The 68,965-nt window shown below is 39.5% G+C and overlaps 2 protein-coding genes across 3 annotated transcripts; both read left to right on the top strand.

Annotated features, from left to right (window-relative positions):
• The first annotated feature begins 8,908 nt into the window (after positions 1–8,908).
• PINX1 (PIN2 (TERF1) interacting telomerase inhibitor 1) lies at positions 8,909–51,181 on the top strand. 2 transcript variants are annotated; one of them, XM_015813770.1, is made up of 7 exons: positions 8,909–8,942; positions 10,956–11,065; positions 11,788–11,880; positions 13,572–13,650; positions 14,422–14,514; positions 14,953–15,026; positions 50,539–51,181. In XM_015813770.1, exons 1-7 carry the CDS (start codon positions 8,924–8,926, stop codon positions 51,034–51,036), a joined length of 966 nt encoding a protein of 321 aa, XP_015669256.1. In that variant the 5' UTR covers positions 8,909–8,923; the 3' UTR covers positions 51,037–51,181. The 2 variants fall into 2 exon arrangements, with proteins under 2 accessions (XP_015669256.1, XP_015669257.1); XM_015813771.1 differs by lacking the exon at positions 8,909–8,942 and adding an exon at positions 9,019–9,075.
• Positions 51,182–57,158: 5,977 nt separating this feature from the next.
• On the top strand, positions 57,159–64,001 carry SOX7 (SRY-box 7). Its single transcript, XM_015813769.1, has 2 exons — positions 57,159–57,396; positions 63,105–64,001. Exons 1-2 carry the CDS (start codon positions 57,159–57,161, stop codon positions 63,995–63,997), a joined length of 1,131 nt encoding a protein of 376 aa, XP_015669255.1. The 3' UTR covers positions 63,998–64,001.
• Positions 64,002–68,965: the final 4,964 nt, after the last annotated feature.

Genomic DNA, 68,965 nt, shown 5'->3' with positions numbered 1-68,965 from the left:
CAAGAGACAAATAAGATGGTCTGGTACTCCCATCTCTTTAAGAACTTGCCACAATTTGTTGTGATCCACACAATCAAAAGCTTTAGCATAGTCAATGAAGCAGAAGTAGATGTTTTTCTGGAACTCCCTAGCTTTCTCCATGATCCAGCGTATGTTGGCAATTTGATCTCTAGTTCCTCTGCCTCTTCGAAATCCTGCCCGAACTTCTGGAAGTTCTCAATCCACATACTGCTGGAGTCTAGCTTGTAAGATTTTAAGCATAACTTTACTAGCATGTGAAATGAGTGCAATGGTGCGATAGTTTGAACATTCTTTGGCATTGCCTTTCTTTGGAATTGGAATGTAAACTGACCTTTTCCAGTCCTGTGGCCACTGTTGAGTTTTCCAAATTTGCTGGCAAATTGAGTGTAGCACTTTTACTGCATCATCTTTTAAGATTTTGAATAGCTCAGCTGGAATACTGTCACCTCCACTACCTTTGTTGTTGCTCAGATTTCCTAAGGCCCATTTCATTTCACATTCTAGGATGTCTGGCTCGAGGTCAGTGACCACCCCATCGTGGTTATCTGGGACGTTAAGCTCGTTCTTGTATAGTTCTTCTGTGTAGTTTTGCCACCTCTTCTTAATCTCTTCGGCCTCTGTTAGGTCCCTGCCATTTTGGTCCTTTATCGTGCCCATCTTTGCATGAAACGTTCCCGTCATATCTCCAATTTTCTTGAAGAGATCTCTGGTCCTCCCTATTCTGTTGTTTTCTTCTATTTCTTTGCACTGTTCATTTAAGAAGGTATTCTTATCTCTTCTAGCTATTCTCTGGAATTCTGCATTCAATTGGGTGTATCTTTCTCTTTCTCCTTTGCCTTTCGCTTCCCTTCTTCCTCAGCTATTTGAAAACTTCCTCAGACAGCCATTTTGCTTTCTTGCATTTCTTTTTCTTTGAGATGGTTTTAGTTGCTATCTCTTGTACAATGTTGCGAACTTCCGTCCATAGTTCTTCAGGCACTCTGTCTATCAGATCTAATTCCTTAAATCTATTTGTCACCTCTATTGTATATTCATCAGGAATATGATTTAGTTCATACCTGAGTGGCCTAGTGCTTTTCCCTACTTTCTTCAATTTAAGCCTAAATTTTGCAACAAGAAGCTCATGATCTGAGCCACAGTCAGCTCCTGGTCTTGTTTTTACTGACTGTATAGAACTTCTCCATCTTTGGCTGCAGAGCACATAGTCAATCTGATTTCTATGTTGACCGTCTGGTGATATCCATGTGTAGAGCCGTCTCTCGGGTTGTTGGAAAAGAGTGTTTGTTATGACCATCGTATTCTCTTGACAAAATTCTATCAGCCTGTGCCCTGCTTCATTTTGTACTCCAAGGCCAAACTTGCCTGTTATTCTGGTTATCTTTTGGCTTCCTACTTTAGCATTCCAATCCCCCATGATAATAAGGACATCATTTTTGGGTGTTAATTCTATAAGGTGCTGTAGGGCTTCATAGAACCGGTCAATTTCATCCTCTTCAGCACCAGTGGTTGGGGCATAGATTTGGACTACTGTGATATTGAATGGTTTGCCTTGGATTCGAATTGAGATCATTCTGTCATTTTGGGGATTGTATCCCAGTATTGCTTTTCCTATTCTTTTATTGACTATAAAGGCTACTCCATTTCTTCTGAGGGATTCTTACCCGCAGTAGTATACCTGATGGTCATCTGAGTTAAATTCACCCATTCCTGTCCATTTTAGTTCGCTGATTCCTAAGATGTTGATGTTCAGTCTTGTCATCTCTTGTTTGACTATGTCTAGCTTGCCTTGATTCATGGATCTTACATTCCAGGTTCCTATGGAGAAAAGATCTTTACAGCATCGGACTTTCCTTTCACCACCAGATATATCCACAGCTGAGCGTCCTTTTGGCTTTGGCCCAGTCGCTTCATTCTTTCTGGCGCTACTAGTACTAGCCCTCTGCTCTTCCCCAGTAGCATATTGGACACCTTCCGACCTGAGGGGCTCATCTTCCAGCGTCATATCTTTTTGCCTTTTGGTACTGTCCATGGGGTTTTCATGGCAAAGATACTGGAGTGGGTTGCCATTTCCTTCTCCAGTGGATCACATTTTTTCAGAACTCTCTACTATGACCTGTCCGTCTTGGGTGGCCCTGCACGGCATAGCTCATAGCTTCACTGAGTTACACAAGCCCCTTCGCCACAACAAGGCAGTAATCCATAAAGGGGATTTCTTTTGTTTAGCCAGTACCTTTTGAATTAGTTGCATCCTTCAGTCTTTGCATTCTATTCATGTGTTTCTCTTCTCCCCAAGTTTTTGTTATACTACATATCATATTAGCCTTCCTATATTTAGACCTCCAATTTTCCCCGTTTGTTAGCAGTACTCGTACAGAAACACCAAAAAAAATGAGTCATATAACATGACTGATTTCTTCCTGTTTTTTTTTAAATGTTTTGTTGGTTTTTAACAATTACAATCTTTAGTGCTTAGTAAACAACATATTGTCTGAGTTCACATATTTAACATTAACTTCTTCAATATAACTGTTCAGTACTGCACAATCCAGTATTTTTTCCCTGATCCTCCTTTCTTCCCCATATTTTTTCCATTTTCCCCTCATTACACAATTACAATTCTTTCTACCGTTAATGCATACAAAGTTAAATATAAACATCCTCATATTTTACTAATGTTATACAAATAACAATATCAATTCATAAATCAATATCCTATTTTTATGCTCTTATTAAAGTTTGATTTCCCATCAATTTTTTAAATATCTTTGTCAGTTATGATTTTCTCAATATTAATTACATTTATATAATTAAGAATTTTATTCATACCAGCCATCCTCTTATTTCATATTTCCCATATCAAAAAAAGAAAAAAACTATTTTAATTCTAAATCATATCTTTCATTATAAAAGTCTAATTATATCTAAGGGTCATCCGTTCTTTTAATTATATTCAAATAGATATTTAATCATATAATGTCCCCTCTAATAGGTCAAATCTTTTGTTTTTTTAAGTCTAACTCTTGCTTTCTTTCTTTGCCAAATAGCTTTCCAGGCCAAGGTAATTAAGTCGCCCAGGAATTTTCTTTCTATTTTTGTAAAAGTTGCTTGGAATGAGGAAGACAATTTAGGTAGGATATTTTTTGGGGGGAAGTCCGCCCATTTATATTCCTTAAGGAACTCCCACTTTCCTTCTCCCTCACTTTCTCTTTTCATTTTTTGTCTCCCAAGTTGTGACATTTTCATTGACAGCTCTATATTCCATTTTTTAAAATCTTCTTATCATCAGATATATTTTGCAGACCTAAGGAGTAAAGCGCCTTTTCCATTTTTGTTGTTATGACTAAGTCTTGCAGTATTTTATTTGTTCATGGTAGTTTATATTTCCCTTCTTTTATCTTTTCCGTCTCTGGGTCAATTTCCTCTGCTTCATCTTCTGATTTCTGGTTTATTTGTTCATACTTTGTAGTCGTTGTCTGGGAATTTTCTAATTATAGATTTAATTTGAAGATTTGCTCATTTATATTAGCTAAATTGTTTTTAGTCTCATTATGGTTTCTTTTTGTATCCTCTTTGTGTGCAACAATTGTTTGATGAATTAGTTGTAGCATAGAGTATATTTCCTTCTGAAATGTGTTTATTTTTTCTTGAGGCATCATTCCTGGAGATCCTTGGTTAGCCTGGGTGGGGGCTTCAAATGGAGGTGCAAGGTAAATTTTCTTACCACTTTTAGCTCGGTGTGAAACCTCCATTTTGTTTCCCCCCTCCAGCTAATCTGTCAAAACCTTTATGTTCTCCAAATACAAGTCTTGTCTAGTATCATCAATCTTAATAAGAGTAGAATAAAATTTCATCTAGTTTTCTGGTCATTATATGTAGCCTTTATAGTCCAATAGATTCTAGAATATGAGTCCAGTCCTAAAAGCAATATTTTATAGTGATCCTTTGTCTCAGGTGTCCAAGAATTGTCAGTCAGGCAAGATTCAAAATGTTCAATCTCCCTGAAAACAGTTCAAAAGTCTCTCCCAAACAGACGTAGTCAAAAGTCAAATTTTTCTTTCTCTCCCAATAGTTTTTGAGATTAAAAGTCCAAGCTCAGTAGGTGTTTATAGTCCAAGAAGGTCAGGGTGATAAGTATGCCAAAATATTTTCCTTTATTGCCAGCTGTTCTCCATTGAGCTAGGAGTCACCAAGCAGCCAGGAAGCTAGCTGTAGTGCTATACTCAAATCCACCACTAGATGTCATTCAAAATCCATTTTCCACTCTTAAGACAAAGGATTGATTTCTCATATTTCACCTCAGTTTTTTTCCAAAAAGAAAATCTTAACAGTTATCTCAGTTCTCAAATTTATCAGAACTGTAACTTTATGTTACTTCCACTTCATTATATATTTCTGTCCCCCATAAAAGAAATTAAAATGCCACTTCCATTCCTCTGGAAGAGTGGGGCTACCACCCCCTTCCTTCTCATGCTTGGAGGTTTTTCGCTTCTTGGGAGCCTTTCCCAGGAAATTCAGTTTTAGAGTAGTAAAGAAAGGATCAATATTCTCACCCAGTTCCAAACATGCTGTTTACAATCTGTTAATTGGTGCTTTTCTTCTTCGGTTGTCAGTGGCTAATGGCTGGCCACAAGAATGTAGCCCGTCTTTCCCCTGCCGGTTTGGAGGGCTTTCCTTGGATCAAACGGAAAGATCGTCATCTCTCTGTGATCGACAAGGTACCCCTCCTTCATCGCCTCTCCAGGGCGACTTTAGGCCTTCTTAGGGCTCCCACCAGTGTGAAATCAGGCACGGAAAGCAGACCTCTGCCTTCCTGCGTCCATCTCTCCACAACGCAAACTGGAAGTCCCTGATTTCTTTCTGTTTTTATGAGCTCATTGTTGAGTGCCTCCACATCCTGTATATCAGTCCCAATCCCAGTCTCATTCCTTTGTATTTAAGTATTTTGGGGTCTCTTTTTTCTCTTCCCATGATTCAGTTTAAACTCCTCTGGATCAGATTTACAAGATGCCTTTCAAATACATTCTTCTCAGTTCTTACACAACACACCCCTTATCTTGCAAGTGTATTCCTCGATCATGGATGTCATGGTTCCAAAAGATGAAACTCTTCAAAGAACTTTGAGGCATTGTTTACCTTAAAAGAATCTTTAATCGAGCAGCATAGCTTCGGTACGTACATAGTTGAAGCCAGAATCTGAATTCCCCTCCCCTAAACACATAGTATCAAAGCACAATTCCCTTTGACAATGGAAACACATCCCATTATTGAAGATTACAAACCATCTACCATCTGAAGACATTTGTGTAGGCAATTGATTTCTTCCAGTATTTTTCTTTCTTCGTGGGCCACATCAAACTGGAAAGAAGTGAAGAAAACATCACCTGTGCTCCAACTTCTCTATCGTCTCTCCAATCTTTCATTGCCCCATGCAATGTCAAGATGTGTCCAAGTGTGTCATTTGTTCTTACAGTTCAATAGAAAAAAATATTTTTCATTTGGTTTCAAGAGACTTGGGAGCCTGTTACACCAAGAACATGAGCCCCAGGAAAGCAACGTGACAGGTATGTGGCCAAAATTATCATGTGCTAAGTATACAAGGAATGTTATTGGATAGCTGGGAGTTATACAGAAAAATAATTGGGAAGAAAGATGAAATTGTCTACTCTTGATGGTGAAAACCTGAACAAGAACACTGCACTGTATTTTATATTTTACACTCTTGTGTAAAATGCAGTTAAAAATATTATTGTCTTATAAGAAGGTCCACAACTTTGGGCAAAGGTATATCTAACAATATGGGCCAAATGGGTGGGTGAAATACTAATCAAAAGGCATGGCCCAATGATTCAGCATTTCTCTCCTTAATGGGGTTTTTCCCCTGTTGTCATAAGATAAAAAGATGGAGAAAAAGTGGCAAAATAAATAGAAAACAATTTTGTCTGAAGAGCCCATAAAGTTGTTCAAATGAAGCACGACAATTGTACAATAAAAAGCTTCATCTGGAAGCATTCATAGCTCATTCCCCAAATAATGGCTCTCACTTGATACTTTCTTCCATATGGCTGAAAAGTACAAATTTAGTCTCAAAATATTTTATTCCAAAATCCATACTAGGTTAGAAACTGAGCGCTCTCTCCTGTTGCCCCCCCCCCACCTTTAATGTGAAGAAATGGTTGTTCATGCTGAAAATTTCTATTGCTAAGAAATTTAATTGCAGTTTTGACTGAAGGGAAACTGCAAACATTCTGAGGCTGAGAATAAAGCACATGAAAGATTTATATAGTTTATTTATTCAAATGCAAGCATGGAACTGTTACTGAGAGCTATGATACATTCCTATTAACTTTTACTGGCTGAGGTACTCTCACATTTTTTTTTTATTCTTAATTTTGTGTCTTTCTTATTCCCATTGTATGTATTGGGAGAAGGATAAATAAGAAATATTACTTATCTTAACCATTTGATGTAAAAGCCAGAAATATAATGGTGATATCCTTTATTACAGTAAGCCTTATTAATGTATCTTAATTAACAATTGTCTAACTGATGAGGAAAAAGAGAAGCAAACCTTACATGGAGCATTATTTCATTACATGAAATTCACAAAGATTTCCCATCTCATCCTCTCCTTTCTTCCATATGTAGCGTAACAAGGATTTCCAGGAGATTCATAGGATTTGGTGAAAGACACAGTACAAAAGCAATTCTTTTGGATTTTTATTTTATTTATTTTATTTATTTAACAGTATCAGTTCATTTTATTTTTCCTAGACCAGCTCTGCAAGCAGAATTTACATTAGCATTTACATTGCTTTTTCTCTTCACCTCCTGAAATGACAGAGGCTTGACTTGTAGTATTTTGTTTTGTAGTATTTTTTTCTCTTTCCTACTAAATATCATAACCAAAGATGTCTCTAACTGCACATATTTTTGCCAGTTGAATTGTTGCTTTAACATGTATGTATCTATCGTTATTTCTAATTAATCTAAAATCTATTTACATCCTATGTTAGAGATAAGGAAAAGGCTAGAGATGTACTAGTTCTCTTCTCTCTAGAAAAAAAAAACCCAAACACAAAAAACAGAAGCATCCAATTTAATAAAAAGGATGTGAGGGGGATCTGGATAGCAGAAACACTACTGCGAGGCAAAAATCTATCAGTGATGCAAAAGCTGGTTAAGACTTGGAAATCCCACGTCTGAGGCTTTTTTCTATGTAAACTGTGGTTTGGGGTTTGGGGTTGTTGTGGTTTTTTTTTTAATGCCATGGGTTAGTGGTTGAATGAACTTTCCCTTTACTCTGTCTTTTGGACAAATTGCACCAGCAGACTAGAGGCTTTTTGGTCTTTGACTTCTGACAGGGCACCACATCTAAGCTGCAAATACAGTGCAAAAACTCTAGAGAAATTCCCTGGCTGAGAAATTCTGTTGTTGAAGTTCACTCATCTTAAAGTTGCTGTAGTGCTTTGCTGCCATCTGGAGTTTTGTGGAGTTTTGCAACCAGTTATGGCTGCTAAAAACAACTCCTAATACATGTTGTCCTCAACTTATAAAAGTTCATTTAGTGACCATTCAATTTTACGACACTGAAAAAAGTGACATGACCATTTTTCACACTTACGACCATTGCAGCATCCCCATGGTCACGTGATCAAAATTCAGACACTTGGCAACTGATTCATACTTATGATGGTTGCAATGTCCCAGGTCATGTGATTCCCTTTTGCAACCTTCTGACAAGCAAAATCAATGGGGAAGCCAGATTCACTTAAATCTTTGTAACTAACTTAACTGCAGTGATTCCTTAACGGCAGCAAGAAAGGTTGTAAAATGGGGCACTTAACACACTTAACAAATGCCTCACTTAGCAACAGAAATTTTGGGCTCAATTGTGGTCATAAGTCGAGGACTACCTGAAGTCGTCTGCAGGCTCTGGCTTATCTTCTCAGCAGCCTGCCCAGAACCTGAGGGGTCTCCTCTGTCTGTCCTTGCCTTCTGAAACCAACTAGGGTAGACCCACCTATTGGATTCTTTTCTCTGTGGGTGAATGTGACTCCCACTTTAGCAGCTTTTGGGTAATCAATGCTTTAAAGAAATCCCAATATCATAATTATTAAGCTATAATTGTCATTAATAGAACCAGGTTGGTGTAGTGGTGAGACAAGGGGAAAACTATGAGTTCTAATCCGGCTTTGGGTACAAAATCAGTTGGATGACTTTAAACTAGTCATCCTCTCTAAATGGCAATCTGCTTTTTGAAATCTTGCCCCCAAAATTGCAGTGGCTTGGCCAGGCAGTCACCAGGAGTCAACACTGACTCGAAATCATAAAAAAAAAAGAAAAAGTCATGACCAGCTTATTTGCGCTTATTTATTTTATTAGTTTTCACTACACTTTATGAAAGCATTGGTATTTTAAGGATTGCAGATGTACAAACGGTAGTGACCGAAAGCTTCTCTTGCTTGGGACTTCAAATGCACAAATAGCGGACTTGTCCTTACGTGGATTTCAACAATGGGAAGGAAGTTGCGCCTTTCGATATCAATTACAAGGCGGAATAAAAATTGCGGTAGATAAAAATGGGTTTCGCGCTACTAAATAATTACTTTAAAACACAAGACACTTACCCGCCCCAAAAGTTAAAACACCGTAAAAAATTCCAACATCTACAGAGAGAATTAGAGAACTTAATGTAGCCTTGATTGAGATTATCTGTTCTGCGGCCTAATCAAAGAAGGGGAAAAAATTAGCTTTTGTTTTTTGGCCATTCCTTCGGATTTACCCTCGCTTTTTCTTTTCTTCGCCTTCTTTTATCGGGCACTTAGGTTGGACGCCTATAAAGCGGCGGTCGCGGATGTCGTCCGCGCCGGAAGTAGTGAAAGGTCCCCTCTTTTCCCGCAAGATGGCGATGTTGGCAGAACGTGAGTATGAAGCCGGTTAAAACGGAGTAGGTAGAAAACAGCGCGAGATATGGGGGTAATTGGCAATCCCTTCCCCCGCTTCGTACGCCTGTGATCATTATGAGATGTCTGTGATTTGTGTAGATCAGCTATGGTAAAGTGAGATTTAAATCTATATCCAGCCAGGATCTTTCTTCCAGTATGGGGCGATTAGATATTGATGCCCATAAACAAAACATGGGAGTAGCAGCTGCTTCATTTTTTTTTCTTCCGCTAGGTTTCAAAAGCTTTCAGTCTCCAAATCTTTGTTTGGTTCTATTGAAGATTGCTCGAGCAGGGGGTTGGACTAGAAGTCCTCCAAGGTCGCTTTTAACCCTGTTTTATCTTCTGTGAAGATCTAAAGCCGTGTTTGTCCCTGGATGACGACTAGGTGACAGCACAGAGTTATCTGCATCTTTGCTTCATTTAATAGTCGTCCAGATTTTCATAGCCACAGAACGTATATAGACTTCTGTGCTGTGCATTTAAGCAGATCGTTTTTAAAGCTACTTCCAGTGCTTATGCTGCCCCCAAATGGTATCAGAGGAGTTAGAAACAATATTGAGATTGGGGTGAGGGAGGCTTTACCTTTGTAATTTGCTTTTTGCTTCTAAGTTACAAAGGCTGAGTTGGAGAAGCCATAGAAAATGGCTCAAGACAATTAAAGATTAGGGGAGACAGAGAAAAGCTCAGATTGAGTGCTGTTGTTAAATTTATCTGTAAACAAGTGGGCAGTGCTGCTATATTAGTCAGTGCAATATCTGGAGTCAAACAGGGTATCTGAGGAGTCATCTCATCCCAGTAGGATTGGCCATCGCACTCACTCTAGCAGAAGAGGCTTGCTATGGACCCCGTCTGCCAATAAATTTTGGCTAGTGGCATCCAGGACAAGAGGCTGTGTCCCTCACACTTTGGAAATTTCTGCTGCCAGAGATAACATCCACCCCAATCTTTTGGCCTTCCAGAAGGGTCTTAAAACTGGCACTTCCAGCTGGCCTGGGGCCCTAGAGTGGGAGTGGCTGATGAGGAACAAAGAACATCCCACCCCTATGCCACTCATCCTCTTGGTTTTTAGTTTATATTCAATCCTTGTTAATTTTAATTGTTTTCAAATTTATCTTTTTATATTTTGTAAAGTGCCTAACATCATCTCAATAACGAGATAAGCAGCATATAAACTGAATAAATAAAAATGTTAAGTTAATACTGAATTAAATTTGAGTGTTTGAGATCAGAAGTGTAATATACATTTCAATTATCACTATTTATCAGAGGCAATTCCTATTTCCTGTCCCTTGTTCTTCATCAGTATTTTTTCTTAGAACAGATTTAGGGAATGCTGTAAATCAATGTGTGTGCAAATAGAGATTCACAAAATTACTACAAACTGGCAAACCTGAATACAATATTAGTTGCCTTAAACATTTGTCAGTAAAATGCTTAAAATTGCTTGTCAATCATCCTGCCTGGTATCTTAGAATATTGACTATTTCTTGGTAAACTGTTTAGAAAAAGATTTATTGCCTACTTTCCTTTTATTTTTTGTAAATAAACTTGCTTCACTGGACATAATCCAAACATGAAAATAAGTATTTTTAAAATAATTTATGGTGAAAAATGTAAGTCTACCTTTAGTCCTCCAATTTTTAATTGTGGAATTTGAGAGTTACTTGTTGATCTCCCTTATAAGCGAGTATAGAATATTCTGGGAAGAGATTATAATATCTTTTATATTAGGAAATATTATATTTATTGACTTGGTTAGTCTGTTTTCTCGCATCTTTTTGGAGCCTTTTCCTAATCTCTCTCTCTTCACAGAATTGAGTACATCTTGTTGAGATTCCCAATGCCTTGTGTATTCATTGCCTAAAATGTTATTTAAAAATCTTTACAGAAAAAATGCTTTGATTAGGAGAAGCACTACTTGTCAAGAGGAAAGGCTTCCTATTCCGATTTTGAAAATATGACTAGATTTTACTTCATTTTCTCTTGTAGCACGTCGCAAACAGAAATGGTCTGTGGATCCCCGGAACAGTGCTTGGAGTAAAGATGAATCAAAATTTGGCCAGAAAATGTTGGAAAAAATGGGATGGTCAAAGGGCAAGGTAAATTTTTAGGTTGAAAATAGCTGCTTAAGTTTTCTTTAGTATTTTCAGGGTTAATTAGAGAATAACATGTTTATGAAATAAAATAAGTATTATAAAAGTTGCCAGAATAAGAAATTAAATGGGGATCATTTGCCCCCTTGGCCTTCCTAACAAGGATCCTCTTACTTTCATCTGGAACAAATTACTTTTCAAATAAAATCTGAAGTTTACTGCAAACTGATTTTCCTTGACATAAGGACCCTGGATAAACTTCCTGAAGCCACTATCCTGAATCCAGTTGTTAAATCTTGAAGATGTGCCTCAACTTGAACTTTCATTACAGGAAAGATGTCCCAGTTAAATTCTTACATTTGTACTGCCTTATGAGTGCAAAGCTGATGCAAGCAGAAGCACCTTCTAGACCCATTTGTTGCCTAAGAATCAAGAGTCATTGAGAAATTATACCTCAGAGTTTTCAGATTAGTAAGAGAAAGCTTCTGTCACATACAGAAGGAGCAACCATGGGGACTCTCTTCCCTTTCTCTGCAAGTATGGATGATTGATTTCTGGTTGCTAGTTGTTTGAGTATGTGTGGGTTTTGTTTTGTTTTCTAATTATTTCAACCTGTTGAGAATTGGATTGAAAAAAAAGACAAGGAAAGGAAAAATTGACACCCTTCTGCACACTAAAAAAACATGAGGTTCTCCAAGACAGATCTGTTTGTCATTTGTTTCCACTAGGGGCTTGGGGCTCAAGAACAAGGCAACACAGAGCATATTACTGTTCAGGTGAAGAACAACACATTGGGATTGGGAGCTTCGGTGAGCCAGGAGGTAAGTGGAGGTAATAGAACTGAGGCTACACAGACTCATAGCTCAAGCGCTTACACACACACACACACACACACACACACACACACATAAATCAAGTTTTTTATTAGGTTTTTTTGTTGTTGCGAAGTCCTGTCCGACCCATCGCGACCCCATGGACAACGTTCTTCCAGGCCTTCCTTTGCTCTATCATCTTCTGGAGTCCATTTAAGCTCACACCTCTTCACTTTCTGTCATTAGAGTGGTATCATCTGCATATCTTAAATTGTTGATATTTCTCCCGGCAATCTTAATTCCAACTTTTGATTCATCTAGCCCTGCCTTTCTCATGATGTGCTCTGCATATAAGTTAAATAGGCAGGGCGACAGAACACAGCTTTGCCGGACTCCTTTCCCAATTTTGAACCAATCAGTGGTTCCGTGTCCAGTTCTCACTGTTGCTTCTTGACCCGTATATAGGTTTCTCAAGAGACAAATAAGATGGTCTGGTACTCCCATCTCTTTAAGAACTTGCCACAATTTGTTGTGATCCACACAATCAAAGGCTTTAGCATAGTCAATGAAGCAGAAGTAGATGTTTTTCTGGATATAGAATTAAGTCTACAAATTTAGCAGATGTAAAATTAAGTTTAATTTGATTGGGAAAGACACAAAGTAATTACAATGCATTTTGGTTTGGTTTGACATAAATATTTTCATATGTGACTGAATTAGTTGGCTGCTTGTAATGATTTAAAATGTTGATAATTTTAATGCAAGATGTTTATTCAGTTCACACATTAACATTGAAATGGAAGTGCTAAAATTTGTATAATGTTAAAAATTATATAATAAATAATGATGATGATAATAATAATAATAATGTTGGAAGAAACCTTGTAGGTCATCTAGTCCAACCCCCTGCTCAGGCAGGAAACCCTATACTATTTCAGACCAATGACTGTCCAGTCTCTTCTTTAAAACTTCCAGTGTTGGAACATTCACTGCTTCTGGAGGCAGGTTTTTCCACTGGTTAATTGTTCTAACTGTCAGGAAGTTTCTCCTTAGTTCTAGGTTGCTTCTCTTTTTGGTTAGTTTTCATCCGTTGCTTCTTGTCCTGCCTTCAGGTGCTTTGGAGAATAGCTTGACTCCCTCTTCTTCTATTAGTATTAGTAATAAATTTTTAACATCATACAAATTTTAGCACTTCCATTTCAATGTTAATGTGTGAACTGAACAAACATCTTGCATTAAAACATTCTAAATCATTATAAGCAGCCAACTAATTAAGTCCCATATGAAAATATGTATGTCAAACCATATAGTTTACAGTTAGCCAGCAAATCAGCATTGCAAGCTTTAGTTCCAAGTGCTACTCTTAGCTTCTATGAATTGCTAAACCCTAAAGCTTCTGAAGGCTACTATATCACATCAAGGATGTATGGATGTAATGATCCACAAATTAAAGCAGATTTGAATCGTGGCTCTTCTGCTTGTGCATTTGGGAGTGCAGACCATGGTTTGTATATCATACTTAGATTTATGATAACTGATTTGGTGGTCTGAATTTGAATCAGTAGAACATGGAAGAGGCAATGATGATCATGGTAATAATTTTATAGTTTTTAATTATTTAATTATTGTCCTTTTTGTTATCTTTCACTCACTCCTGATCAGTTTAGATTGCAATCATTTGGTTTGTGTGTTGTGTGCAGGACAACTGGATTGCTCACCAAGATGATTTCAACCAGCTTTTGGCAGAATTGAATAATTGTTATGCACAAGATGATCCAGGTAACAGGATTCAACTTTGAGGGCAACTGGTAATGATAATCTTAATATAAAATTACATACAGTATGTTGACCACATGAGGTCACTATTGCTGTTTGAGTGCAAGCATGTGTAATCAAAGCCCACCTCCTACTCTGTCAGACTTGCTGAACATTAGAATTTTGTGGGATTGGGGTTATAATCTTTGGATGAGGTGACTTTATTCTCACATCTAGCTGATAGTTTTACCAAAATAGTGATGCTTATAGTCTGGAGGAATGATCATTTTTAAATCCTCATCTTGATGCAGATCTTCTTTATCACCAAGATCACTTTGCATCTGAATTTGGCTTTTGACATCTGAATTGCCTTTGCATCTTAGTGTCCATTAACACACATTCCTGAAGATGCCTGAAAGAACATCTCATATCATGACGGACACAGAAAAAGCTGCCATTCTTAAGCACATGTTCTTCCTGTTTATAGTGATCCAAAACAAAAAATGAATTGTCCATTCTCTGGCTAATTGGCAACAGGGCTGAGAAACACAGATCTTTTACACAAGTCATTCACTGATGGAACTTGAAGGCAAGACTTTTATAACTTGAGAAACTCAAGGAAGAACAACACTTTCAGTGTAGAAGCTGGGAGCAAGCTATTGCTATTGTAAGAATCAGTAAAGATGCACTGAAAAAGCAAGAAGTACGGAGAGAATACTCTACAGTGGAATTTAGCATGTTAGAAGGACTGTAGATTTTGGCCTCATGTAATTGCATTTTCTGTTTGTATTCTAGAATCTACTTGCAAAGATAAAAAGAAAACTTTTAACCTTGAGGAAAAATCCAAGACCTCTAAAAAACGAGTTCACTATGTGAAATTTGCCAAAGGTAAATTCAAATGAAACTAAATGAAACCTGTCACATGAAAAACCCCATTAAAATGTTTCTAATGTGATCAGTACAGTAACCACACTGAAAAAAATCTATTTAAATATATAAAAATATTGTTGAGAGTATTTGATGGAGAATCTGTAGCATGGAAAGGATTAAATTTGAAGCTGAGGCATGTGTGTTGGTGCCTGTAGAATATTGAATGCAGTTGGTTTTGATGCACATTGCAACTTTTACTTAAAGGAAGCAAGTTTCCTCCAAAAACAATAAGTCTGGGAGAATTTTTTTCTGGTTTAAGCATCATTGAAATGAATCAAATGTTTTTAAAATGTGTATGGAGAAAACTTAATTTTCTTCCTCAGAAGCATTGACCTAACCTTTATTCTAGAAGAAAGCAATAAATTGTTTTGTTGTTTTTCCTGCAATTCTTTCCAGGAAAAGATCTCTCTTCACGAAGTGAAGATGACCTATCCTGTATTTTTGGGAAGCGCAAAATCAAAAAAATGCAAGTATGTGATTTTACTTGACATTGTAGATATGCATTGGGCTGTTTGATATATTCTAATCATTTAAAAATACTTGTCTTCTGCTATACATCAATTGAGAATTATATACATTGCTGTGGCCTACCCAAGGCAGCTCTAGTTCACACAAAGCCTTCAGTCTTGAAGTAGTCTCAGAGAATGCTCTTCCACGGCCTTTGCGGGGTTTTTTTTGGGGGGGGGGGAAAGCCTTTGAAAAGCAAAAGCACACCCATTCTTCTGTGATTTTTAGTGGGTCTGGAAGCTGCATGAGAACATGGCCCTCTCACACAACCCCATGCAGCCTCCGCAAGCTCTGAAAATCACAAGAACAAGGTGTGCTTTTGAGAATAGTTATTGAATGTTGGTAAATGCTGGCATGTCACCTAAAACATTATGCCATGTCATGGGTTCACCATCACTGAACTACTTGCAAGTAGATTGTTAGTGCTCATTTATAAAACATAATAAAAGGCTAGGCACAACACTCCACATTTTGTGTCATAAAAAAAACTTAAGAAGCATAGGTCTCAGTTAAGCTCTATTATCTATTCCTGTAAACCAACCTTGTACAACATAGTATGTTTCACCACAAATACCATAATTCATAATCAATTGATTGGAAATTATGGGAATATTTGCCTATCCAGTTTGGGAATAATGTAAATCCTCTGGAAATGCAGGTGATATTTTCTGGATGGTGGAATTTGGAAACAGAATAACTTGCTAAGGAACTAGTATGGATTAATATATGGACAAGTTGATTAAATTCAGCTGTGAAAAGTGTCAACAGACAAAATTAGAAATTAGGCAATTTGTAAAGTTTTGTTCCTTTTTAGAAAAATTCTCATGTTTTATCTACCTGTTTGTTGAGTATTTGTTCCAGAATGAATGTCTTTGGGAAAAATATAAAATCCTGGAAAATATATGGAAATTGCAGCCTTCCAGATAGCGAGCACCCATAATTCCCATTCAGCTTAAGCCAGGAATGATGGGGAATGAAATCTAGAAACATGTGGAAGAGCATTATTTTCTTTTGCCTCTTGTTTAATATGAAAGTTCTAAGGAGCCTCAAATTTTAAGGCCTCCATACTACCTTCTGTTGGGTATAAACAGTTGGAAAGGATGGTTATCTTCAGAATCTTCTTTTAAAATGGCCAGAAATAAATGTTTGGTCTCTGCTAGAAATTGAATATCAAACTAAATATTCCTTTGGTTTTAGCTTTTCTAGCTCTTTTTCTGCTTGTAAGACAGCTGCTTCAGAATAACTGAGGGAAGTAAATGGCTTTTTAAAAAATACTATTATTTGATCATTTCAACCATCACATAAATTGTTAACTGCCTACTCCCAGACTGCTTTCCTGGTTCCTGTTTTATGTCTTGGAAGCTGAGATTGTATAGTGATGGGGAAGCTTATTTCATTCAAAGACTGTATTTCAAGTTAACTTTATTATGTATATACACATAAAGCTCTTCTTTTTATCTAGTCTGGTATGTGGGATTGATTAGAAATAGTAAAACATGGTACTAGACAGTATCCATGAGCTCTTGGTATGTCCTTAGGATGTGGTTGAAGGTTTGTATTCTTTGGAAGATTGGCACTAAACACACACCATATATGAGTGTCAAGATTAAAAGAACAGGAAATGGTGGATGAGAACATCCTTGTATCTCTTCCTGCCTAGATAGGAAGAGTCCTGGTGTCCATCAAGGTTTAGAGTTCTGTTGTCAATCAAAGATTAGCACAGCCAACATTTTCAATTTTGGTATCTAAGCCAGGTGAATCAGGTGAGGAATGTTCCTTTGCTAATATAGTTTTCAGCCCATGTTTCTTGCTATCTTATTTCAAGAGATCTCATTTCTTTTTTGTTGAATGTTTTATGTTCTCAAGAAACTCCACTGTACCTTTTCTCTTCTTTGCATATGCATCGGCTCTTTCATTGATTACAAAACACCAAAAACTCCTGTGATTGCTTTTCAGTTCAGTCAAACATGCACTTTAAGTGAATTCTTTAAAAAAAGAAATGCCAGCAACTGAGAACAGTCTTTCTCTGACTTCCTGAAAGAGGTGCTTATGTCAAGCATGATCCTTTCTACCCTTTGCCCTCTAGCTACATTGGATTAACACAGCCTCCCTTAACATATGAGATAAGCTTGCCAATAACAATGATATTTTTTATATCTTAACCTTATTGACTTCCTGCATTGCAGATCCTCTAAAACTAAACCTCTGAGCCTGATTCTTATATTTTTCCCCATGGAAGCAAATATTCATGTTCTTCTGTCAACCTCCAATTAAATCTTCAAGTGTAGAATAATGTCCATTTCTTCCCTTATGTGAGATAAACTCTCCTATTTTTTTTTACTTTACTTTACTTTTTTACTTAGCTGCAAACAAACATTTGGCCTCCTTATGAGTTGACAGCTTATTTCCTGTACAGCAAATTATAAGGCTAAGCAACAGTGTGTTTTGTAACTAGTTAAGGGAAATTTTTGTCATCCTTGATGTCCTTGTTATATAAAAACCACAGCAAAAAGTTGCCTATCTGAATATTTTTACATTCAGATTGTTTGCATTTTTTCTCAGGGAGATGGTGAAGTAATTACAGTTACTGATTAGACTTCCATCAAGGAACCTTTTCAGCAGGAGGAGAATTGCTCAGATGTTTACTTTTTTATTGTACTGAGCAAAAGTTCTCAACTAAATTATTCAAATTCTGGAAAACTACTGAGAGCCCAGTGATTAAAAGCCAACAAATATCAGTCTTTTAAAAAAAATGTTGGGAGAAGATCCATGAACTACAGGGCATTAGTCCAACAACAATGCCTGGAAACATTATAGAGAAAAATATAATCTGGAAACACCTTAAAAATAGCATTACCAAATAAGTGTTTGGATTTGTCAAGAACAAATCTTGCAAAATTAATTTATTCTAATTTTTCATCTGTTAACTTTCTAAAAAATGTGGAATGCATTAGATATATCTTGGGTATAATAAAAAAAATAGCCTGTGTTGTATAAATGTATACTTCTTAGAGAATATTTATCAGTGGTTTTCATCAAACAGAAAAAAAAAATTGGGTGTGTTTCCACAAGGATCAGTTCTCAATACTCTGCTTTTAAATATTTTTATTAATTATTTTGATAAAAGAGATAGAAGAAATTTATATGAAATGATACAAAATTGGATTGAATTCCTAATATCCTAGAACAGGAATCCTCAACCTGTGGGCTGCGACCCACTCGTGGGCCATGAAGGGATTGCAACTGGGCTGCGGAAACGGCCAGCCAGTACGTGCACACGCATCTTCATTTACGCAAACAGTGATAGAGCACATACAAGTGCATTCCATTTGTATGAGTGGCAGGCGTGTGTGCACACCACTCGGGCAAGTGGAGCTGCACGCCACTCGGGCAAGTGGAGCTGCATGTACACGTGCTTGCCGATAGCTCACCCGGAACCATCTGCTCTCTTCCTGCCCCCCCCATTGGTCCGCAAAGCTGGAAACATTGGGGAATTCAATCCTAGAAGACAAAACTAAAAATAAATATAATCTTTGTAGCATAGAAAAAAGGCCAAAAATAAAAATGAATTTTAATAGATAAATACAGAGTTCTTCATGAAAGAAAAAAAAATCAAATATCCAAGTACTGAAAAGGAAGTATATGGCTTGGTAGTGGGGAAAGAAATTGCCTGCAAACAATATAAGCCAGCAGCGTGGGACAAGTACAAAAAGGACAAATACCATTTTTGGCTGCATCAGTTGAAGTATACGTTTGGGAAGTAATCATTCCATTTTATTGTGCTTTAGTCAAAAGCTATGTATGGTTTGATTTAAGAATTCAGAAAAATTGAAACAGGATCATAAAAGGGCAATAAGGATGATAGGAGGACTAAAAACTAAATTCTGTGAAGAAATATAGAACTGAATATGTTTAAGCTTGAGAATAAAGCTTAATAAAGGGTTGGATATTAATATTTTTCAGATATAACGAAAAGGATGTCACACAGAAAACCACAGCATATTCTCTCTTGTACTAGTGAGCAGGGCACAGGTTTATGTTACAAGAAGGCAGATTCCAACTAAAAGTTAGAAAAAACATCCCTAGCATTAGATGTTAGGTTCCCTTTCATCGGATGTATTCAAACAGAGACTAAACAGCCATCTTCTGGAATGCTTTAATATAGGTTCTTTACACTGATATAAAGAATACACTAAAATAAAGAATACAAAAAACTAAAATTAATATTACAATAAAAGCCAATTAAAAAAGATACATCTTTCTAGACTTTTTGAAGGAACATCCTCGATGTATGTATTCTAGCCTGGGAGTAGTAAAAGAGAAAGTCATCTTCCATCTCCCAGGTAAGCAAACATTGGACAGTGGAAGCATGTTTAGAAAGATCTTCTACAGATCTTGGTGAGGCAGAGTCATAATGGAAGAGGTGGTTCCTCGGAAGCTCAAATCCTAAGTTAAACTTCAATATCAACGCCTTAAACTGCACCCAATAATTGGTTGGCAATTAGTGCAGGTTTTTTTTTATAATTTTAATTTTTGTTTTGTTTACTTATTACTGATGAAATGGCATTTTATTGGCAGCAAACTATAACATTTACCTGTAAGGAAAAATGATTCTCCATAATTTATTGTCATTATTATAATGACACTTATTTCATCATTAGAAAATTATTTATGTGCATGGTATTAAAAATAGCAGTAGCTTAAGAACAGGAAAGTTGTGATCATGTCAAGTGTACATAAACTACAGCTTGAAGAATAAAAGTAATATTTTAAAAAGTCCCATTTAATGTAATTTTTCAGGAACCCTTCGCTTGGCCATGCATGGAATATATCTCAGAGCTGCCCAGAAACCTTGAACCCTCCTGTGGCCATGCCTGGAATATATTTCAGGGCTGTCCAGGATCACAAGATGAAACATGACTAAGCTACCTTGAAAGCTAGAAAGTCAGTTTTCAACAGCCACTAGTGCAGAATAGAAAAAGAGACAATTTCCAATCCATAAGTCAACCTCAGAACACTTTGTTAGCATGAAAAGATTACTTCAGGACTTTCTTCAGCAGATGGAAGGTCCTATAGGGCAGAAGAACCACCTGCAGCAGCCTAGTTAGGGTCACTTAAAGAGACAGGTGAAAATAAAGGCTTACTTTGGTTTCTTGTAGTTCTGTCAGGCTTGAATAGTGCTTTCTCTCTTGCTTTAAGCTGTTTCACTTTTTCAGCTGCATCTTACATAACAGAGGTTTGAGGTTGATGCAGTTTTCCAGTTGGAATTCCAGCAGTGGAATTTTTTTTCAGTAGAGAATATGTATATGTGTGTGCACACACAAACACCCCCCCTATACACATAGTCCTTGTAATTTGCATGAGTTAGCAAACAGAATGCTGCATTTTTAACAGTTACTGCTTCTGGACTACAAGCACGTACATAAATACAGAATGTTGTCAAAACATGAATAACTGTCACACACCCTGACCAGTTAAGGAAAGGTCACAGTTGGCAGCGTAGGCATGATTATGTGAAATTATTCCTCATCATGCCATTTGCAAATCTGCAATGACTGTAGAGATAAAGAAGTATTCATAGACTGTGAACCTGCACTTTCAGAGTGAGTACAACTCTGTGCAAAACATATTGCTTATTTCCTAGTGACCAACAGCATTTATAATTTTCTGGATCTAATTTTATGTTTTCCCCCTTATTTAGTTCATTCTTCATTCAGTCAGCATTCAAGTATAATAATTGCTTTTCTGGGACTTGAGAACAACTCACACATTGAAGCTGGACGTTATTAAGCATATTGATGGCACCTCTTTATAAAATTCTAAGTAACATCCTCAGCAGTCTCCTGTAAAATGCCTTATAGCTCAAGAGACAAAATCTGATCTCTTTCTGGTACCATAAGTGTCCTGGGGCAAAACAGTAATCTTTAAGCACAAGCTTCTGGAACAATTGCAAAAGACTGCCTAACTATCTAGTTTCACAGAACAGTCGGAATGATGTTATAGTCAGTTATATGAAAAGTGGCCATGAGCTTTATTTATTTATTAAACTTGCATGCAAGCCCATCTTGCCTTGAGGTGACTGGGCAGCTTAAACTCAATAAAAGCTATAATATGAAACACAAAAACAATAACTAATAATACTAAAATTAATTTAAAATTAAGAAAGATGGGAAGGAAGGGAGCAAGATGCAACAGGGAGGATATGGAGTCTTGTCCATTAACCACCTTCAGATTTAGGCTGCATTTCTTCTACCCATTTTTTAGCATAGCAGCAGACAAAGCAAGCTCAACACTTTATTCGAGCTGTATCTGGCCACCATCTCCTTGGTCACTTTTCCAAGAAACTAAATTTTTGGGATTGACCTATAATTACATAGATCTCCTCAGTCAAAGAAGTTTCTTTTTTTCTTTTTTTCAGTAGAGGTCTTATAATTTGATCTTTTAGGCAATAGAATGTTTGTTTCCTACAATCAGTCACTTAATCATCCCTTTTAAACAGGGTGCAAATCATTTATTCGATCTGGATGATGTAGAGGAAAAGCATATCTTTATTGATATAGGCAAAGAATCCTGAAGTTCTTTATTCAGTATCTAAACTGAATACTTTCTGGCCAATATTATTTAGACATGGTTTGCCATTGCCTTATCCTAAGGCTGAGAGAAAGTGTCTGGCCCAAAGTCACCTAGTTGGATTCATGTCTAAAACAAGTCTCGTTGTACTCAGCTCGGTAATAATCAGAGGAGTTGCTTAGATCTGCCAGGGTGAAGAGAGCATTTGGGAATGATTGTATCAATCTCCTGAGCTGCTTCTATTCCACAGATCAACCAGTACTTTATTTCTTTTACCAGTAGAAAAGATTGGAAACTCTCCTAGCACATTCAGAAAAACATCTGCGGCTTCCGGTTCCAGATCATGGCGCTGGTGGACGTGCAGAGAGAGTCGTCTCTTCGCCGTCCGGTTTCCTTTTGCCGGTAGACCCTGGATAGGGTCGAAAGTCGCCCTGGAGGGGCGACCACCATTGAGGAGGACCCTCGTCAGACCGCGGAAGGGTGGCAGCGCCTTCTGCGGTCCGAGGCAGCTCCTTAGCCGTACCACCTGAAAGCCATAAGAACATCTAAGCACAAGAACCACCGTGGAAGATCCGGATGAGACCTTTCCTTCCCTTTCTTTTCTCTAATTATTTTCCTGTGAAAAGCCCCTGGAATTATTTCCTGTTTTTAATAGAGCGTCGTCTGCTTACTTGGGAAAATCAGCTTTGGAAACAAAAGGAAAGAATAATCCATTTTAAGGACTATTTCTATTTTGGGGTTACTTTGGGGTCCCAAAAAAATCCCTATTACAGAATTTTATTACTTTACTTATTAAGTTGGAAAACATTGTCTTTTTTCTTCTTTTTTAACTGGATAAAATTTTATTGGCGTCTGGAAAGAGATTCCATAGCCTACTGGGGACATCTTGTGGTGAAATCTGGCACTGCAACTAAATTTTTTCTTTGATTTTGAAGCTGGGGTTGACCTTCAAATTATCATAAAAGGGAAAAGATAAAGAATTGGAAATGGGTGGTGAAACTAACTGCTAGAAATCATGGAGGTGGACACTGGCTGACTGTTATTAAACATAGCCTCCACTAAAAGACTAAAAGATTATTTTTAACCACCACAGACATGGAGGAATTTTACCCACAAGTTAACTATAATCTCATACTGGAAAAAATCCTTGAAGCTACTGAGCAAATGAACTCTAGAATGAAAGCTAAAGATGCTATGTCAGAACTACAAATTGAACCCCAAACTTCAACTGAACAACTTACAGGCCAAGGAATAGCAGAGGAGGAACAGATCAATACTAAAGAGGATTTTACACAACACTACGTACAACTTAATGAGATAGAGGAACCTTATCCACATCTTAATTATAAACTTATACTGGAAAAAAATCTTGAAGCTACTGAGCAAATGAATTCCAGAATGAAAGCCAAAGATGTTCCCCCAAAACTACAAACTGAATTCCAGACACCAACTGACCATCCTATAAGCCAAAAAACAACAGAAGAGGAACAAACCAACGTTAAAGAGGACGTTACACAATACTACGTACAACCCATTGAGAATCTTGATGATTTAAATGAGACTTCAAAGCACACGTAACTACAAAAGCAACAGGAACTGATCTGCAAACACGATGTATTGAGAACTATGATAACCTTGACAATCAATAATCACAACATTGGATATAACCGATTATGTTACTCAGAAAGAAGCAGAAGAGGAGCAAAACCCTGGATAACACACACATGCACACTCTCCTCTGCATTTCCTTCTCCCATCCAGCTGTGTTTCCCATCAAAACTTTATCACTAGGGCAGGGGTAGGCAACCTTGGCTCTTTTATGACTCATAGACTTCAACTCCCAGAATTCCTGAGCCAGCCATGCTGGCTCAGGAATTCTGGGAGTTGAAGTCCACGAGTCATAAAAGAGCCAAGATTGCCTACCCCTGCACTAGGGAATGTGCTCCTGAAAGTAACATACAGTCCGATTTCATTTCAATGGGGATGGGAACATGCAATCAGAAGAATGATGAAAAAATCATGGTGTTCCAACATGGACACAGAAAACTATTATGTGCATCTACATACTGATTATGAGCTGTCTTGATTAGTAAGAGCCTTCCTTTTAGACATGTAGTTTCAACACATTAGAGGTTGGAAAAGTGACACCTCCATCTTCCGATCCCTTCCCTTATTTGGTCATGGCCGATTACAATCCTTCTGGGTGATGCTACTCTCTTAAGACAGTTTCCTGATTACTAACACATTTTTCTGCTCAAAGTTTCCCTTTCCTAATGTACACATTTCCTGATGTTCAGATAAATTGAATGAAGGGGTGAGCTGCTTGTTTGAAACAGTTGGCAGCCACAAAAATTTCCAGTCTCTAAAATTATTAAAATTATGCTGAAAACAATTCTTTAAGAATTTGCTCACAGATATTCTTTTTCTTGATTTTTCTAAGTTTATGCCTGGCTCTCATCCATTTTTGCACTTGATATTTTTAATGGCTCCAAAGCCACTTGTTAAAGACTGAAACAAATTCCACCAGGCCAAACTCTGCCCATACCTAGTATACAATGACTTTGCAAGGAGAGGGTTCTCCGTTAAAAGCCTGGTATATCCAACTTAAAAAAAATAGAAATAATCAAATTCTGTATTCAAGATGCTAGAAATCAAATATAAATCAAAATAGATAGTGGCTGAACTAAATGGTCAAATAATCTGAACTATTTAAGGGAGACATTTGTCCATTAAATAATCAGCTACAGTTCAGCTTCCCCATTCTGGAGAGCATGGTGTATGCCACAGCAAAGTATTTTTGAAAATTATTTAAAGACCTTGAAGTGAGAACTTACAGGTTGTGAATGGGAGATGGGACATCTGTTTGCAGCATGTTTGATCATAGTTGGTCCTGGAAGCTCTTTACATATTTAGTTATGGATTTATATTACTATCTTTCAAAAAAGTTAAATGATGGGTAAAAACAGCTTTTTAGGATGATTTTCTAAGCAAATGAAACAATGAAAATAATATAATTTATAAATTACATATCAAAAACCACAAAAGAAATTAGATAACACAGGGGCAAAATGTTCAGTTGAAAGGATTACATGTACAATATTTGTAATGATGGCTACAAATTTAAACTCATTTAAAAGGGAATAAAGTTATTGGAATTTATCCATTATGATAAGTATACATGTTACTTGCAGTAGTGAAAGCAGTGTAGCCCACCAGCTCCTGGATGTTGGTTTCTCAAAGGCATCTACCTGGTCTCTGTGACAACAGACTCTTAGGCTAAGTACGCTGACCCAGCATTTTCTTATATTCAGTGGATAATATTCATAGCATCTATATGGAATTTCAAGGTCAGTAAGAAAAGGCTATTTTGTGTCTGATTTTGCAGGGAGGGAGGTCTCAAGCCTTCTCACAGAATAGCACTGGGAAAGAGAAAGATTGAATGAGACGGCCCTTTAAAAGTTAACCACAAGAACAATTCTTGAGTTCTGTACCTGCAGTCAAACACTGTACATGCATTCCTCACATAATGCAAGTCAGGGTTCTTCAACTTGAGGACCCTCTCAGTGTATGGATTCAATCTCAGAGTTCCTAGCCAGGTGGGCCATTGTTGAAAATTTTAGAAATTGCTGTTCATTCATTTGGATGACCCTAAGTTGGGGAAGGCTAATATACATGGATGAGGAAAAGGTTAAGCTGGTATTTGCCTTACTTTGGTATTATGCAAACTTTTCATCAGTGTGTTTTTAAATGCCAACAGTCCTACAATATACTGTTTTGAGGATCTGTTTGGGATATACACTTTTTGGTATATCTGAATAAATAGATGATACCGTATATGGCAAATGTTGCTCAATTGCCTCCTATATGGGTGCACTTGTGACCAAATTTGTTGGGGGTGTGTGTATAAAAATAATAAAATTAATAAAAGCCAGAGATAAGGTAGCCACACAGAATCAAGCATAGCGCTATGATAGAATTTACAGTTTCACCCTTCCCCTGCCAATTTCTTCATTGGTGAAGAATCTCTTCTCTAGCTATTGATTCCTTGGGGGATTTGTTAGGGCCCAGTGCAATACCAAGAGTGGGGAGGAAATTGGGTTTTGATTTATTATCTGGCCTTCTCATTTGGTCACTTCGATAGGCTAAAAGAGCCGAGTTAGCTTTAATGTGTCGCCATTAGAGACCAAACATTAGCTGGGATAACCCATCATGCTTCACAGTGAAAAATGTCCCCTGATTGGCTAATTAATCAGTCAAAGGGGAATGACACGACTCTTCGGCTTGAGGGACTCTGCTGTGGAGGTAAACAGCCATGTTGATAAATGGTCTCTCTGCAAATTCATATATCAGGAAAACTTAAGTCATTTTTTAACTGTACTTTGGCTGAAAGCAGGATTACTTGTTTTCTACAATTTTCTCCATTCCTCTTCTTTTCTTTTTTCTTTTGAAAATTCTGCTGGCTTTGCTTTTTATGGTATTTGGGGGCACAGTGAAAAGTATGGAGAAAAGCAAACCCCTCCATGGTGAAGATGACTAGAGGGTTGCTGTCAGGTTCTTAATGGGACCTGATCCCCTAAACTGTCTCCAGGGCTGCTTGCCATATCAGAGCCCAGCTTGGCACAAGGGAAACTTTCCCAAAGTGTTGCCTCACTCCTAAGCAGCTTGCTAAGCAATGAGAATAAGCAAACCTAAATAAGAAGTAACTTTGTTGGTTTTGGAAGTTTTAAATTTATGGATGGTGGAGCCAAACTATAGAGGCCTGTGTTACTGAATACCAGTGGCTAACTATGAGTCTCTCTGTATTTTAGCTTTTCCAATCCCTTTGTTTATGAGGGAGAAACACTTCACTACCATGTTTCCCTGAAAATAAGACCTATCCCAAAAATAAGCCCTACTTATTTGCTAAGACTTGAGGTGGGGGGAGAGGGAGTTGCTCCACATGCCCCATGCGCCCCACACCTGCTTACCTTGCTGCAGGGCTCCTGCTGCTACTACCACAAGGCGTACCGCATCGCTGTTGTTGTTCCCGCCGCCATGAGGCGTGTCTCACTGCTATTGCCGCCGCCACGAGGTGTGTCCTGTTGCCACCGCAGCAAGGTGCATTGTGTTGTTGCCGCCACGAGGTGCATCCCTCTGTGCCGTGAAGCATGTCATGCCATTGCTGCCACCTCCATGAGACATCTCGCGGGACGTGCCTCATGACGGTAACAACAGCAGGATGTGCCTCGCGGCAGCAATGGCTACAACACAACAGGCCTTGCAGCAACGGCAATAGCAGGACGTGCCTCACAGTGGCGGGTGCAGCATGACAGGCCTCGCGGTGGCGACGGCAGCAGGAGCCCTGTGGCACGGTAAGTGGGTACAGGGCATGTGGGGCAGCTGCTGGAAAAAATAAGACACCCCCCAAAAATAAGAACTAATGTCTCTTGGAGACAAAAAAAGTATAAGACTGGGTCTTATTTTCAGGGAAACATGGAATGTAAAAGAATCACCAGTAAGACAATAAAAAATAAAGCTTTAAAATCGGTTCCTGTCAAACTCTGACCATTAGAAGACATAGCCATCTTATTCTATTTCTTGTGAAAATTGTGCAGAGATAAGCTTCTGTTAATGGAAGGGGCTTAGGTGCTTTTGAGGTGTCTCAGGACAAAGTTTGATTAATATCTGCATATACTCCTAACATAAGAAAAGGCATGCTGATCTTAGAGTTCCATTATATAATTTTCTACCTCTTGTTTCTAATGGCAGTTTACGTATCAAAAAACAAACACAAATAAAAAGTAAGGCAAGAAGAGGGAAAAGCTGTTTCATTCTTTTTTAATAAAGCTGTTCCTCTATCATGAATTGTAGCATCCCAACTACAAGGGAGGCATCTTAATAACTGTGTTAAGTAACTGAGAGGCATCTATGGGAGTTTATTCCCCCTTCCACCTTGAATGCAGGTGAAGCAAAATTGCAGATGAGGCAAGAGAGGGCATAAGCATATTCGGTGCACCCTTAATGAGTTCGTTAGGAAAGCTGCAGTCAACTACCGCCTACTGCTAAAAGATTTTATCCAGCTAATGCTGCAGTACAATAGATTTGATCCCTTTCAACAAAGAATTGATCTCCATTTCATGCTGTGGTTTAAACAAAGTTGCATTATATCTAAGCTGGAAAGGCTGGCAGTAAACTGAGGTCATCTTCCCCAATCTGATGAGCTGGAATTATGACTTTGGAAATAAATTAAATAATCAGCCCAAGTCAATGCATACAAAAAGACCAGGTCAAAGGTAGCCAATTAGAATTACTATTTATTACTATTTTGGCAAAGAGAGAAGCAATTATCTCCACAGCCTGCATATAGCCCTTTCTCTCCTCATCTATGGATCCCAAAGCCCCCAGAGATTGTGTGCTAAAACTGAATAGTAAGCCAGGAAATTTTGTGGTACAGACAATATACCACAAAATAAAACGATCTCTCTTTCCACCTATCGATCTCCCTCCATCTCTTTGGTTGTCCACAGTTTTCATGGCTTTGATCAAACTAATAAAAGCTGTGCCATGCCACAAGCTCCACTCCTTTTGGTTGTGCATGCCACATCACAGTGCATGTACAAAGGGGGCAGGGCTACTTTTACCAGACTGGCTGAGTTTGATTCCCCCTGCCCATTTCCATTGTTCTCTTGTGCCAAATAGATTGAGTTAATATGAATTAAGTGGTGAATTCATGAGTGGTTCACCTCTCTGGTTTGCCTGTCAGAAATAAACAGACAATGTACCACAAAACCAGTGGCAAACCTGCTGATTGTTCGCTGCATAATTTTTATGTGAATAATTTCAAACTAGAGCTGGAAATTAGTGCATAAAGTGTCTCTGAGACAAACACATTCCTGATCACTTTTAAAAAGCTTTGGAATTCTCAAAAACTGTCTTTATGATTCTCTCTCCTCCTCTAATGCTACCATATCTGGGAGGGATTCCTATAACCTACCAGCAGATCAAACTGAAAAGAACTGCTCAATCCCAAGTTTGCACAATGCCTATAAAGTTCTTTTAAAAAATACCTTGTTATTTCAAAACCTTGAGAATCAGATTATTTTGAAGCCTCATAACTCACCCAGAAGATCTGCCATTAGTTCCTGATCATCTGCTTTGGAGGTCACCTTCCCAATTCTTGTGATATAGGGAGGAGGCCCCACAAATTAATGTCTCAGAATTTTCTGTAACATGAAGCACTTCACCGATAGATACTACATGTTCCCTTCAGAGAAAAATGGATGTGGGACTCCCCCTAAAAGTCAGAAGTGCAAGGGACAAGAAAGACACAATTATTTTAGAAAATCATTGTTGGGGGAAGCTTGTTCTATTTGAAGAGTGTAAGCTGGATATGTCAGAGTGTGAGAAGAATTTCAAAGTGGATTTTTGTGTCTCAGGAAGCTGAGGTCAGAGAGCAGGTGAAGGAGTGGAATTTGCCTGTGCAAATCAGTTGCTGCTTGTAAAGTGAAGTAGCAGCTCCAGTTCTGACAATTTGTACTTAATGCATCATTTGAGCTGTTGACTCTATGACATGTATTCATTGCAGCTCAGGCTCCTCTAATCAACCCTTGCAGGCAGCAAAGTAATTTTCCCTTCCCCTCCTTTTTTCATAGTATGATGAAAGGAGGAGTTAAGAAAAAAAAAAAGTACTATGCGTAGGTAACTTAAATTCAGGTGTAAAAATAATTGGCATCTCCCAATGAAATACTCTGGTATTTTCTTTGTTCAAGCCTAAATCTAAATCAAGAAATGTACAGTAGACTTATGTGCTGAATTTTTAATTCTCAGCATACATGACCACATTATCTGAAAATTTTAGAGGTCTTATTCAGCATATCTAAATGGTACCGGGGGAAGATTGTAGTAAAAAGCTCTATGATGTAGAGCCGCCCCCACCCCATTGCCGGCAATGGCAAAACCATCCCGATACGTTGCCGTCACGAGTTTGACATGTCTGATATATAGAAAAGCAGTGTTGTGGAATAGTGAATATCTGGACCAGAAAGGGCCTGGATTGAAATATTTGTTCAACGGTCAAAGTTGGTTGGTAGCATTTGGTGAGATGTGTGCTGCATCAGCATACTAAGCAACTTGGAGAAGAAAGGCCCAATACAAGCCATCTAACTTCCAGAGCAGGAGCAGCTGATGGTAGTCTTCGAAATACCTTGAAAATGTAGCAACTGTATTTATTTATTAACTACTTCACTTCACTTCACACTACTTTATGCAGAGGGTTTCTACAACACATCAATGTATGTGGTTAAACTTGGCTTGGTCAATATTGGTTTTGGCCATACCAGAAGACCAAGGATAATGAAAGAACCAAACTATTAAATGTCAAAAGTAAAATTCAACTTATGCCAAGTGAGTTACGCAAATCTTGGAAGTGCCAGGTGGATTGTCACTTTTCATGCGTCAAGAGATCCGGGTGGCAGTAGGGTGTTAATGCTTTATAATTTATGGGCCTGGTCAAGCATTCTTTTTTCCTCTTTTTTGCTATCCTTGCATTGCCCAGAAGTTAGGGTTTTTTTTTAAGGAAGCCACATTACTCTGTCTTTTGACTAAGTAGTTGGGAAAACAAAATTCACATTAATCATTGGTGGTGGGAGGAAAAAAACCACCTTCCAACACTTTTCTTTGTCAATTATTTCTTGGCATAGCTCTCTCCTTGCCTCCTCTTCCCCACCACTCCTTGCAACCCCCACTCCCCCCCCCCCAAATGGGCATGAAGAAGAAAACTTGCTTTGGATAAATTGGGTTTCTGTTCCTTCAGGAGATGTTTTGGACACCTTTCTTCCAGATTAGCTAACAGGCACAGGAATTGGTATGACGCTAGGCATTTCTTTTTCAAAAAAAATCACCCTAGGTTGTCAGCCTGAGATTTATATTGTCATATTTCAAAAGGGGGAGATAATAATAGGGAGGACTTTGATGTTTGTAGCTGTTAGTTTGGGGTTTTTAAAAAAAACTTTTGGGTATGCAAAAGGCTGAAACTTAGAAAAGAAAAGATATGAAGAATGAAAACAGGCTGGCCACTGTGGCAGAAATAAAAGTCGAACCTTTACTTGAAGGCCGTTGTGCTGAAGTCAAAAAGGTCAGTGCTGGAGACAGCTTGCAGTTGAAGTTAAGAGAAGAATTGGACTTGAGCAAAAATAAAGTCCCTCCTCTAAACTTTGTTTTCCTAATTTCACGTAGGAGGAAAACTACATTGGGGGGGGGGGTCAGCATTTTTTTTTTATCCAGTAGACACCATAGCTGATTTCATATGCCATGGACAAAAAGAAGTTTAAAACAAATCAAAAAGCTAAACTTGGTTAAAATGGTCAAAATCTTATGAGGCCTTATGCAAGACCTTAGATCTTATGATATTTTATCCATTGTTCACTTGTTTCTTTGTCACATCATAATGAGGATGATAATAGTATTTTTCATCAGACAGCATGTCAATCTATGTTTTGTTAAAGAATTACATGACTAGATCAGTGTAATGGTCCCTGTAGTACAATAACATGTTTTCAATAGTGACCAAGAAAAAAGAGAAAGTTTACTTCTGACTTAATTATAATAAACAGATTAAGGTAAAACTGCTCTGAAAGTGGTAGAGTAGCATTTGCTGTCCTCCTTTACCATAGCATTTATAAATCCATCTGGGGTAGAAAGGAGCAAATTGGAAAGCCAAATATCTTTTAACAATGGCAGTGACTATATTCAGTATATAGGAAAATGTACCTGCTTATTTAATAAGCAGGTACATTTTTCATTCCCCAACTGTATTCTCTTGTTGCCTTGAGCCCCATTGACTGGATCTTGATAGTTGAGAATTTGGTAGCAGTTTTTCCTCTTACAAAAGAAGATCTTTAGACAAATGGGCCCATCTGATTCGGTATTTTCTGCCCCTTTCCAAAATCTCAGAGTCAAATCAAAAACCCTGAAGGTTAAGCCTGAGGCTTTTTGCCTAGAGAGTAGTATATCCAACACACATCTGCTCACTGAAGGATGTTTGTGGGGGACAAGGAAGAGGGCGTTTTTTCTTTGTGGCCTCCGTTTTAAAAATAGATCAACATTTTGCACAGTCCCATTATGAAGCTCATTCAGAGCTTGATTTCATCTTTAGCCAGTACCCCAAAGCCTATTTTTTTCCCTACCGTATTTTTCCGTGTATAAGACGCTATTTTTTCCTGCAAACACCCTGTTCAAAAATCAAGTGCATCTTATACAAGTGCAGCATCTTATACACGAACAAATAATGGTAACCTCCGCAGCCCAGGGCATGCCTGTGTGAGTTCTTTACATGCCGCTGCCGTGCCGCCTGGTGCAGGTGTCAAGCCCCTGTGGGCTTGCCACTAACGGGAGGGAGGAGGGGGCAAGATCGTCGGATGGCAGCATCCAGAGGCAGCGGATGGGACCAGCAACATGGATGGCAGTGACAGCCTTTTCCCTTCTTCGTACCTGTATGCTGGCCGGGGACCCTGTGGAACGCAGGTACGAGGCCGTCCTCGATAATAGCGGCTGGCCAAACTTCCAGATTTGCCGGCTCAGCTGTTCGGCATTCCACCGGCGCAGAGAAACGGTGGGGAGTTTAAAACCTGCCTTCACTTCCCTTGCCTTGCTGTCATGTCAGTGCTCATGCCAGTTTGTTTACCAGGGTTGGAGGGCTGCTGCTGTGAACTGACTATGCATGCTCATCGTGCCGGATGCTGGTTAGGTGGGTGGGGGTGGGGCTGGCCAGGAGGTGTCTATTTGCTGTAAGCTTGGAACTCGTATGCCAGAGCGTCTTATACAAGGGTGCGTCTTATACACGGAAAAATATGGTAATTCCCAATAAATGAGCTAGGGATGGGGTAACTTTTTCCCCCCTTTCTCTCATTTTTTGATAGGGCCTAATGTCAAAAATATTCTTCATCAATTAAGGCAGTAACTATGACATATGTATGTTCACTTTCCCACATATGCACATAGACACTTGTTTGGCTGCCACAGGCTAATTGCACCCTCTTGTGTTTATTTTATAGTTCCCCAGAGACAAATGCTTTGCTAACTCCTGGTGCTATTGCTTACAAAGAATGTCTTTAAAAATTGGCTGGCTTCTTTTTGGAACTCTTTCTTGGCTGATGTTCCAAACGTTTCCTGTCCTGGTCTCTTAATATCTAGAAGTAAACATATTGGATTCATTGCAGGGGGAAAAAATCACAGTCATGCATTCTTTATTTCTCTTCATAGGCAGAGAAAATATATTTTTCTCATTTCTTTTAAATTGTGACATGCCTCTTTGTTCCTGTGAAGTAATGGCTGTATGGGGTGCAAATAAATTATTCATATCTTAAGTTAGGCATGATTCCTGTTAACTCCAGAGGACCTTATTTCTAAATCAGTATATTGTATAGGAACAGGTAGTTAAATTTCACGCATTACATATGTAATTGATGGATATTCGGTGATCACACAACAGTGCAGATCATGAATGGACAAACAAAAATAGAAAATTGGCCATATTAAATGATTTATAGGTCAGCTCGTGGCCTTTTGTGTATGGGTTTTTCTAGCCATTGTTTTAATGCTGGGATATCATAATATGTCCATGGATATTCCATATTCAGGGATCAAGCAATTTGTAACCACAAAGTTGCTCTTAGGTTCAATAAAACAATGGTTCTGTCTAGTCCAATATTACCTATTGCAATATGTCTTGTACAACAGGGGTCCTCAGGCCGTGGATTGGCACTGGTCTGTGGCCCACTGGGAACAAGGTCACAGAAGCAAGTAAAGCCTCCTCTGCGCATGTGCAGGATCCAGCTAGCACATGAAACCATGCCCCCCCCCCCAGTCCACAGAAAAACCGCCCTCCACAATACCAGTCCCTGGCTCCCAAAAGGTTGGGGGCCGCTGTTGTACAGTCTCTCCCTCCCTCCCATTCTTTTTTTTTACAATTAAAGATACATGTAATTGGATGTGTTATATATATATTAGTTTTTAGCCTGATTATTTGACATCCCAGCCAATAAAATTTGGTTCCCTTTCCCTGTCATTTTTAAAAGTAAAATGAAAACTAGTACAGATGGATGCAGAAAGTTGTTTTGGTTCAGAAAAAAAAGGTGCAGGCAAGGTTTGCTGATTGTCAGGCCTTACGTACAAAATAATGTAGTTGAGAAGCTGCTTAGGTAGCAAAGATCAGGAAAGGAGACGATTCACACACAGCCCAAAGGAAGAGGGTAGGGAGTTTTAAGCTGTTGATGAGAAAGGCAGAGAGGAAAAGAAAGCTCATTTGCAATGCATCCATTCAAAAAGATCATCCCAAAGGTTAGTGTGTGGCTTGTATCTAAAAATATATGCTGATAGATGTGGGGGACAGCTGGGTGTGTCTGTGTGTTAATTTTAGACAAGTTTTCTTTTTTCTCCTTTGCATGTTAATGCAGAATTGCTGTTGTGAGGCCAAATATTTGCCCTTTGCTTTGGTGCTGTGTGTATTGTTTTGAGCATTTGAATTTGGGAGGAAGCATTACAGAAATAAATCATTCCAGGAATTAGAGACCTAAATCAAGGGGCGCTAGCAAAAGATAATTGCAGTCATGAATAATGATCAATAAATAGATTTTTATTAGAACTTCCTTATGTTATTAACAGCAGGTTTGGACCATGAAGAGATAAATTATCTGATCTAAAGAGGCACATACATCGTCAGGTGGTATATTGGCAGCCATACATGTGAATGCACACATACAAAGACAAAATACCTTGCCAAATACACATTCTGTTCTGTTTCTTGGATGATGCAAATGATAACGGATCAGGAAGAAAGTGACATGGCTGGTTGGGTTAAATAAGACAACAGCTTGACTGTGGAGAATTGAAGTTTCAAGAAGGACTTGCTGCTTGCTCATAAACATACCAGGTACTTGTTGACTGTAGCTACGCATGAGAAACATAGCCAGATGAATCATCAAAGACTAGTTAACACTGGCTATGTCCTCCACATTACTCTGCAGCAACTCAAATGCAGACAAAGTATGAGCGTGTGCTCACTTTCATATGTACACGCATCCATATATGCTAGCTTTTGATTGGTGAGATTTCTTTGCACCTCTTTCCCTCCTCAGTGTATATGAGGAAAAACTTGGTTTGCCAGTTTTGGTGTGATGTCTGTGTTGCAGAGTAGCCGGAAAAGCCGATAAGGCTCCGGGACAGAAAGCTCTGTGCTTATCTCGGTGGAGCACATGGGCTGCTGAGAGTGCATCCTTTTCCTGTGCTAGTATCAGGAGACGTAAACTGACCATCTCCCAACAGCTAGGACTTCAAACAGGGGGCCATACCGTCTACAGGGCAAAAGCCTTCTCCTACACAACTTCAGAGGCAGGGGAGGTGAAAGTGGGGCACTCCTTATTCAGGAAATGGGGGGGGAATGTTTTGGATTTTGTTTTGGATTTTGTGCATGAAAATTTCTGATAACAACTGGGGAGGGCAGCTAAAAACCTGTAGTTATATTTTATTTTAAACCAGTATAATTTCAGCGTGCCAATTTCTTAGTTAAGCAGGGAAAGGCACACTCTTCTCACTCTCCCTCCCTCTCTCTACAGTACAGGTAGTTCTCGACTTACAACAGTTCATTTAGTGATCATTCAAAGTTACAACGGCAATGAAAAAGTAACTTACGACTGTTTTTCACAGTTATGACCTTTGTAGCATCCCCATGTTCATGTGATCAAGATTTAGATGCTTGCCAACTGGTTCATATTTATGACAGAACTGAAGAAGCTTCTTGGATAAGAAGTGAAACGTCTTCAAGGAAAAACAACGTCCAATTGCTTTTTGAAAAAGCACCTTTGGGACCCAACTGGACAGTCATTTCTTTGTTCACGCTCAGTGTGAATTGGTAAAATGGGAAAAAAACTGTTACCGGAGTGCTGAGTTTTGGAGTTTTGTTTTAATTTGTTTTTGTGTGTGTGTGTATGTGCCTTGAGTCAGTGTTGACTCCTGGCAACTGCTTGGACAAGTCCCTGCAGTTTTCTTGGCAAGGTTTTTCAGAAATGTTTGCCCTTGCCTTCTTCCTCAGGCTGAGAGATAGTGGCTGGCCCAAGATTACCCAGCTGATTTTGTGACAGCAAAACATCTGAAGCCATGTTATGGTGAGGCAGTATTGTTTACATCCATAGCAGGTGCTCTCCAAGGTCATAGGAAGAGGTAGATTTTCATTTTAGTTCCGCTGAGAATTCTGGGAGTCACTGCCCTAATATACCTAGAAGTGCCAGATCAGGTGAAACTGCTTTAGAATGATTTGTAGCTCTTGGATTTAGCTCATCTTTCAGAATATTTGATTATTTCTGCTATTCCATTACTTTGGGAGGGTGGAAAAGCATAGAAAAGACAGCAGTTTTCAAACCAATACTCGCTTAGAAGCTGAATGGTTTCAGAGTTGGGAAAAGACTCTAGTTATATGATATAGATAGAGAACTGCGAAAGTTTGTTTTCAGGCATCTTTAGACAGCCCACCTTTTTCCACCTTTGCCAACATTGCAATGTTGTAATGGAAGGAGAAACTTATATTTTGTTCAGTGTTGCTGGTCTCTTATTGTATGAACAGAGATTAGTACTTAGGGTTGCAAATTGCTGCTGAATTCTTAGTTGCTCTCTTTTTGCAGCCAGTCCAGAGCTCCTGTTTGGTATAGTCATTAAGATGCTGGCCTAGAAACCAGGAGACTGTGAGTTCTAGTCCCATCTGAGGCATGAAAGATGGCTGGATGACTTTGGGTCCATCTTTCTTAGTCCAACCCATCTCACAGGGCTGTTATGTGGAAAATAGGAGGAAGGAGTATTAAGTATGTTTCCCTTTTTGTGCTACTTATAAAGTAATAAAGATGGGATTTAAAAAAAAACACAAAAATCTAATAAACAATCCTATAATCTGAGAGTGACAAGTCAGCTAGATGTTCACATACTATAAAACAGGATTGTTTAGGTTGGTTATTTATTTATTTATTTATTTATCTATTTATCAAACTCATTAACTGCTATCTCTCTTACAGAGGGGCTCTAATGGTGTACAATTTAATCAATACAATAAAACATTTTAGAATAATTAAAATTAAAAATTTAAAAATGTAAAACAGCATTATAAAATTGAAAGATGAGGAGCCTAAGAGTTGCTAATCCAGGTGGTGGGGGTTCTCATGAGGCCAGCCATCCCCATGGCTGTGTGGGCCCCTATGTCCTCCACGCTAGACTATACAACCAGGTTTTTACCCCTTTGCAAAAGGCCAAGAGATTGGGGGCTTTCCTTACCTCTGGGGGCAAGATGTTCCTCAAAGCAGGGGCAGCAGCAGAAAAGGCCCTCTTCCTTGACCCCGCTAGTCAGAATTGTCTGACTGGCAGAGTCTATAGCATGCCTTCCCTGCCTGAATGAGTGGGACGGGCTGATGTGATATTATGGCATTTGGAAGCTTATCCAAATTTGCCAGTAGTTGCTTTGTGTCACCTACAGTTTAATACAACGAGCCGCCCTTCTCTTCCATCTTGTGATGGAACATCCTCTTCCATTGAGCAAATTTTAACCTGTTTTCTAAGTAAGCCTCTTCCAGTGATCCCTACTTGATTGGGACGATTGCATCGTACCTCATAATCCTTCATCCTACAAAACGAACTACTAGAGCAGGTTCTGAAGTAATCCACTGTTACTATGTGCTGTCTTATTATTCAGCCACCCCACACCTGATTGCCTTCCAGATGTATGGCCCCATCATCACATTTCTCAGGAATTTCAATAATTGAAATTCACACATGTGGAAGATGCCCAAATGAAACAGTTCAGTTAATTTTTCTAAAATTTGTATAATTTACTTAACAAATTGTCAGATTATTTATGCATTAAACCCAGTATACTTTGATTTGCAATGGCACTCCAGAGTCACCATCTTATAAACGGGAGATTCTCAGGATTGAACCTTACACTGCCTACATGGCTGTCAAATCTGCAATTATGTCTCTCCCATTCAAATTTCTCTAATAAGCTGATCAGACCAAAAGAGCCAATTAGTAAAATATGGGATAGCTCTCCCAGTATAGCAAGAAGAAGGCATAGTCTTTCCCTGTTTCTATCCACAAATTAGTAAAATTTGTGGTGTTTTTCTCTCCTTATTTATCTTTGTGTCACCTGTTGATTCAAGTTAATCTTGCAGGACAGAGTCCTAAACTTTTATGGAAATGACACTGGCCTTCCAGAGATGAATATCCCAAAGGAATTGCATGTCCCAGGATACTCTCTGCATTGAACAAACAGAGTCTGCTTGACTTGGGTTTACATCTGACTCCATTCCCAAGCCATGCCTTTGGGCAAGTACTACCAGAAGATGCAATTTCCTTTTGGCAAGGGATGCCTGTAATATTTTATGATGGAGCAAACAGGAGGGCTTCCCTCTCTTTGGAGCTATCATTTGTGAGCAGAATGTTGTCGCTTAAAGTTGTAGCATGCATATGTCTCTAGCTCACGGGTCGGCAACCCGTGGCTCCGGAGCCGCGTGCGGCTCTTTCAGCCGTCTCCTGCGGCTCCCAGCCACGTGCAGTGCCCCCCCAAAAAAAGTAGGACTCAAAAAGTTGAACCAATCAATTCAAACTTCCACGAAAGAAGTTTGAATTGATTGGTTCAACTTCTTTGGTTTGTAGGACGCTGTTCGCCATGGGCTCAACATAGACGGGAGGGGGGGGAAGACAGCTCAGGAGGGAGACAGCCCTGTAGCAAGAAGCCGGCGGTCCGAGCGGAGCGGCATGGAAGACCTACCGGTCAGCGTGGGAAGCTCCAGTGTTGCCGGTGAGCAAGGCTTGGCCTCCGCGGCCCAGTTCTGCACCCCGACGACCAGCTGGATTGGCTTTCACGGCTCCAGCCCGGGGATGCCAGCAGCATAGAAAGCGGTTTGGCGGCGCTGCCGTGGGCGGGGTGTCCTTGCAGCAGACAACTTGGGCCCGGATATTTCCTGCGGCTCGCGGCTCGGGACCGGAGACACCGGTGGCGCATGACCCGGACTGTCTGCGTTGCCATGGGACCACCCCCCTGCGGTGCCAGCTAATGCGGCATGTTTCCAGTGGCGAAAAAGGGGCCTGAGCGGCGGCGGAACAAGATGCTGGGCAGCACGAACTGAGCACGGTCTTGATAAGCAACAAGCCAAGGCCCCGCATCCCTCCTGCCGCTGCTTAGTTCGTGCTGCCCAGCGTCTTGCAATCGGTTGGAGAAAACAGGTGGATAGGATTGCAGCCAACGATAGTAGGACGTTAGAGCCGCCAACTCTGGTCTCCACCCGGGCGGGCAGGTGAGCGAAACCCCGAAAGCTTTTGTGTTCCTTTGCAAAGAGAAGATGCCGGTGGCGCATGGCCCGGGGGAGGGAAGGACAGTTCCGGGGGGAGGCAGCCACGCAGCCAGAAGCTGGCGGTCCCAGCGGAGCGGCACGGAAGACCTACCGGTTGGTGTGGGAGGCTCCAGCATTGCCGGTGAGCAAGGCCTGGTGTCCGCAGCCCAGTTCCGCACCCCGATGACCAGCTGGACCAGCTTTCACTGCTTCTTTGCAAACGAATGCAAAAGGTTTCGGGGTTTTGCTCGCCGCTTAGTTCGTGCTGCCCAGCGTCTGCCTGCCTGCTTGCAGGCCTCCGTGCTCCTTCCCCGAAGCATGCAATTGCTCAGAGCCCGTCCCAAAAGGTGCTGTTTCCCTGGCAGGAGCCGAGTTTGCAAGCCTCGTTGGCAAGCCGGGAAAACCGAAGGTCCGGAGGGTTCCCTCCTGCTGCGGAGCTGCAGTGCCTGGCTGCGGGCTGAGGGGGGAGGGGTGGGGGGTATCCTGGGCCTAAAAAGTCCTCCAGGACAGGCTCGGGGCCGGCCCTCTTTCCCCGGGTGCAGGAGAAGGGGAGGCGCAGGCTCTCCACCTGGGCGGGCAGGCGAGCAAAACCCTGAAACCTTTTGCGTTTGTTTGCAAAGAAGCAATGAAGCCGGTCCAGCTGGTCGTCGGGGTGCAGAACTGGCCTGTGGACACCTGCCCGCCCGGGTGGAGAGCCTGCGCCTCCCCTTCTCCTGCGGCCGAGGAAAGAGGGCCGGGCCCGAGCCTGTCCTGGAGGACTTTTTAGGCCCCGGATACCGCCCACCCCCTTCCCCCTCAGCCCACGGCCAGGCACTGCAGCTCCGCAGCAGGAGGGAACCCTCCGGACCTTTGGTTTTCCCGGCTTGCCAACGAGGCTTGCAAACTCGGCTCCTGCCAGGGAAGCAGCACCTTTTGGGACGGGCTCTGAGCAATTGCATGCTTCGGGGAAGGAGCAGGGAGGTCTGCAAGCAGGCAGGCAGGCAGACGCTGGGTAGCACAAATTAAGCGGCAAGCAAAACCCTGAAACCTTTTGCGTTTGTTTGCAAAGAAACAGTGAAAGCCGGTCCAGCTGGTCGTCGGGGCGCGGAACTGGGCTGCGGACGCCAGGCCTTGCTCACCAGCAATGCTGGAGCCTCCCACACCAACCAGTAGGTCTTCCGTGCCGCTCTGCTGGGACCGCTGGCTTCTGGCTGTGTGGCTGCCTCCCTCCGGAGCTGTCTTCCCCCCCCCCGACCATGCACCACCGGCGTCTTCTCTTTGGAAAGGAAATCAAAAGGTTTTGGGGTTTTGCTCGCCTGCCCGCCCGGGTGGAGATCAGAGTTGGCGGCTCTAACGTCCTACTATCGTTGGCTGCAATCCTATCCACCTGTTTTGTGCAACCGATTGCAAGCCAAGCGCTGCCTGGTTCTGAATTAATAGCTTGGGGGGGAGCGTGAAGCCCACTGAACTGCGTGATCCCAATGACCGAGTTGACTTTGCAGGAGCCTCCATCGGATTGGAACTTTCCTGTCCGATTGAACTTAGTTAAGGCAGGGCCGTTCTTAGCGTGGTGTTCACATGTTAGTTAGTGGGGCTGACTAGTTCTCTGGCAAGGGTGACGCGCTCCGGCCTTCCTCCAAAGCGCCGTCCTCGGAGGGGTAGTTCAAGGCACCACTTTCAGCCGGCTCCTTTGGCGCGGCCCCAATTCTGCTCCGGGGAAATGAGGGCTGGGCGGAGTGGGGCAGCGCTGCCTATCTCAGTCACGTGGAGGGCCGTATAAACACCACCAGATGGCTCCGCAGTTACCGCCGGGGGAGATGAGCAGGCGGTTGCTCCCGCGGTCGCCTTCCCGCTGCTATGGAAGATAGCCTGGCCCGCACCTTTGGGGGCCTCAGCCTCCAGCAGCCATGCCGTGCCCAAGGCAAGCCCCCCCCACTCGCCGCTTCAGCAAAGGGGGGAGAGCAGTCTTTTCCGAGGGGAGGTGAAGCCAGGACGGCAGAGCCGTCCATACCAGAGCTGGATGTGTCGCCTTAGGCTCCACTCTTCAATCAAGCCCCGTTACGTGTGTGTGCGTGTGTGCGCATGCGCGTGCGCATGCGCACATTTTGCAGCTCCCAGGTTTTTTTTTTGTGAGGGAAATGGGTCCAAGTGGCTCTTTCACCATTTTAGGTTGCCGATCCTTGCTCTAGCTTATGTAGCAAAATTGATTGGAGATTCAGAGGAGATGCAAACCTTGGGCCTTTTCTATACACAAAGTACATCAAGCCTTTTTTGCATCCTAGTTTTTCTTTTGTAGGAACAGTTCATACATGGAACAATCTGAAAACTTTATAAGAAGCTTATTGGATGTATTATAGACGTCAGTGGAAATGAGGGAGCCGTAAGTTGTCTACTTATATTTGAGCACCATGAGTTGTTTTTAAGACTTCTTGTTTTAAATCATACGTGTGAATGCACAACTCCTGCTCAAAGAGTAGGAGTTGTGGCTAAGAGGATCTTTCCACAACTTCGTGTTGTGCACCAGTTGTGCCATTATCTGGATCCTGAGGCCCAGTGCATGGTCACTCATGCCCTACTCCTATCTCGACTGGATTACTGCAACATGTTCTACATAGAGCTACCCTTGAAAAGTATTCAGAAGCTGCAGCTGATACAGAATCCTGGGAGCCCCTAAGACTGCACATATAACACTGTTACTGCACAAGCTGCATTGGTTGCCAGTTTCAGTTAGCCAATTCAAGGAGTTGGTTGTTAACTTTAAAGCCCTACAGCAGTGGCCAAAATTGTGGAAACCTTTTGGGAAAAGTGTACATTTGAGGTTTGATGGCTAATAACACCACATCTTTTTGAGTAGTACTATAAAATTATATATCAATGGAAAGATAATTTAATCAAGAATGCAGTGCAACAAAGTTTGTTCAATTATCTGTATTCTATGAAAGGTTAAAGCCAAATAACCAGAAAAAGGAAGCACAACTTGCTTAGGTTGATATCAGGTAGCTTTCCTCCATCTGATTGTAGCCAATGAGCATGAGTGTTTAGAGAACCAATCAGGTGTCATCTTGTTTTGGCAATGAACCAATCAGATCACATTGGATTCAGTTATTGATGTCATGTATTGAAGCTAAGAGGAGGACATTTGTCAGTGTGTTATGTGGTCGCTATCAAGTTGGTTGGGTTTTTTTGTGTTCTTTCATTTAGTGAGCTTGTAAAACGTAATAAAATTAAAGTAATGGTGCAAAGAGTTGACTGGTCGCCCAGAAAGCAATGTAAAATAGTATTATTAAGTGAACAAGGCTATAGTTATAAAGAAATTAAAAGAAAAATTGGTGGAAACCTAACCAAAGGTGGCATTTCTAGGTTTTTGAAGAGGTATAAGGAGACTCAGTCACTACAAAACCACACTGGTAAAGGCAGGAAAAGGTGCACAACAGGAAGTGATGATAGAAGAATTAAGAGACTGTGCCTATGTGACAGAAGAAAATCATCTGGGTGTATACAAGATGAAATGGCGCAATGCAATGTGAAGTTGAGTGCAAGGACTGTTCGGCGCAGATTGCAGGAATTTGGCCTAAAATCTAGAATTCCACAAAAAAAGCCACTTTTATCTCTCAAACAAAGGTTGAAAAGACTAAACTGGGCTAAAACCCATGTTACCTGGACAGAGGAACAATGGGACAGTGTTATTTGGAGTGATGAGATCAAGATCTCCCTGTTTGGTAGTGATGCCATAAAATACATAAGAAGAAGATTTGCATCCTGAGTGCATTACATGTACCGTGAAACACCCAGTCAGTGTTATGATTTGGGATTGTATGACATCAAAAGGGGTGGGCAGAATTTGCGTGATTAATGGGAATATAAATGGCCAAAAATACATTAATGAAATACTTGAGCCCAAACTAAAGCCTTCCGCACATGATCTTTTCCAAGACAATGAAGCATTTATATTTCAACAGGATTCAGCTCCATGTCATGTTGCTGCTGTCTGCAAAAAGTGGTTTCAAGATAATCATATTCCACTGCTGGAATGGCCTGGGAATAGCCCAGACCTTAACCCAATTGAAAATCTATGGAGCCAACTAAAGAAACTTGTTAGTCAGAAGCGACCCAGCAATAAAACCCAGTTAACAGAAGCAGTCATTCAATCTTGGTTTCACATTATAACAGCTGCAGAACTAAAGGACTTGGTTCACTCCATGGGAAGACTTGTAAGGCCATAATTCATGCTAAAGGTTACCCAACTAAGTATTAACTGACATGGTGATAATTTTTGTATATCTCATTTTTTACGGTGATAATTGTTGTATATCTTGTTTTTTCTACGTGTTTCACTTTTCTTCTTTATAACTGCTATTCTAATAGCAAATCATTCATAAAAGTTATAGCATTACATTCTTGATTAAATTATCTTTCCATTGATATATAATTTTATGGTACTACTCCAAAACAAATGGTGTTATTAGCCATCAAACCTCAAATGTACACTTTTCCCAAAAGATTTCCACAATTTTGGCCAGTACTGTACATGGCATGGGTTCAGGGTATCTGAGGAGCCATCTCTCTCTAATGGGACAAGCCCACCCCACTCATGCTAGCAGAACAGGCCTGCTACGGATCCCATCTGCTAAGGAATTGAAGCAGGTGGGATCAAGGAGAAGAGCTTTTTCTATCATGGCCCCATCCTTGTGTAATAGTCTACCACAGAGGTGAGAACTACTCTCTCCCTTTCGGCATTCCGGAAGAGTATTAAATCCTGGCTTCGCCAGTTTGGCTGGGACCCTGAGAGGATGGCTGACAGGGTAAGAAGACCTCATCCCCATCCCATCCAACTCTTGATTCTTTTAGTACAGTTTTTAATATAGGTAGTCCTCAATTTACAACAGTTCATTTAGTGACCATTCAGAGTTACAACAGCACTGTAAAGAGTGGCTTATGACCGATTTTCACTCTTATATCTGTTACAGCATCCACGGTCAAGTGATTAAAATTCAGCTGGTTGACAACTGGTCATATTTATGACGGTTGCAGTATCCCAGGGTCAAGTGATCACCTTTTGCAACTTTCTGACAAGCAAAGTCAATGGGGAAGCCAGATTCACTTAATAACGACTGCACTAATTCACTTAACAACTGTGGCAAGAAAGGTCATAAAATGAGACAAAACTCACTTAGCAACTGTCTTGCTTAGCAACAGAAATTTTCGGCTTAATTGTGGTCATGTCAAGGACTACCTGTAATATTTTAATGTCTGTCATTTTAATCTGTTAATATTTTAATTATTTTTCACTTGTTTTTATAACTTATAAGCCGTCTAGAGTCACCTTGTGGGGAGGTGGGTGATATACAATTTTTAATAATAACAATAATAGTAATAGTAATAAGCCAAATCCAGTCTGAACATCTGGCTGACTATGCAATAAATCAGAAAAATAAATGAGCATATTTACGTACACATGCATTTCATGCAATTTAGCATCTTGTATTTCCCGTTACTCTGGGCTTTGTTAATTATTTTATTTATTATTTTTTATGCCAAATAATTGATTTGTTAATCACCTTCAACTCCTGGCAGTCTGTTGGACAGGTCTTCTGCTTATTTTGGACTTAACTTGTTGGCCATGTTGCCTCTGTATTTTAGATTCGCTAAAAAGATGTGTGTGATGGTGCTCTCTAAACCTTCTGCAATCGAAACAAAATGTTCATGTTGAGGTCTCCTTTGAAACAGGGAGCTTAACTTTTTCCATTACGCTGTGCTTCATTGAATTGTCTTGGTTGCCATGATTGGTTGCCAGAAGGGAAACAGAGTAACAAATCACGTAATTATGATGTCAGATCTCAGGATAGGCGGTCAAGGGAATGAATATAAAGGAGAGATCTATAAAATATGTGGAGATTTTTTTTCTTCTTCTTTTGCCTTTAATGTTAGAATCTGAAGTTGTCCATTGAATCTGTTGGCAGGAGATTCAGGACAGACAAAAAGAAGGGATATCTTCACACAGTACATACTGTATGTAATTTAAGACAATTGTTGATGCAGGATGCTTTTCAATTGGAAGCAAAGGGGCTTAGGAAGAAAAACATGGTGGAGATAAAGGCTATTCCTATCCATTAGTCTGATGAATGGATGTGATTTCTAGGTTGAGAGACCATTATTGCAGGAAAGAACTCTTTACCTTCCCATCCTGCTTTTGCACTGCCTTTTATCAGTTGGTCAGCCACATTGGAAAGCAGGGTTGGACTAGATGGGTGTTTTTATAAGGAGGCAAAATAAGCTTTTCCAGAATTTCCAGTGAGGTGCAGTTATTACCATAAATTGTAGCTCCACATTTTTTCTCTTCAATGACTAGGGAGAAAAATTGCAGATCTGGGTGCATTGACTTTCATTTTAGCTATTTGGGACTGGCTTGTAGTTCCCGACTTAACTCTTGAACAAATTGGGACTGTTTCTGCATTTATAGGTAAGCTATTGGTTACCTGAGATTTCTCATAAGCTTGGCCTCTTTTCCTTCATTGTCTGCAAAGCAGGAACTACCAGTTTCTGTTGCTAACCTGGAGTCAGATTGATTGGACTATGTGACATTAATTACACCCTTTCCCACCTACAAAATGTGATGTTAATTCTGCAATGAACATTTTTTTAAAAAAAAGCTTATTCGACATACAAGTTGAAAAAAAAGGATTATTCCCCCATCACTAAATTATATTATTATTTCCCTATTCCAACTCTTGAACATAACAAATGAAAATTCCTGTAAGTGCCAATTATTCCCAATTTCAAAAGCAGCATCGTTTCCTCATCTCTGAGAAGCCCAGCCCTTTTGCTTGTTGACACAGCTTCCTCCTATAATCTCTGCTGGAATCCTTTTCCGTCTTCAGGGTTTTTCCAAGCTCATACTGACATCATTTTTTCCAAGCCATTTTATCTTGACAATCTACTTTTGTACTCTACTCTCATCCCACAAGCCATGGCTATCTTAACATGGATTATTAGGGCATTTCCCCCCTAATTTTATTCTCTTCACCTTATTTTAATAGGGTTTTGTTCTTTTCCCCATCTATTATTTTCACAAACATTTTTTAATTGAATTAGTCTTAGCTACAGAGCTTTGGGAAGTACCATATCTTGCTTATTTTGAAGTCAAGTCCTATCAGATGCATTTCTTATTTGCTTCTGTCAGCTGACATCCTTTTGCAAAGGATGAGTGGAGGCATCTGGGGCAATTTAGCTATTGTTGCATTGCAGTTTCTACCACTTCTGATCATGGGGAATTGGAATCTGATTTCTAGATTATAGGTAACAAGTTCCTATTTCTACTGTAAAGCATAACATCTTGCTTTTACTTTTACTTTTTCTGGTTGGACCTCTTTTAAATACAGTTCCCAAAAAACCTGAATATTTTATAAATTTACATTGTGGGATATCGCACTTATAGCTGGATATGAATTTAAAAAAAATCTTAAGTTTTGAAATCTGTTCTGCCACCTACTCCATCACATGGAATAGCTGAAGTATCCACATATTATTAATGATTGTTTAAAGATGTTTTAGTCATCTTTAATTCCTCTTAATGTAGGTAATCCTCGACTTACAACAGTTCATTTAGTGACTGTTTGAAGTTATAACAAGTCACTGAAAGAAGCGACTTATGACCGTTTTTCACACTTATGACAGTTGCAACATCCCCATGGTCACGTGATCAAAATTCAGACACTTGGCAACTGACTTATATTTATGATAGTTGTAGTGTCCCAGGGTCATGTGATCCCCTTTTGCGACCTTCTGACAAGCAAAGTCAATGGGGAAGCCAGATTCACTTAACAACCATGTTACTAATTTAACAACTGCAGTGATTCACTTAACAACTGTGGCAAGAAATGTCATAAAATGGGGAAAAAATCACTTAACAACTGTCTTGCTTAGCATCAGAAATGTTGGGCTCAATTGCGGTCGTAAATCAAGGACTACCTTTATAGGGGATGTACAGTTCAAATTTTCATCTAATATAGGGGCCGAATAAATGCTTCATTTTCATAGGATTGTGTTCATTATAGTCTGCTATTTGTATTGAGGAATGTTTAGTTTTTATGGTGCATACAGTATATATTCAGAGAAATATTTGAAACTGAAAAAAACATGCAATCATTTCCAAAAATATTATAATATCAGTTCAACAATCATAGTGAGTCCATTTTCCTATTACTTAAATGAAAGGGAAACCAGTATATAAAAGCATGAAGTTCTATTCAGTTTTAATACCATAGTTTATCATACTGAGTCATTAACATAGGAAAGGAACTCTGTTTTTTATATAATGGCTAATTGAATTACTATTTAAAAGCATTCCAACTAATTGCACATTTTATATTTCAAACTAAATTATTTGATAATATCAAGGAATAGCTTTACAAGTTAATGAAGTTATGCACCCAGTAGTAGGCTTTATAGACTTTTTGTGTCTTTCTACAAAGCTGATGCTAAAAACTTACAAGGACGTTCTTTAGCATCCACATAAAAGGAAGCTGTTGCTTATCTAAAAAGGGCTTACTATTTTTCATCAGGAACTTGAGTCTCCTCATCCTTTCACATCTTCTCTGAAACAGTTCTCCATACCTCCATGCAAATCTATCATTTCATTATCAGCTATAACTTTTATGAACCCACTTGGTCATTTCAGATTCAACAGATGTTCCCTGCTTCTTGTAGCTGCCTGCTCTTCAGAATCTACCATAGTGTATGTCTTAAGAAAGCACATAGGATTTCTTCTTGCCATTTGGGCACCCAAAAAACTGGATTGGAGATAACATTTCTGAGCTGCTGCCTCTGGGTAGCAACCAGGCAAAAAAGGCCCCAGATTTTAATGATCTGGTGTCAAGAATGAACACAGAAGCCATAGCAAGATTTGAGGATAGAGAAGGAACATCTCAATGGATAAGGGGCCACTCCTCCTTTTCGCTCACCTCTTGGTGGCAGACTCCAATTAGTACATTTTTCCTGATGTAAATAGCAGCTGATTTAATCTGACAGCACTGTTCAGATCACCATCATTGTTTTTCCCTGGTTTCCAGGGTTCCAAAGAGAAAGTTGGTCATGCGAAGCAGTTGGGAGTGTTCCTGGCACCTACCTTTTCCAAATGATTAACGGTTCTCCATCAGTGTCCCCGAAATGCGGTGTGTGAGTTTGCTTTGGGGCTGACACTGCCTTTACCTGTCTCCATGCCCTGCTAACTTTGTGTTCAGTGGCCCGTGGTTATTAAAATTCCTGTCAGTACAGGAGTGGTTTAGCCTGCGTTCTTGTCTTTAGGCATCATGGGTTTCTCTGAACTTCTCCATTTTAGGCAACAGTACGTGTGCCTGGTTGCTGACTTAGAACTGATTTAATATTTTGTGCTTCTAGCTTAATATTTTTGTCTTTGTACCTTTCACCTTATGCTCAATTATGATGGAACTCACAATGCTATTTTTTGAGAAAAAAAACATTTTAATATATGAAATACTAAAGGTTCTTTTACTCAGGTGAAGCAAACTTTGGTGACAGCCATTGATGAATTTTTTCTGTAGTCAGAATATAATGAAAAAAGAAAGGAAGAATTAAATATTTTTGCACCTGCCTGCACACCTATGTTTTATCCAATAGATACACTCCAAATTGATGTTTCTTCTTTGCATAAATATATTAGAGAAAGATAGAAATCAAGGAGGCTTACTCCCACAGATATCACTCATGCTTTTATTAAAAAGTTATTTTTTTTATTTCAAGAACAACCCAAACAAATAATTCTTTCCTACTGAAACTAGGTAGTACTTAATTTTGGTTGTGTCATGCATGGTTGACAACTTTTAAATGGCACGTTGTTTAAGTTCACAAGATGAAAACTACAGCAAAACAAAGTATTGGAAGATGTTTTTTTGTTTTTTTCTTTTAAAAAAGTTTTTGTTTGTCACAAAGAATGAGGAAGAGGCTAGACAAAACTTTGTAAGGCACAAGTTCTTTTCTGAAGGAGCCACAGTAGGACAACCTTGCTCTGTTAGTAGCCAATGTCTTCTTTGAGAAGATTGAGATCTCTTCTTTCTGTTCCATAGTGAATGGGGATGTAGAAAGTGGCAAAAATGAGCTTTAAGTTCCAAATAATCTTCATTTTGGCATAGTTAGGCCTGCCATAGAAAAGAGATGTAGAAAAAGACAATTGTCTCTTCACACATATGTATATATTGTTTTGATTTGATTTTTAGGGAAAAGGTGATGTATAGTGTTTATGACAGTGCAATAGGAATTCACAGCATCCCAACCTAAAACCAGCTGGAACTTAAGACTGAACAAGGCATCATAAGATGAGATCTTTGATCTATATACCAAGAATATTCATATTACCACAGTAATCAGTCTCCAGTTGCATTTTCTCAATTATTGTTGTAAATTAGGATATGTAATTCTAGTATGGATTGATATATCAGGGCAATTGTAGGATGTTAGGGGAAACTGTGATTCCATTTTCCAGTGAAATGAGAACACATGATACCAAATGCAGAGAAAACATGTCTTCCTGCAGTATACCCAGAATGATCTCTCATATTGTGAAAGATGTGAGAGAGATACCCTTCATTTTGGATAATGGCTGAAGAGGCACATCCTCATTCACACATACTTACCTATCACTCTCTTCGGGGTAATATGAGACAATAATACAGGATATCCAACTATTTGAAGTAAAATGTTTTCAAGCCCATGTCATACTGGGAATTCCATATAGTGTATATGAAATCAATTACTTCCTCTGTTGGATGTGATTTATACTATTGCATTCTGAAGTTCATTAAAATGTTGAATTATTTAAAATTCACATCTTATGGCACACTATAATCTGCCCTTCAGGTACACCACTGGCGCCTTTCAAGTGTATTTAATTGTGATTCAGTTAAGGGAGACTGTGGACATCTGCCTGATCAGGAGTTGCATGAAAAGGCAACTTCCTGATGAATATGCACTCCAAGGACCAAGTCCACTGGAACAAAAATAATGTTGCTCTTCAAATTCCATTAGTGATTCTTGGGGTACTTAAAAATCTCTGAGTAAATTCTCCTTAAGAATTTTTTTAAGTGATTTGCAGTGTTGAGTATTTCAGCTCTTGAGTTGGTCTGTCTTTACAGGATTACTATGTTTATTTTTACTGAGTTTGCTCTGTGAAATAAAAGGCAATCCCATTCTTATTGGGTGTATTACTTGTTGCTTAAAAAGACATTCGTCTGCCAACTGGGTCTTCAACAAACCCCTTAGATTTTGCCTTCCCAAATAAGCAGCAAAAGTAGAACATTTGACAAGTCCTTTCTGTACATCATGCATGGATTTTGGGTTTCATCTGATTTGACATGTGCTGAGCTTAGCTAAGCAGGACTGTCTTGTTTCAGGAAATAAAGCAGGTTTGGGCTGAGATACATGCATTCCATCTTAAAATATAGGATGAAGTTGTATTGGATCTTTTGAAAACCCTGTCTAATCCAGTATCAGAGAGTTTATACTTTTTTTTAAAGCACTTTACTCAGTTTACTCCCCTGATTTCTACCCCCTCTTCTTTCATTCTCAGGTTGCTGCTGCTGGCACAGGCTCTCCAGTGGAAGATTCAAAAGAAGCAATTGTGCCATCTGACCAAGTAGATAAGAGCAATACTGTAACCAGCACTCTTACCGTGCAGGAATATTTTGCCATGTGCATGACAAAACTGAAGAAAACTCAACATCACATCACACTAGAGTCAGCTAATTCTCCTCTAGTGATGGCTGAGAAGTTGGAGTGTTTGGAATCCCAGACAAAGAAGAAAAAAAGACACAAACATGCACAGGATGAGGCTGGAGAACCAAAAATTATCTGCACTGGGATACTAGGTTCAAGCAAAGATGAAATGGACACCCAAAAGAAGAAAAAGAAAAAGAAATCTAAGCATCGGGAAACTAGCAGTGGTCTTATTTATAATGAATCTCAAAGTGGTTCTCAAAAGGCAGGACAATGTTCCTTTGACATATCTAAGGATGATAATGATTTAGGAGAGCAAAAATCAAAGAGAAGGAAAAAGAGCAAAAAATAGTAGACTGGGATGTAACTGAAGATGTTGAATGAATAAAGCTGAAGAAGAAATATTCCAGCTAATATAAATCTGCATGTTTAACTTCAGTGAAATATACTTAGATTTCCACATTTACCCAAATAAATATACAATATTTTATAAATCAGACATCGTCCTTATTTGTTTACTTATTTCAACTCCATAAGCATACAACTTGCAACTCCATAAGCATACAACATTTAAAAAAAACAGTAAAGGTAATAGAAAAATTATGTGTGTCAAGAAGAGGAAATATTCAAATTAATTTAAAAAACCTACCCGATAAAAGACTTGCCACCCACCTTAACCAAGAAGTGGTGAAAAAGCCCAATTTTCAACAATCAGAGGGGGGACCATATGAATATTTGTTGTCTTTGTTCCCCCTCCCCTCATAATATTTTCACCTTTTGGAAGATTCATTGCAATTCATTGAGGGGTGTTGGTTGGTTGGAAATTCTTTCAGGAAATCCTGAATCTTCTCATGATCTGCTCTAGTTGTACTTCTATGGATGCATGTCCACAAATCCTATGGCAGAGATTTTTGGGGGGAATGGAGAAGATGTAGTGGTTAATTCATGCAATATCCATATACCTTATGTTTTCTTGACGCACTTCAAAAGAACATGGTATAGTTTATTTAAATAATTTATATGGTTTCTCAACTCGGTGTAACTCTGGGTGGTGTATAAAGGAAAATTAAATCAGCAATATATGATAAGCATTTATGAATTTTTCCAGAAGAAATAGTGGATCATTGCCTGTTAATCCTTTTTGACCTGAATTACTAACTCATTGTTGGCTATTTTATTGCCTGTGGATTTCTTTTTCCTTTATGGTATTCCAAAGGAAAAAATAAAACTAGGGATAAAAAGTGTTATTAAATGAAATGGATGAGTATAGACAAATGTAGATACACTATTTTTTCCTGCTCTTTTTCTACTTCAGTTGGTCTCTTTTTGGATCACCAACATAAACAAATGCAAAGTATAATAATTTTAACAAAGAGAGGTCCAATCCTAAATAGAAAATAAAGTACCAGGCCAACAAAATAAATTCAGTATGAATAGGAGGGTTATAAACTTGATGCTTCTTTTGGAAAAGATAGGGAGATCATCTTTTGTATGTCCGGTACAGTATGCTTTATTCTGCTCTGATCTATGAATGCTTCAGATCTTTTCTTTCCCCCAATTTAGTCCCAAGCTTATTTGATGTAGCTTTCTTTCAAAAATGTAAATTAGATATCCAGTCTTGCATAACAGAGGATCTTCCATATTTCTTAGAACAAAACAACTTTTACAAGGGGAGAACTTACATAGCAGCCAATAAAGTTCAAGCTCCCGGACCCAAAGAGTTTACGGAAGTACATACCTTGGTTTCTTATTTTGCTTCTTTTAGATTCTCCCTCTCTTTGACTGCTACATCAGCTTAGATTATGAGCAAAGGCCATATAGTAATAACAACCTAATATAAATCAAGAGCTATGCTATGCTTCCTAAAAGATTAGCAGATTGGGCCTTTTTCAATGAGGTAACCTAAAACTGGCTTAGACTACATTTTCTGCTTTTTTGTACCTTACTATGTGGCCAGGTGCCAGAAGCTTTTTTATACTTCATTACAATTATTTCTGTATCCAAACTAACATAGTTTATTTCTCTGAAAGGCGATTAATATGAGTAAGCAGAGTTCTGTAGCTCTTAGTGAATAAATCTTAATCTATTTAATAGGCAGCTGAGAAAAATCTATAGAGTCTAAGAAATTCTCTTCATCTAATGTACCTCATACTCTACTGCTGGCTGAGGAATTTTGGGAGTTGAAGTCCACAAGTCATAAAAGGGCCAAGTTTGAAGACCCCTGCTCTACTGGCACAATCTTTGAACAGAACTCGTTCCTGAGGCCTTCCTGACAGTTAGAAGTGGAATCAGTGGAACAACATGCCTCCAGAAGTTGTGGATGCTCCAACACTGGAGGTTTTAAAGAAGAGATTGGACAACAGTTTGAAATGATATAGGGCAGTGATGACGAACCTTTTAGAAACCGAGTGCCCAAAAACTGGCCCCGGCCCCGCTCCACCCCTTGCTCCACCCCTGCTCCATCTCCACCCTGCCTGCCCGCAGGGCCACTCACCGCCTCCAGGGCCTGCTGCAGATCGCCCAGCAGCGCCATGGCAGCCACACCCTCTGCCCATGCCCCACAGCGTCAACTGTGCGCGATGGGGCGTGAGGGCAGAGTCTTGTCTACGCTGCCTGGCTGCTATGTCCTTGACTGCACTGCTCCGCATGGGCTATGCTCGGGGGCAACCCTTCTCCAGGAAGGCTCTGGTGAGGGTGTCATGGGGGGAGGCAAGGCTGGGGCAATGGCACGTGTGCCCACAGAGAGGACTCCGAGTGCCGCCTTTGGCACCCATGCCATAGGTTCGCCACCACTGATATAGGGTTTCCTGCTTGAACAGGGAGATTGAACTAGAAGACCTTTAAAGTCTCTTCCAAGTCTGGTATTCTGTTATTCATTTGCCTCAGCAGGTGGCAAAATCTGGCTAAACTTGGTTCTTTTAGTGCAGGGGTGGGGAACCTTGGCTCTTTTATGACGTGTGGACTTCAACTCCCAGAATTCCTGAGCCAATATGGCTGGCTCAGGAATACTGGGAGTTGAGGTCCACGAGTCATAAAAGAGCCAATGTTGACTACCCCTGATTTAAAAATACATGGATTGAACTCCCAGAATTATCCAGCCAGCATGAGGAATGAAGTCCATATATCTTCCATACAGTTTCCAAGGTTGAGAAGGTCTGGATGGTTCTTGGATGGGACATTCCTTTGAAATATTAGTGCTATGGGCTAGACCAGGGAGGGTCAACAACCACTTGTATAATATTCCAAGACATAGGCAGATGTTTATGTGTAAGTCAGTGGCACTCAAGCTGAAATCCAGGGTAACTATTTTACTTTTCTTTCCAATTATTTATTTTTTAAAAAATAAATTACTGCACTTCATTTCTTGAACTTCATGGTTGAAACTCTCTCTCCCCCATTCCTGTCTGTGTGTCTATATAGTACACTCCTAGTAAACAATATAAAATCCTATGAACTACTACCCCCACCCCCATTCAATGTAATGTCCGAGTAAGGAAATATAAGACCTGTAAACATTGCAGCTTTTGTACTTATTGGTCACAGCAGAGTCATCAACAAGGAAGAAGGGGGAAGCACCTGGCCTTACATTTACGTTTAGCATAATTAAGCCTTTTAGGCTAAAAATCAGAGCTGGCCACTGGTCAAAGGAGTTTTAATTGATGGAAAAAAAACACTAATTTTAGTATCAAGCTCTCATCCTTTAATGGTCTTCAAAGAAGTTGAGGGAGCTGTTTATGTGACTAAATCATCCAAAAGTTATTTCTAATTAAAGGAAATAGTTGTTTTCTAGATTTGAATTTCTTGGTTATAACAGAGGCTTGAAGTTGCCAAAGTAAACAGTTAATGCCCTCCTCAATCTCAGCATGCCCTATCAACCAGTTGGAGATTGCAGCCCACATTGAATGGCAAACTTAAATGTCCAGTTTGGGGGAAAATTTAAATATCCAAGAGCTACACTGGACCTCTGTGGTTGGCAACCAACTTCCAGTGAAGAGCAGGACATTCTCCTGCCCTGTGCCAGCTTCTCTCACAAAGAAATCTAAATTTAGAAGGGGGGAATGGAGAGGGAAGGTTGACCGAACTTTCTGATTCGAAAGAGAACATTTGTGAATCAAATACTGTACCTATCATCATAACCTATGACAATTTTGATCCTACATGTTAAAAGTTAAATGAGAACGATAGGAAAAGCTTTTGCCAAGACAGTAGCAGTCAACAGAAACCATCCTACATTCTACATTCTTTGCCTGTTATCTGTCAACGACACCAGAACTAGAAAGGACTGAACAAATAATATGAGCTGTATTCACACAATATACTGTATATTTAACCTATTATAAAATTTATCCATTTTGAGGGTTTGCAAGAAGTATGGAACTACCTCCAAGACCTGCATATTTACAACATCATGATAGTATTAATTCTGTGTGCCCAGAAGACACACAAACCGGGAACTTGTGGCAATTTGTCCAATAAAGCCAAATCATTTTAAGATAGATCTTAACTCACTAATAGCAATAGCCCACACCAACAAGGAATTAATGTGTGCATCTTGAATTATATTGTATTATTACAATAATTTGCTTCAGTTTGGAAAGAATATTTGACATGTAAACCATACAGAGTTTTATGTTTAAACTTGATGCTTAAACTGTATTTGGGAAAGAATCATGTCTCAGGGTCGTTCCTTGCGATTGTCTGGAAGGACTTCAAAAGATTTCTATGGTGCTATAGCCAAGCTATATATATACTGAGCTATACATATCAATGGCTTGAAGTGAGCAAGTTACAGGTAGTCCTCGACTTGCAACAGTTCATTTAGTGACCGTTCAAAGTTACAACGGCACTGAAAAAACTGACTTATGACCTTTTTTCACACATACGACTGTTGCAGCATCCCCATGGTCACCTGATCAAAATTCAATGATTGGCAAATGATTCATATTTATGACGGTTCCAGTGTCCCGGGGTCATGTGATCACCTTTTGCGACCTTCTGACAAGCAAAGTCAATAGGGAACCCAGATTCACTTAACAACCGTGTTTCTAACTTAACAAATGCAATGATTCACTTAACAACTATGGCAGGAAAAGTCGTAACATGGGACAGTTAACAAATGTTTTACTTAGCAACATGAATTTTGGCTCAATTGTGGTTGTGACTTCAGGACCACCTGTATTTAGCTTCATGTATTCCTAAGGGGAGAGCCTTGTAGATGGATATACTTATATCAATGTGACCAAACATATTCTATTCACAGGAATATACAATCCAAAGAAATAACAGGGAGGAAGGTAAGGACTGTATTTCCCATCTCCTACTTCTATTTTGTTTTCATAAACTCAAATTCAACATTTTTGCAACATGCATAACTAGATAACTACCTAATGCTTTTTTCCATACAGTATGCTATATTTGGTTGATGTTGGACTTCGTTCTATTTTTTGTGGCTTGCATGTTGTGTAAATCCAACTCTGGTTAATTTAAGGAACAGCTTACCAGCTCTGAGCTGCAGAAATCTGGATAACAACAGGATGACAGCAAAGAAAGTTTTTGAACCCTAACCCAGCCCTATTTTATTTGTCAATGTATTCTGTAAACCCAGAAAATGAGTAGGTGCACAGTGGCATGGGCAAGCTCACCTGGAATAAGAATGAATAAGCTAAGAGAAAGTGATGGAATTTTTTTTTGTATATATGCCTTTCTCAGGTCTGGGAGTTGAGACATGTTGCTGAATCAGAGAAATTTAGTGATTCTGGTGTAGGTGGAAATAGAGGAAACACCGGGATTTTGCAGTATTTTCTTCAGGGGTTGCGTTCTGTAGTTCCTTCTGCCCATCTTTCGTGGGTGGTTATATCACCATTATCAACATCTTAAAACAAGAGCATGTGTGGTTCTTTCTAATGAAGGGATGCTGTAGGTGTGAGTACCTGGGAACCGGTAACAGCCCCCTGGGATTCACTTCTATTAAAAGAGAGGCCAAACTGTCCCTCGCTCTTTATATCCGGAGGGCGCCAAGCTGCAAGGTGGGGAGTGGGAAGGAAGGCTGCTACCGTGCGTGGCAACTGCCCGGGGACGGTGTCGCCCGGCGTCTATCACGGATCGTAAGACGAGCCTTGCCTTTGAAGGCAGGCAGCACTCGGCGCTTGCTCAGAGGCCCTGTTTTCCGCTTACACCTGTACTCGGAGCGAAGGGAAGGCGGCCCGCTTGCTCTGCCCGCGCCTCTCGTTCGCCTTCCCCGCGACCTGCGCCTCACCCTCCGGCAAGAGGCGAGGGAGGGACGGAGGGCGCGCTCAAGGCGGGGCCGGCCGCTTCCCAGACGGCCCCGGAGGAAGCTCATCGAAGCTCATAAATAGAGCGAGGCCGCGGGAAAGGCGCTTGCTGGGGCGGCGGGGCGAGGCTGCGGGTCCGCGCGGCGGGCGGTGCGTGGTCGGCGAGGGGGGCGCCGGCTCGAGTCCCGCGCGCCTCGACGGCATGGCTTCGCTGCTGGGTTCCTTCGCGTGGGCGGAGAGGCTGGACTGCTCCGCTCTGGAGTTGCCCGACGGGGGCAGCGGCACCTCAGCCTCCGCGGTGCCCCGGACCGAGAAGGGCAACCCCGAGAGCCGCATCCGACGCCCCATGAACGCTTTCATGGTGTGGGCCAAGGACGAGAGGAAGCGCCTGGCCGTCCAGAACCCGGACCTGCACAACGCCGAGCTGAGCAAGATGCTGGGTGAGCTGAGCCCGCCGGAGGGAGCGGAGCGGGACTTCGGCGCCTTTTGCGCCCCTCCTGCTTTCGAAGTCGCTCGCTGTGCCGAGCACCGAATGACCTCGGACCGGGATGTTTCGGTTTGCGGTTGGCCAGTGAAAAACAAAATTACGGGTAGAGCCGAACCCTTCTACCTCCTCCGTGAATTTGGGGAGCGGTGCGGCGCCTACAATTCTTCCCCTGCAGTTACTGGGTGAAATCTTCTGCATTTCGCTCTAGTGTTGGAAGAGATTTAAGAGGGAAGAAATGTCATGTCTTCAGAAAGCGTAACCTTAGAATTATTCGTCTCTAGTTGGGTTGCAACGCAACAGGGGTTTTTCCCCCCCGTCAGTTCTCTTCTCGGAGAATTGGATCTAGGATATTTAAACTTAAAGCACCCTTAGCTGAAATTCTTTTACATAATTATTTGTAGCCGAAAAAATTCTGAAGCAGTGACTTTTTAAAAAAGTGCCTTTGAAAATTAGGTTTTTCTATTAATTGCTTCTTGAGGATGTATTTGGGTATCTAAATTTAAAAGATGCTAACTTTTCTAAAATAATGTCAAGTTTCATATTATTGCTGCCGTTGGTATTATTTGAATTACCACAGAACTCATTCTTTAGGGAAAGCAAATCAATTCGAAAATGTATTGCAAATCTGATGAATTACAGAAGTGCAAATTTAAAAAATATTTCTTCTGTGTGTTCAAGATAGTTCTAAGAATTTTGAAAAGTTTTCTAACATGGTAGTAAAGAAAGTAAGGATAATATAAGTTTTTCAGGCAAATACAGAGAAATGTATTTTCTTTTACCTATTTTTAAATCCTACATTGCAGCTATTTTTTCCCAGAAGTTTTAAGGTATAATTTGATGTATATGTATTTTTTAAATCAAATTATATTATCAAATCAAATTATATTTTAACCTTTTGATTTGGATGCCTTATTTGCTACACTAATAACACTCTACTAATCTGGAAAAAAATAATGAAAATAAATAATGTGAATCTTTATATTCTTTTAAATCTTTGTGGAGTGCATGTCAAAATATTTGTTATGGAGTTAGGCAGCACTTTTTAATTTTTAATCTTGCAAGCAGCGTCAAAGGCATCAAAATTGAAAGTGCAAAAATATTTTGGTAAAAAAAAAATCATTATTTTTCAAAACCAACACAAAGTTACCAAATATAATTTGTTAACCACGAAGCAATTCAGTAACATCATGGAACTGATTTAAACTTAGGGAGCAGGGATTTTTATCATTACATGAATACTTTTATTTCAACACCCATTTATAATGCTTTCTAAACTATAATGTCATGCCCATTTGCCAAGGAATAAACCTCACTAAATTCAGTAAGTCATCTTTCTGATCAGACTTTCAGTGATGGCATTCTCTGGGATGCTACATATCGTAGGAATACCTCAGTGAATTCACTAAGACTTTCTCTGCAATAGGAACGTAGAAATAGAGTGCTGCATCTCCTGGCATTTCTAAAAGCTGGACTAGGTTCATTCAAAATCCTTTCATCCTTTTAAATGGAGATTTTACAGCAATTTCCAATCCACTATCTTATGTTTGTGCTACCTGAACTTAACCATCTTCACTTGGAAAGAAACCTAATTAATACTGACGGGATTTCTTTTCAAGTTAGTATGAGTATGTATAGTGTGATATGGTGGCGGTGCGGAGTGCTTGGGGGACTTCTAAATTTTAAAATATTTTTTTATTGCAAAATATTGTAAAGGTTATTTTTCCGTGTTAAGTGAGACACATATTATCCCCAGTGTTAGGAAGGTTGATTTTAATCACATGTCTATCTTGTATGTCATTTTTCTCTCTATGTGAAAAAGTCTTTCCTCTGGAGAGACAGGCATTCGGTTCCTGTACAACTTTAGTTGTGTAGTTTTGCCTTTTCTTGTTGACATATTTTTTTCAAGGCAAGGCACCTGGAGATATAAACAGCACAGCGTTGCAAAAGTGGTCACACTAGACATATACAAAAAGGATCACTCTGTATTGGAGATTTCAGTGCCATTCTGAAAGCCGCCCAGAGTCTCCTCGTGGTGAGACGGGCAGCAAATAAATTAAATAAATAATAAATTCCTAATATTTCCCAAAGTAAAATTTTTGTTTTATTCCCCACAGCTGCTGAATATCATAAACATTCATATAATTCTCCAAAGTGACCCCAATATTTTTCTTTGTAATCATTGACTATTCCATTTGTATTATTCTACAATACAGCATTATGAAGCTCTGATTTGATATGCAACATTTTATAATTAATACCATTGAATCGTATTTCCACATTCCGCCTATTTCCTACTGGAGTTCTTGAAATTTGCTGCGGGTCCTATCCTCCTAAAAAAAGTGGACATGGATTGTAAATTCGTGTTCCACATATGATGAAGTTCATACGTAGTAGTATATAACAAAGTCTACATCTAACGGAAATAACTTCAATAAGAATATCAGAGAATGCTGAGTTTTTTCTCAGCTAAAATAAATAAGTTATAGGCAGAGATACTGCGCTGAGGATAATTGATACATACCAGTCTTATCTTCATAAATTACCTAATTTGCATCCTTGAGCAGCAGATTCAAGATGAGTTAAATGTGTTAATATGTAACAGCAAAGAAGAGATAAAAGTGCTGGGTTTTTACTGGGTTTTTACTTTTTTTCCTGATTTTTTTTTTCCTGTCCCCAGGACCGGAGCAATTGTGAATAGTTGCTTTTGTCACATGAATGCCTAGGACTATTATATTTTGAATTGGTCAACAAAATATGAAACTTAATTTTGCAATGAGTGCTCTCCAAACTGGTATTTGAAATATAATCTCATGAGATGTTGGCAATCTCACATATAAATTTACTTTAATTTTTCCAAGTTGAAAGTGTAGACCGCCTCTATCTTGAAGGAAGCATTTGAGAATATGGATGACATAAGCAACACAAACTATCATTCAGTGTTAAGAGAGGAAAAAGTCTCCTTGTGGTTTTACATGCCACAAGTACTTTACAATGTTATACATTCCCATTCAGAAGCAAACCCTGTTTTATTCAGCTGGGCATTTTCCCAAATGAGCATTAGTTAAACTTCAGTCTAACATACTAGAAGCAAAATAGCTTTAGTTTCCAAAGCAGGGTGCACTTTTTTCCCCTTGCAAATTAAATTGGCTTTTATTGGCAAATTAACATGTATTTTGTTGGTGTTCCATGTTGACTTGTGGGGACAGGGAACAATTCAGATTCAGACTGATTGACAACTCCTTTACATTTTTGTTATTGCAAAGTATTTATATTACTATTTTAACCTTCAGTTTCACAAAAGTATCGTAGGGAAGCCTTGGAAATGAAACTCCCAATTAATTTTTGATAATGTATATACTTTGTAACCACAGTTTTTTGATACAACTTTTATATAATACTACAAATTTTTCATTTTAAAGTTTCATTGCCTATATTTTGCTCATAATTCCTTTGCTTTGAAGGTCTTTGCTCAATGCGCTAAACACTTTGGTTGCTAGGAATATCTGGCATTAAATGTGAACTATACTTTCAAAGTTAAATTTTGTTTTAGTAAACAAAAACATATGAAAATGTCCAAAATATATATTGGGATTTGGTGGTACTTTTTAACACTCTGGAAACAAAAATTTCCTTATATTTCATGAGGAGTATTACATGCCAGTAGGACACCAGTGTTTATTTTCTATATTTTACTTTTCATACGATTATTCTGTCCTCAAGTGAAGATAAAGAATTATATTAGAAACATGCTACTTCTCTCATAAAAGATTTAAATTTTTATCAAAAAATTGTATTGTCTTACTTTATTTTTCGAAGTTTGCAAGGAATGTCTCATCCTCTTTTTCCAAAGCTTGAGGCCCTCCGGATGTGTGGGGACTCCCCATAATTCTTAGTTAAGGCAGTGGAGGCTGGATAATTCTTTGTGCTGAAGTTCACACATCAGGGAAGATGTCTAGATTTGGGAAAGCTGGCCCAATATAGTCGACGGACAGGTAGCTTCCATGCATAGAAGAGAAAAGACATCTAGAGTGTCATTGACTAAAGAAATTCCTTAGCCTTAAATTTGGTGATGGCCAGTAGTTTAGGTAGCTTTTTTAAAAAGGGATAGTTATGGTGGGATAGATGTTTTTAGGGCTGTTGCTGTTAATAGCCAAATAGAGCATCCATGTTTAGAAGCAAGACATGTGCATATTCTGAGTGGTGAGGATATCCTGCACAGTGACTTTTTATTTTGTGTTCTGATTAGCCTGTGCGGAATGTAAGTCTGCTGAAATGATTTTGCAGTCCAATAAGGTTTTCATATCGTTTCAGAATCCTATGAGCTGGTATTTTTATTATTTATGACACAAATTCCATATGCAGAATGTACAGTTTTTGCTTTATTTCTGCAACAGTCCTATGAAATTAGGTTTCTACAGGAAATAAAACTTGGTCATGAAAACTTGATTTTTTAAATAAGAAGTGACAATCTGTAACTTGCTGGGTCCCATACAGTGCTTTCTGATCATAACTTCAGAAAACAAAGTGCACTTTACTTCCCCACACTTGAGCTAGAAAACAGAGTAAAACTATCATACCTAAAATAAGTTTTTCATGGTTGTAAAATTATTTGGAGGAGGTTTTTTTTTAAAGTGAGCAGATTTACTCACTCTTGCGGTCCACAAATAACTTACCTATGCTATAGTGTCTAAAAGTATGAATTGGATACAAAAATCAATCAGGATAGTAAAAATTGAGCAGAGTAACTAAAAATGAATAAATCCAACAAGTAATGTTTGTAAAATTTAAAAGTCTAGGATTTAAAGAACAAGCCAGTGCCAGACAAGGTAACTGTGTCTCGTGCTAAGTGCATTCCTTGTCTTGAACATTTCTCATTTAAGAGCTGCTGTTCAGAAGGCCCCTCTCTGTAAACTGCTCATTTATTTTGGAGAGGAAAAATATGCATATGACTTTGCATTCGACATTTATCTTGCAAAACCCATGGAAACTGTTGGGTCAAGTGAGAAACTCTTCCAATGTTTGTTGGTGAGACCTCTGGCAATGATTTTATTCTTTGGGCAATCTTATATAAAATGAATGTGGAGTCTTAAATCAAGGAAGACTATACCTACCATTCTGCTTATGGGAAAAAATGGCTGTCTCACCAACAAACATTGGAAGAGTTTCTCACTTGACCCAACACTTTCCATGGGTTTTGCAAGATAAATGTCGAATGCAAAGTCATATGCATCACTTTTGCCATCTCAAGGGGGAAGAAGGTGGGCCTGTATAAAATACATGAGGAAATAAGAGCAAGCCTCAATTTGATATGATCCGGTGGAGAGTACTTTTATGCAATCCTTATTTCCTGGTTTTTTTTTAAATTAAATCTATTAGCCACCCAACTCCAAAGGAGCCTGCATGAATCTGCACAGGGAACAATTCTTCCACCATTCCCCAAGAGTCAAAATATTAGGATTTGCTATATGTATGGCACTTTGCAGAACAACAGAAGATGTTGTTTTTGTTATTGAATACATGTCCCTGTGCCTGAATTGAAATACTATGAAGAGGTGGAATGGAGAGCAGCAAATAGATGTCAGTTTAATTCACCAACGGATGGGAAGGGCCTTAATTCATCCTTCATAATATAAAAAGGGAAATATCTCTTTTTCCTTACAGGCAAGTCCTGGAAGTCTTTAACCCCATCTCAGAAAAGGCCTTATGTTGAAGAGGCAGAAAGGCTGAGGGTTCAACACATGCAAGACTACCCCAACTACAAATATCGGCCAAGAAGAAAGAAGCAGGTCAAGCGGATCTGCAAGCGGGTGGAGCCAGGCTTCCTGCTGGGTAGCCTCTCCAGGGACCAGGACCACATGCCTGAGAAAAGAGTGTGCAGCCGAGCAGTGTGTGAGAAAGATGAATACTCAGCTGCCTCAGTAATGCCAAACATTAGAAGATACCAGGAGGTCCAGAGCACTAACACAGGTACTCCGATGGACACTTATCCATATGGGCTGCCTACTCCTCCTGAGATGTCACCCTTGGATGTGATAGATCCTGAGCAGAGTTTCTTCTCCTCCCCTTGTCCTGAAGACCCACGCCATCCCCATATGTCTGGAGACACCTACTCTCTAGAATATGCCACCAGCCCTCTCCAGTGCAATCACTCTCTGGGTCATATGCCAGTCTCTCAGTCAGCCTCCTCTATGCACTCTGCTTCTTCCAGTTGCCCAGCACCTCCCACAGGAAATTATTATTCCCCAGCTTTCCCTCCTAATCTCCAAGTCCCCAGCCTCCACAACCATCTTGGCCAGCTCTCACCTCCCCCGGAGCATCAGAACTTTGATAGCCTGGATCAATTGAGCCAAGCCGACCTTCTAGAGGAGATGGACCGCAATGAGTTTGACCAGTATCTCAATGCCCCTGGACATCCAGAGCCTAGTGGGCTCACCATCAATGGACATGTCCAGGTCTCTCAGACAGCAAGCAGCTCACATTCCTCAGAAACCAGCCTAATTTCTGTCCTTGCAGATGCAACAGCTACTTATTACAACAATTACAGCATTTCTTAGGTCAGAGAAGTGAGATTTGTGCTATGGACCAGTTTGCTGGACAGAGGGTTTCCATTTCTCAGGGTTTCCCACTCTGAATTGAAATAACTTTGGGGTTCTCTTTTTATATAATTACTCCAGTTTGCCAACATTCTTTGTACCCAGTCTAACTATTGAGCATCTGTCTTCAGAAGTGTCTTTGTATCCCAATTAAAAGGATACATCTTCAGTGATGCATCAAGGCACCTTAATATGTTGACTTAGATTAAAGAATCCTTGTTCTTTCATCAAGCTGAGGGGCCCAGCTGGTATAGCATAATAATAATTTCAAATCTGGTCTACTTCCAGAGGAATGACATCAGGAAGTATACATGAACACTTATGGAGTCTTTCAACCAAAGATGCCCTTGAATGCATTTCCTAGAGAAACCACTGCTAAGCAGATTCGGATGTTTAACGGCTTCTCAAGTGTTTTTGCTCTTTGCACAATTCTCATTTGTTCCCATGGGCTTGCATAGGATTTTTTTCCCCTGCCAAAGCTGAGACAGAATATGTAACAATGTCAAAAGTGCTACCATAAAAGCATCATTATCCTGGGTGATTGGGCCACTTATCTTCCTATTATCTTTGGCCAAACAAATTTTTATCTTAAAATTAGTAAACTATGTCTAAATAATCAAATGAATATATAGCTCTTACAGCTTCCAAATTCTACAAGGGCCTCATGCTGCAAACCACCTATCATCTCTTTTCAGTTTCGCACATTTTGATAAACTGAGGATTGTCTATAGCAGTAAGGCAAAATGGGTCAAAACAAGGTGGGATTTCATCATAATCAGTGGTAAATGTGGCTATGTAATCTCATCACAAAATATAGGTCAGAAGAATTGCACGTAGCTTTGAACAACAGTTTGCTAAGTCTCATTGTAGCAGCCACAATTCGGCTGTTGCCCTTTGCTTCTTTCAGGATCTTCTCTTTTCTCCTTGTCTGTGGAAGAGATTGGTACAGTGTTGTATGTTTGGGCACAACCAAGATAGAAGCATCAGGTGCAAATATGAGCATTCGAGAATGCATTTCAAGTGTCAAAATAAGTGAAGTTTATCTTAATAACAATTTTAGCAAGAGGTATGCAAATCATTTCAAGATCAGAACTGAACATTTCAGGGTGAGGATGGTTCACTTGTTTTATATATTTTTAATTCTAATCTAAATAGATCATGGAATTTGGAGTGGGGAAAAATAGGAGTCCAGCATCTTCCATAACAAGTTGTTTTCAAGATGGAAGCATCTTCCATAACAAGTAGCTGACAGCTATCATCACCCAAGCTGGTTACATATGAGGTCTAATAGTCTTAACATATTTGTAATTGTGCTTTAGACTCCCTATGATTTAAACTGTCAACAAAGAATGTCAAAGAGATGGGTAACTTAGATTAAGATAATTATTAAAAACTCCTTTCTTAATGACCCTGCCTACATCTACTTCATCCCCTCCCAGAAGCTACTTTTGAGTTTAAAAGTCTGTCAGCCAGCTTCATCTATACTGCTGGCAAAAGATTGGGGTGAGTTTTGTAGAAAAGAATTTGTATTAGTAATGCTCCATTTTTATCAAAACATCCTTGAAAAAATATACCTTTGTGTTTAAAAGTAAACATTTCTGTGTCTTATTTTGCCTGGAATGGCACTGTATATATGTATGTTTTACAGATTATTCCCTTCCTCACCATTCATTTTTATTGGTAGAACTTCCTTATATTGATGGAAATCAACTGTTTCTTTGTTAATCAGTTATTTAACAGTTTAATGGTAATGTAATAATTAATTAGCTAGTTTATATCATTCTGCATTTCTAATTTTGTTCCTCAAATGTGTGGTTTAATCTACAAATAATGTTTTTATATATATTAAAGAATAAATGAATTAAACATGAATTGTTAAGATAATTATTTTGTGTGTTACTCTGTGTGCTTGATAATTTCAGCTGAATTGTATTTAAATATTTTACGTAAAGATGGTCAATCTGTTTAGATACACGGAGCCAATAGTATAAGGGAGGAACTCCATCTATGATAATTTATCTACTATTTTCACCCAGATTTCAATATCTTTTATTAAAGTTAATTTCTCTGATAACTTTATATCTAGCTCACTGGATTTATAATCTGCAATTGATGTAAACTTTACAAACTACAATTCAAATGAAGCTGGTGCCAGGTATAAGATATATAACACCTGGAATTTCAGTATACCTGAAAGCATGATGCATAGAACAAGACATATTTTTTTTCCATAAAGGGATAGAGTTGGAAAACGGCTGCTTGGGGGTTGGGGGTTAGTTTGGTCATACTCTTTAAGTGATCCTAAATAGACCTGACTTTGAATTGTTCTTCAACCCTCAATTCATTTAAGTGAATCCTTGTGATTGCTTATTTTTGTTTATTTGAAAGGCTGAGCTCCTTGTAGATTCATATTGGGAGATGTATTGGAAAGCTCCTTGTATTTCCCACATAATATGAGCTCCCTAGACATCAGGGATGTTTTCCCCTAAATTCAGCATTTCAATCTTAAGACTAGAGGCAGCTCTTCATTTAAAGAATGAATGCTTCAGAGAATTCAATGTCTCCAAGTTCTCACCCAAATGCTAGAAAAAAAGAGAGTTACTGTCAGCCCTATAAGAAGGCTCAGACTAAGAAACCAGCACCATGTGGGTCTAACACTACTTTTATTAGAACAGCTATATTAATAGAATCTTGTGTTTCCCTCCTCTATTACTTTATGTGGATTAGCAATTGTCTCAGGGGTTTTCTTACGTTTCTTGCAATGGGATCAAGCCTTACTTGTCTGATCATTGCCTTGGTAACAGATTTTCCCACTGTCTTTCAAGACCATTCTCTTTGCCTTCTACAGCATCTTGCCAGAATTCTAGAATTCTAATACTGGAAAAAAACTATTCTCCTTTTTTGGAATGGTGGAGTTTGAAAATATCCCCCAGAGCACATGTTCAGCCTTTGAAGCATCCTGAGGTTGCTCAGAGAGAGAAGGTTAAAAAAAGCAAAGGCCATGGCTGTGTGCTTGAAGTTTAGAATAGAAATAATAGAAATAGAAATAACAGAGTTGGAAGGGACCTTGGAGGTCTTCTAGTCCAGCCCCTTGCTCAGGCAGGAAAACCTATATATCATTTCAGACAAATGGTATCTCTTCTTAAAGACTTCCAGTGTTGGAGCATTCACAACTTCTGGAGGCAAGTTGTTCCACTGATTAATTGTTCTAAGTGTCAGGAAATTTCTTCTTCGTTCTAGGGTGCTTCTCTCCTTGATTAGTTTCCATCCATTACTAAGATTCTGAAGAAGAACAAAGATGATAGTACTTAATAGAATAACATTGTTGGAAGGGAGCTTGGAGGTCTTCTAGTCCAACCCCCTGCTCAAGCAGGAAATCCTATTCAATTTCAGACAAATGGTTCTCCAATCTTTTCTTAAAAACTTGTGAAGGCAGGTTGTTCTGCTGATTAATTGTTCTAACTGTCAGGAAATTTCTCCTTAGTTCTAGGTTGCTTCTCTCCTTGGTTAGTTTCCATCCACTGCTTCTTGTCCTGCTGTAAGTTGCTTTGGAGAATGGTGTGACTCCCTCTTCTTTGTGGCAGCCCCTGAGATATTGGAACACTGCTATCATGTCACCCCTAGTCTTTCTTTTCATTAAACTAGACATACCCAATTCCAGCAACCTTATAAGTTATAGCCTCCAGTCCCCTAATCATCTTTGTTGCTCTTCTCTGCACTCTTTCTAGAGTCTCAACATCATTTTTATATCATGGTGACCAAAACTGGATGCAGTATTCCAAGTGTGACCTTACCAAGGGATTATAAAGTATTAACACTTCACATGATCTTGATTCTATCCCTCTGTTAATGCAGCCTAGCACTGTGTTGGCTTTTTTGGCAGCTGCAGCACACTGCTGGCTCATATTTAAGTGATTGTCCACTAGGACTCCGAGATCCCTCTCACAGTTACTACTATTGAGCTATACTGTACCTGTGCATTTGGGTGTTTTTGAATAATTGTAGAACCTTACTTTTTTCACCATTGAATTTTATTTTGTTAGATAGCGCTCAATATTCAAGTCTGTCAAGATCCTTCTGTATCTTAAGCCTATCTTCTGGAGTGTTGGCTATTCCTGCCAGCTTAGTGTCATCTGCAAATTTGATGAGTTCCCCTCATGCAAATCATTGATGAAGATGTTGAAGAGTAATGGGCCTAAAACAGAGCCTTGGGGTGCCCCACTGCATACTTCCCTCCATGTAAATGCAGTTCTATTGAGGACCACATGTTGAGTGCAGTTGGTCAGCCAGTTACGAATCCATCTGGTGGTGATGCTGTCTAACCCACATTTTTCTATCTTATCAAGTAGTAAGTTGTATCTCTTTTTATCATATACATGCAATGGCCATAACAAAGAGGTGGAGCCTTGCATCTTGACTTTTTGATCTCCCAGTCTGATAGATGGTACAAAATTGTACCACTGATTTTAGCAGTATGGTTTTCAGGTAAAAGAAAAGAAAATAAGAATGGAAATGGGAATGCAAGACCTTGGTGAGAAGAAATTCTTCCATTTTTCCCCTTTAAAGTTCCCTCTCTGCAAGTTCCTCAAAGATATTGGACAGGTTTGGTCTCCTTTCTTCAACTGAAGTATCTGCATCCTTAGATGATCTCCCACAGCCTCCCAGCTGATCAGAAGAATGAATTGAAGTTCCTATAATGAAAAAGGCTACTCCTCTCTGCAGTATTATTACAGCCTTCCTGATAGGAAACTACCCTAAGTTTCTTTTCTAAAAAAGTACAAACTCCAAGGAGCAGGCATGCTACCATTTTGTGGACAATATTGAACAGTGAGTATTAGTTTCCTTTTTGCACAATGGAAAGACACTTGATGTGGCCATATAAAATGGAAAACATGGAGCTCCTAGCCCCACATTTTGCAATTCCCGAAG

This window comes from Protobothrops mucrosquamatus, unplaced genomic scaffold (genome assembly GCF_001527695.2).
Source record: "Protobothrops mucrosquamatus isolate PMUCROS unplaced genomic scaffold, P.Mucros_1.0 scaffold193, whole genome shotgun sequence".
Taxonomy (NCBI): domain Eukaryota; kingdom Metazoa; phylum Chordata; class Lepidosauria; order Squamata; family Viperidae; genus Protobothrops; species Protobothrops mucrosquamatus.
This window is presented reverse-complemented; position numbering and strand designations above follow the sequence as displayed.

What these genes read in the sequence shown, in the direction of transcription:
- PINX1 (XM_015813770.1), top strand. An exon ending in GAGCTTCGGTGAGCCAGGAG is followed by an intron (nt 11,881 to 13,571) that starts GTAAGTGGAGGT and finishes TGTTGTGTGCAG; the next exon opens with GACAACTGGATTGCTCACCA. An exon ending in TTATGCACAAGATGATCCAG is followed by an intron (nt 13,651 to 14,421) that starts GTAACAGGATTC and finishes TTTGTATTCTAG; the next exon opens with AATCTACTTGCAAAGATAAA.
- SOX7 (XM_015813769.1), top strand. Translation starts at nt 57,159, where the DNA reads ATGGCTTCGCTGCTGGGTTCCTTCGCGTGGGCGGAGAGGCTGGACTGC. An exon ending in CGAGCTGAGCAAGATGCTGG is followed by an intron (nt 57,397 to 63,104) that starts GTGAGCTGAGCC and finishes TTTTCCTTACAG; the next exon opens with GCAAGTCCTGGAAGTCTTTA.